The sequence below is a fragment of the Sorghum bicolor genome, chromosome 10, assembly GCF_000003195.3.
Source record: "Sorghum bicolor cultivar BTx623 chromosome 10, Sorghum_bicolor_NCBIv3, whole genome shotgun sequence".
In the NCBI taxonomy this organism is placed as follows: domain Eukaryota; kingdom Viridiplantae; phylum Streptophyta; class Magnoliopsida; order Poales; family Poaceae; genus Sorghum; species Sorghum bicolor.
In genome coordinates, this window is record NC_012879.2 from 59132647 (window position 1) to 59201922 (window position 69276).

Below are 69276 nucleotides of genomic sequence, written 5' to 3' on the forward strand. Positions count from 1 at the left end.
GTAGTTACTACGTGTCGTAATATTACATGACGATGGTCCTTGCTGTGCTGAAACTGCAGATCAAGACATGCATCGTCACTCCTCGTTTTCTGAAACTGCAGAAAACTGCGTCCAAAATCTTCAGTTTGCACGGTCCCTGCTGGTCGGCTCTGGTCCCTGCAACTAAGGATTTAATTGGTTCGTGAAACTTTTTGGTTTTATTTAATGTAGCATTTTTATCTGTATTTAATTATCTAATCATAGATTAATTATGTTTAAAAGATTTGTTTTATAAATTATAAACAAATTATATAATTACTTTTTATTTTTATCTATATTTAATATTTTATGAATACGTCCAAAAATTTAATATGATGAGAAATCTTTAAAAAAATTGTAACTAAACCAGGCCTACATGTCTCGATCGATCGGTCTGCGAATTCAGCTGGTGCAGCGTGTTAGGCACATCTCGGATTCAGCACACGCTGATGCAACTGCTGCATGCGGCATATAGGCCGTGTTTAGTTGGAGAGGAGAAAAATTTTGTGACACTGTAATATTTTTATTTGTTTATGGTAATTATTATCTAACTATGGATTAACTAGGCTCAAAAGATTTGTCTCGTACATTTCGACCAAACTGTGCAATTACTTTTTATTTTCGTCTACATTTAGTACTCTATGTATGCGTCTAAAGATTTGATGTGACGAGGAATCTTGAAAATTTTTGGGTTTTTGGGTGGAAGTAAACAAGACCTATATAGGGCCTTGTTTAGTTCTCCGAAAATTTTGCAAAATTTTTCAGATTCTCCGTCACATCGAATCTTTAGACGTATGCATAGAGTATTAAATATAGATGAACATAAAAACTAATTACATAGTTTGGTCGGAATTGACGAGACGAATCTTTTGAGCCTAGTTAGTCCATAATTGGACAATATTTGTCAAATACAAACGAAAGTGTTACTATTCCTATTTTACAAATTTTTTTAAACTAAACAAGGCCTAGGAGAGTAGGTATATTCTAATCCTTTGCAGTTGCAGCGCCGTGCATGGCAGGTATATAAAGCGCATGCATGTAGGATTGTAGGATTCCAACGATATATGCATGGTTTTATTATTGATACGATACTGGATGTCTGCTGGATCGGTCGTAGTTGTAGCTACTATATAGCTAGTAGCAGTATGTCGTCGTAGCAGCTTATCTGCAATCCCGTGAATGAAGGCACGCAGGACAAGACGGTGGCGGGCTGGCGGCGGCGGCGAAGATGCTAGACTCAACGATATGCTAATTGGTCATTGCTCACATCATCGTCAAGACGAGCGCAGGCAGAAGATGAACGAAGATACTACAATTGTAGAGGGAAATGTTCGGTGTACACCTCTCATTTCAGTACAATGCATGACACACATACTTAGGTTTTCGAAAATTTTGAAATGATGGGTATTCCATATGTAGTGCATCTATAGAGGCCTTGTTTAGTTCATCCAAAAACAAAAAACTTTTCAAGATTTTTCGTCACATCGAATCTTATGGCACATGCATTAAGCATTAAATATAGACTAAAACAAAAACTAATTACACAATTTTCATATAAATCGTGAGATGAATCTTTTGAGCCTAATTAGTCCATGATTGGATAATATTTGTCAAATAAAAATGAAAATGTTACAGTATCCAAAACCAATTTTTTTTTGAACTAAACAAGGCCAGAGTTACAATTGTATCAAAAAGTTTGAGATGTGAATTTGATGTGGATATGTGCTAAAAGACAAATTCACATGTGTTTTTGTCCTCTTATGGTACATATGCCCATATTTTTTGTTATTTTTGTGAATTTTTCTAGAATAAATTTGTACCTCAACTTCGATGCAATGTATATTTATAGATGCACTATGGATATGAATTATTTTAAATTTTAAAAAGCTTAAGTATGTGCATTTTAATATAATAGGGTTTTCATGATCAGCTGAATTTTTACACATGTTTGGCACTACTCCACTTCACTAGTGAAGCTGTTTTTTTGGAGCTTCAGCTCCATAAATAACTCTATCGATGGAGCTAGAGCCGTTTTATTGAATTGTTTGGCAAAATAGCTTCACATATAGAGTTTCTTAAAATATGTTCTCACAAAACACCATGTAGGATGAGGTGAAGCTAGGAGAAGCCACTACTTTTGCTCCTTCTCACTCTTAAATCCTGTGAGAGCATGTTTTTAAAGGCTTCATCGGTGGAGCTGTTTTATTTTACACCGTTTGACAGAAAATGGCTCCAAACAGCTCCTGAAGCCGCCGGAGAAGCCTTACCAAACGGGGCTATGAGGCCATCTCCAATGATCTAGCTTAGAGCCATTAGAATCAAATTTCTAAACAGTGCAAAACACAAGTTCAAATTTTCACTATGCATCCTTCTCTCATATCACGATATTTAAGGCTGCTTGTTATAGTTTCTCCTTCATAGTTACTCGGTATTAGCTTAGAGTTAGTGCTAGCTCATGTATGTTTGGAGACGTCCTAAGAGCAAGTTTAATAATACAGTCCACTTGCTGGTTGTAAGGTTCTTTACAGCCTTCTTGCAGGCCACCCATACAATAGTTAGCTATTCACTATTAATACATGGCCCACTTATCTCTCTCACAAAGTTTCTTGGTTTTTGTGTCTAAGCTGGCTGTAAGCTTACAACCTGCTTCTCCTCTCTCTCCTCCCTTCTCTCCTCCACATCAGCATTTAGCCAGCTTACAGCCTACCATAACACTTGCTCTTACACTACGGCTGGCCCTTTTGCCGAGTGTTTGAGACACTCGGCAAAGATACATCTGCCGTAGTGTAAAGGCGGCAATGGGCACACGGCTATCTCCGTAGCTGTAGCCTGTGGGATTATTATACATGTACACATCACTATGCATGCATCGATCAGTGTAGTGCGTGGTCCTGCTTACTGCAAGTGCCCTTCAGTGTTGTTTAAGATTATTATCAGATGATCCAAGCAAGATCGGACAAATTAAAGGACATGATGTCCTGTGCCGTACTTTCCTCATACCAACAAACAGAAAGCCATCACGGAGCAAAAGTTATACGCACGACGACATATGATGAGAGAGCATATGCATATGGAGATCGATCGATCGATCGATGAGCTCCATCCATCGCTAAACTCTATGGTTTCTCTCTCTCTTTTTAGATCATGCACACTCCACAGTTAGGCGCCCGAGATCCCAAACAAAAACCACGGAGCACGAACGGCTCGTGATCTGCCGCGATATCCGCGCGGCAAAGAAAAAAAGGATTTATATATTTATAATATACTCCCTCCATCTCTAAATAATTGTTATTTACGTTACCCAAGAAACAACTTTAATTAAAGATACATAGTTAGTACCATTAGAATTTTTAAATCTAGTTTTTAATAACTTTTTTTAAAGGTATAAATATTACATGTATTTTCTATAAATCAAGTTAAACTTATAGCACATATATCAACAACGACAATTAAATAGGGACAAAGGAATATATTCTTTCCTAGTGATCCTAGGACAACAATCCCCGGCTCCGTACGCCGATCTAGGCCTTGTTTAGTTCCCAAAAAATTTTGCAAAATTTTTCAGATTCCCCGTCACATCGAATTTTTAGACGCGTGCATGGAGTATTAAATATAGACGAAAATAAAAACTAATTGCACAGTTTGATCGGAATTGACGAGACGAATCTTTTAAGCCTAGTTAGTCCATGATTGGACAATATTTATCAAATACAAACGAAAATGCTACAGTACCCATTTTGCAAAAATTTTTGCAACTAAACAAGGCCCTAGTGTAAAATCGTGATGCTGATGCATTTGACTTGGCGAGCAGATCGAGCTTAGCTAGCTTGCTTGGAATCTCTCAGGGCTAGCTTTTTCTTCTCTGATGAAATTGGACTCTGGACTACAGCCTCTATGTTGACCAGTTCAGATTTGACTGAGAAGCAGTTCAGTTAGATACAACTGTTTATGCGCAAGCTTTAAGATATTCGATCTTCTGCCAACATGCAGGAGCTAGATCTGTGTGCCATGCAATTGCTGCATTAAGAGAAAATCCGTGCATTATTAAGCTATAATACCTGCAAATTATTTGAACTGGGTACCATGATCATCATATATATATATACTTGCTACGCTCAAAATTGCTGTCAAGTTACTTGCCAAACCACCAGAAGAAGCTGTGAAGACCAACAACAGGAGGCTGACAAGGACGGATATGATGAACAAGGCCATGCAGTTTGAAGCTAAATCTTGTATTGCAGCTCCCTGGTGTGTATCAGACTTATATGTTGGTATAGTGGCTGGTAGTTTTCCCGGCCGGCAGCTTATCTGAAAAGACATGGCTTAACGCTGATTTGTTGTGCAGAAAAACATTAGTGAATGACTGATTCTGGCTTTGCCTTGCTGTGTCTCTGCTTTCTGAATTGTCTAAACTCTGATGTATTTTCGTTCTGTAATGGAAATGGGGAAGGGCTCGATTCGAAAAAAGTAGTAAAACTCTTATTAATTCAGGAGCCAAAGTGCCAACTGAACTTTATTAGAAATATAATGTCAACACTGACAAACTGTATTCTCATCCAACCTCTTCTAGCTAGCTGCTCTAAAATGTGAACAGAACATAAGAAAGTGAATTGCAGAAAACATGATAAATAATTAGAATGTCAACACGGCTAATTGAGCTAATAATAAAGTCAGTCCTGGATGCATCCTGCATCATATCTATCTTACACCCATGAGCACTTGATCAGTTGATCCAATCCATGCATGATCTCCCTCCCCCATCTGCTTGCAACTGCATTCCTCCAATAATGAAGATCATTCATGTGGTGGTTCAGGATAAACTAATTGCTTAATTGGGCTTTGGGTGCTGCCAATTGCCTATTTGGGTCCATTTGCTCATGATTAGCATGCATGCACATGATCGAGGGAAGGAATCTTTCATCGCCTACTAATTAATCTACTTGGACTCTGGCTGTGCTTGCAAGCTTCAGGTGAGTGTTCACATGAACTGAACTGGAAGAATAATATCGAGGAAATTGAGAAGTCTAGTACGTATGAGAATATGATTAAGGAATAATCTTGCATTAGTTGTTTTGCCACTTCATCAACCTATGCATTTTCCTCCATTATTCAACGCACTTTGAATTTTATTTTTTGATATAGAAAAGAATGAACACTCTACCTGTCTACCATACCATACCAGGATCAGAATCAATGCAATCATGTGCACTAGAGACATCTTATATTAGTAATACTAATTCTTTTTGCATCATTGCTTACGAGTAAAGCTTGATACCGATCGATATCATCACCATGCATGTGAAGCCTCCCCACATGCAGATGCATGCACTCCCTGCTCCCCTAGTTCTTCAGTCCTGCCATGTTCTGGCATGCACACAGTTTGAAATTAAACAGGAGAGAGAGAGAGAGAGAGAGAGAGAGAGAGAGAGAGAGAGAGATTCTTGAACTAGACGAGGAAGAGAAAAAAATGCTGTCAGAGAGTAAAAGTACATGGATTTTTACACGTATATATATCAATCTGCATACGGATGCATCCTGATGCCAAAGCTGGGGGCGCTCAAAATTTTGTTTGCGTTTGTGCAGTGTGCAGATGATACCACCTGATGTGCACGGAGCCTGTTTGTTTTGCATTGGCTCCCGTTGTTTTCATCCTGTCCTGCACCGGCAGTTTGTTTTGGCGTTGCTTCACCGAACTTAGTTGGATACACGTAAGGCAAAATGATTCTCTGTATCCAAGTCATAATTTTCTCCTTTCCGTACATATAGATCGACCTCAGAGAGCGATGATGAAGGTGTTTCAGAAGTGAGAGAACTGTGCACAGTTTGAAAAGGCAGCCTGCCTTTTCAAATTGAGAGAATCAGCTCTGAAAATATTTGACTCCTCGAAGGGCAAGATCAGCCATTTTGGAATACCTAGCTAGCTAGTACTACATTGGATTGTGAGTTTTGATATGACATCCTGCATGGCATGGAATGATAGTATTGCATAAACTGCCTGCTGTGCTCGCCCACTGAATCAAGCACGCAGAAAACAGGTTCAAGAAGACCCTTTCACCAAAACAGGGGTAGCATGCAGCAATCAGCATGAGCTGGAAGAAACCGGTGCAGAATTCATTGTGACAACGACTCGACTGGAGTAGCCGAGTAGGAGTAGTACATTCTAGTACAACAAACTTGAGCGGTGACCCATAGCATTACTGAAATCAAGGGAGGAAGACTGAACATCTACTCACATTTTCCACATCCAGTGACATCACAAACAGCAGAGCTACAGAGGTGAGGAGACCACAGTTGGTAGCTACTAGTTCACGCATGCATGGGAATGGGATCATCAATTAATCTCCATACCCATAACTTGGACATGATATATATTGAGTTATTGACCATGCAATGCAAGTTCAGCTCCATTACAGTGAGGTCACTCAGTCCTGTCTCTGGCTTGCGTTGTTCAGAAATTCAGATGTCAAAATGTTTCAGTTGCCATTGCCAATAGATGCGGTAAAGGGTAAAGAAAAATCAGGAACATGGTTTTTACATTGCATAAAATGCACATCTCTACTCTAAGACCATTTAGCACGGTTTCTGATCCTTGCTTATTTTGAGATGAGAGGTAAAAACAGCTTTTTACTATAGTGAACCGAGGAGCCATCAGAGGTGATCAGAGTTCTAGCAAACGGGGCAGTTACTTTACATTGCTTCAGTTCATTCTAGTGGTAAAAAAGTTTTGAAAATGCTACTGCACGATTTCCATAACCAGCGGCGAAGAATGAATGAGTGTAAAAAGATTTAAAAAACATTACGCGCGGATCAAATTATTCGTGAATAAAAAAGAGCAGACCTCCGTTCCCGAAAACTAATCATTAAAAGAAGTTTAAAAAAACCAGAACTTCCATCGATTTGAACACATAAAACTATGGTGAAGAGGCTCAGAAGTCACGAGCAGGCAGGCTGCTCTACTCTGCTGCGGCGCACCGGCGATCCCTCCCCACCTCCAACCTCCCCGCCCTCCTCCTATATATTCTCGCCCCCTCCACCCTTCCGGGTCCTCCACTACCCCGCCTACCAGAGCAAGAACGTATCGGTCGAGCAACCAGTGGGCATTTCTAGCTCGTCGTCGGCAACGGCAATGGAGGAGTACCAGCAAGTGCAGCAGCAGCATCAGGGTGGTGGCCGGGGGAGCAACAAGATCCGGGACATCGTGCGGCTGCAGCAGCTGCTGAAGAAGTGGAAGAAGCTGGCGACGGTGACGCCGTCGGCGGCGTCGGGCGGCAAGGGCGGCGGGAGGAGCAGCGTGCCGAGGGGCTCCTTCGCGGTGTACGTGGGCGAGGAGATGCGGCGGTTCGTGATCCCCACCGAGTACCTGGGCCACTGGGCATTCGCGGAGCTGCTCCGGGAGGCCGAGGAGGAGTTCGGGTTCCGGCACGAGGGCGCGCTCCGGATCCCCTGCGACGTCGAGTCCTTCGAGGCCATCCTCCGCCTCGTGCAGCAGGGCGGCGGCAGGAAGAAGGAGCCCACTGCCGCCATGTGCGACTGCTCCTCCGAGACCGAGATCCTCTGCAGATGACGGCCCACGAGACGACGACAACGCCATGAATCAAGGCCTCGCTCTCGTCTCAATGCTCTGCTCTGAATCTCTTTCGTTCTTTGTTTTTTTTTTCCTCTCTCCTTTCTTGGGTTGCTTCTTTCTTTCTTCTTGGTTTTTTTCTGAAGAAAGGAGGAGAGGTTGCATTGCTACTGATAAGATCTGTAATCTGTACAACGATAGGAGGAGATGAAGGATTTTTTTTGTTTTGTTTTATCAGAACAAGGATCTAATGTAAGACAAACCAAACAAAGCTTTGATCTTGCAACTTCTGATGGTTTATGCCACTATCACAGCTCATGCAATTCTTCTGTCTGCATTTTTCTTAACAATCTGAAAACAAGAAGATTAGCAGTGCAGAAGCTGAATCTAGTCAGCTTCCCTTACCACTGCAAGTCGGCACTACAGACTACAGAGTGCAGGTGCAAGATTAGCTGCTTAAAGATTAGGTTAACAAGTCTTAATTCACAAAAGTGTGGTAAAAATATAGGAGTACTACTGTTGTTTTAACTGTTTGGGAATGCAGGGCATCTACTGTTTCGATGCAGACGTAGGGAGAGTTGGAAAATATCTTTTGTTTATGTTGGTTCATGAGATACGCATTGTACTCTGCATACTGCACTGCATTCTTAATATGTGATTCTGTTGGCATATTCTTAACCACCACGCCTCACATAATTAGGCTAGAATTTTTCGTACATATTCACATGGCAAATTGGCAAGCGCACCTGGCTTCTCACATCGACGACACATGAGGGGATCCTCTGCATCTGCACCTGAATCTTGGGTTCCTGAAAAAACCAGGTTATCTCCGTATGCATCAGCCCCAACTTTTTGTTAGATCTCTGAAGCAAATAAACGATAGATTGGTAAACGATGAATCAGTGTCCACTTTCTATGTGCTATTACCACTCAACTTTTTAATTTTTATCTGGATTCAGTAGTGTGTATACTTCTGCCATGACAAGAAAGTAGGGCCGGTAAGGCAACTGAAACATGTTTCAGCAGAAGACACCACGGAACTGAAAATCAGGCTGAAGCTCTCTGCAAGTCTGAGGAAGAAGTAGAATGATTGGTCTACTTGCACTCTGAGGTAGATCATTGGTCTGATCTGAGATGGACGTTGCAGCAGACTCCCTCAAATCCTGCATCCAGCATTTCCCAGTGTTGAGTGTTGACAAGTGCAATCAATATACAGGGATCCAGATAAAGAGACAGCATTGCTGTTCTTGTAAGTGAGTTTTTTTTTTTTGTAAGTGAGTGGCTATATTTTCAAATGTGCAGCCAAGTCTTGCATGCTCATCTTCCGGACATTGCTCAATGCTGTATTTCAGAATGAAGTAACTGACATTCAGATCCAGATCCGTTTGATTTATATCGATCGATCAGTATTCGTTTCTGTAAGCAACAATCTGCATTAACTAGTGATGTCCAAAATGAAGGGTCCATGTTTTAGCGCAAGTATGGAACAGTGGTAAGAGTCCATCACTAAGAATTGATGAGTGTGAATATAGAGAGACACACTACACCACCCCCATCATCACATATATCTCCAACCAACCAAATAGATCAAGTTTGTAAATAAGATGAAAAATAGTACAAATCCAAAAAAAAAGGCAATCTTTTTCTCGGTTTCTGTAAGAATAGGAACAGCATGACAAGACAAGGGTTCATCCTCTGAACTCTGAAGAGGACTGCTCCTCTAATCACAAAAATACAACATGAACTGAAGAAATAAAGCCCTGTCTTCTTTCTACATACTTCTCCTCGATCCCATCATGCATATCTCGTACGGACTGTTTGGAACGTCGAAATTTGAATCGAATCTCACAAGTTTCAGACATATGAAATAATAAATAGCTGAATTTCCCCAGGAGTTCTCTGTAAGTCTGTATACTCTTTCTCCACGGTTCACGGAAGCAACAGTGAATCAACACGCCATGCATTCAGAGCTACGCTACCATGCATGCATGCATGTGGCTGCTTGGTTGCTTGCATTCTGTACAAGAACTGCATCCTCACCTCAACTGATGAACTGATCTGATCTGATCTACACGTACGTCAACAACAAGCAAATTGTTACAAACAAGAAGGAACCTAGCTAGCGAGGTGTTGTCGATCATCTACCGGCCGACGACGGCTTTATTTCTTGCCCTTCCCGACGGCGCCGCCGTTCTTGCGCTGGAGACGGCGCAGGAGGTCCTCGAAGTCCTCCTCGGCGCAGGGCACGCGCAGGCCGCCGGCCTGCGCGAAGCCGAACTCGTCGGCGGCGCGCTCCATGAGGTCCCGGAACGCCGGCTCCCGGAGGTACCCCGTGGGCACGACGAACCGGCGGGACTCCTCCCCGGCGTACACCGCGAAGTAGCCCTTAGGAACGCCGCCGTCCTCCTCCGCCGCCGCCGGCTGGTCCAGCAGCGCCTCCCGCAGTCCGGCCGCCTCCTCGCGCGCCGCCGGCGCACAGCTGTTCTTCGCCTTCTTCTTGTTCTTGCCGCCCGCTGCCGACGTCGCGGACTTGTTCGTCGACCGGAAGTAGCCCATCACCATCATCGCCGATCGTCGTACTCGTACGTACGTCGCCGGACGAAGTGCAGGCGCAACAACGCTGGTGCACCTATATGTATATATAACAGCTGTTCTTGATCGCCGGCCGGTTCAACGGACAACGGCGGGGCGGGCAGAGGGGGCGTGGAGGGCTTAGCTAGCTAGTAGAGTAGGTAATAACCGTGGCGCCTGGGCATGGGACAGGGATGGTGGGCGCCATGGCTGCGCTGCTGCTTTGTGGTGAGCTCGATCGCTGCTGTCTTGTTGGAGTTGGTGGCGGGCAACCACTGCGCGGAGAATTAGCGGAGGACGACGTGGTCTCCTCTCCTCTCTTGTTCGTATGATTAGGAGGCTCGGCAGCCAAGGGAGAGAGACGATCTTTTATATACTACTAGGCCACTAGGAGTGAAATGGCCATGGTACGGTGATATAATTTAAATTCAGTTATTATATATAATCGAGGAATTAATTGATTAATTAGTTTCTTAAAGAGTAGTCATGTCAACTTTCCTGGCTCTGTTTCCATTGTGAACACAATCTGCTTGAAAAAAAATGGCTAGATTAGTTACTTTCTTAAAGAGTAGTGCATGTCATCCTGTAGAGAACTTTCCCGGCTCTGTTTCCACTGTGAACAAAATCTGCTTGGAAAACTACCAGGTGAATGGATGTCCTTGCACGTCGTGGAATTTCATTTGTTAGTGGATATCTTTTAATTAGGCAACGTTTGTTCTATATAATACAAGCGCGTACATCTAGTACTATATACTGTATATTGTATTTCGAATTCTCGTAGAGGGACAACGATTTATCCTACAGTACTGCTACCTTCTCCGGTTTGCAAGTAGTACTCAATATTTTGGACAAGATTTAATTCGAGTTTTAAACGTTGATTATAAAATAACTTTCAAAGTATTTAGTTTAGAAGGTTATAAAGATCATATATATGTATTATCTTACATTGGAGATCGAGTGCTTTCATAAAAACATCAAATACTTGCAAACTAGCTAGAGTAAGCATCAAACGCTTTATCACAAAAGAGTTCTCAGGTTTGGGTAGATGATCCCCTTCATCTACCTTACAATTTTTTTTAAACAATGTAACAGTCTTCGTGAAATAATAAAGTTTGCCTTAAAAAAACTTAGCATCAAACGCACCCGTCCGCAGTGATTGCCCAAAATTTTTTTTCAAGAAATGGAAAATAAGAGCACTGCAGGGCAAGAAATGGAAAATAAGAGCACTGCAGGGCAAGCAACGGAGCATCTCCAAAGGCTTTGGCAAATTGACTTGGCATTGGTTGTTATTTGCAAACTCCCATAACAAAATGCAAAGGATAAAAATAGGTCATCTCCAAAGGAATTGACATTTGGACTTGGCAAATGATAAAAATAGAAGGTCTCCAGGCGCGCGGGCTTTCCTTGCGCGTGACTTTGCTCGCGCGATTGGGTTTGCAAAGCCATCCACAACTTGACATTTTTACCAAGTTTGCTCCCTCATTTGCCAAGTTGCCCAAATTGCAAACTCCAAATGCAAAACCGTTGGATACCTCTTTTGGAGCTTTTTGGCAAATTACTCAAATGCAAACCTCAAATGCAAAACCCTTAGAGATGCTCTAATATCGCCTAAATTATCCTTCCTTGCTCATTTAATTAAGAAAGCAGAACCGATAGAGAAGTGACACATGCAGAACTTTTTCTCTCTCTTACTCAACTTTGCATCCATAGTCGAGTACGCTACACATCCTCTTTTTACATATGGAACTGCTAAACTCTTTTTAGTGGTACAAATAATAATTGGCTCTCTTCTTCTAGAGAAGAGGTGCTCGGATCAGAACTAAAAAGAAATTGCTCTACTAGAGAAGTTAGAGGCAGAACAATAATCTTAACCGGAGCTGAAGCTCTAACAAACATATCCTTATATTAAGAATTAAGAAATAAATAAATAAATAAAGTCATTTTCATGACGTCGTCGTACCGTTGACCGTTGACCGACCAAGAGATCGACGGGATGAAGTGAGACCAACGCCCGTGATAAGCAGCCAAATGGAGCAGAGCGAGGGTCCCTCCCCTTCATTCAACTGCAGCTAGCCAATGGTGTTTTCTATAAGTACGGTCGTCCGGTGGCACTCATCACCTTTGTTATTATTATTATTAGTATTGTCATCATATAGGATCCTGCACGCAACTGACGACGACGATCGATCGTGCCATGCACACGGAAATTGCATGCGTACGGTGCCGTGCGCGTAGATTAGTTTAGATAGGGTTTCTTTTTTTCAACTTGTCTTCCAGAAGCATTGTTGGCACATAGAAGTATCATGTAAGGATTCAAGCGAATATTCGTGCTGACCACGCTTAAACACAAAAGTTATTTTAAAATGGGACATAATAACCGTTTTGGTCCCTGTACTTTTACTTAAGGCCTAAACTTTCAAAACAGCTGTTTTATCTATCAAATTATACTTTTAGGCTCAATTTCATCCCACTAGAACTATGAGGATGATCGTTTCATCAGCTCTTAAACTTTGCATTTTGACTCAGTTACATCTATAAAATATCAAAGTGCATTTCGGTCTTTGAATTTTTATTTTTTCAACTCAACTTTCAGATAAAGATAGAGGCTGCGGATCAGGATGCAGCGTAGAGCCGTAGACGATCACTGTAGAGCAATCGTGGATACTTATCGTGGATTCATGACACGTGTCCGTATGTATGCATCTCACATAGAAAACTGCTGCTTAAATTTATGAGAAATAGTTTAAAACTATAATTCTCTGATGGTCCCTCTATCCTTGAATTAATCAATTTCTAGAATATGTGCTAGTTAAACTTTTGTAAGTTTAACTAATTTTATAAAAAAGAATAATATGTATGATATAAAATGAGCACTTTATGAAAACATAGTTTATAGTAAATCTAATGGTAATAGTTTGATACCATAAATTTTATTTTTTTTTTAGAAATTCAGTCAAAGAAGATTGTCTTAAAACAACTTTAATAACTTATTTATTCAGGACATACTCCCTCTGTCGCTGAAAGTTTTAATTTTTAGAGTCAACTTAAGTCAAACTTTTTAAATATTAACTGAATTTCTAGAAAGAACGCTAATATTTATAGTACTAAGTGTTTGTTATAGAATATATTTATAAGATATACTCATTTTATGTTATAGGTACTGATGTTTTTTTCTATAAAGTTGATCAAATTAAAAAAAATTGACTAACATGGATTCTAAGAATTAAACCTTTTAGATGAAGTATGAAGTATATATTGAATATACAGGCATTAGGCGCTTGTGGTCCTGCCGGAGATGGTATGGAACGTGCACGCTAGTGAAGTCACCGCGCTTGTTGTGACGGCGTGCAGCACCAAGCCAAAGCGGTTTGGCAAATGATCCATCAAGTACACGAGGAGTACTTGGCAGTCCTGCACATTTTGGCGTCCCCCTATTGGCGCCACTGCCATGGATGCCAACGACGAGACAAAGCCGCCTAGGCGACCGTGCCGGCCGGCCATTAAAATTTGATGCGTGCGGTCCTTCGCTTGCTGAAGCGTCGTTGTACGGTATAGTACGCGTGACTGTGCGAGTGGCCAAACATCAATTTTCCTGCGGCTGGATACCGTAGAGATGAAAACGGAGCGAATTGGAACGGATAATGTCTTTTTTATATTGTAATCTACTTTTCTTCGTTAGTTTTGGATCGGAGCGGACAATACATGAATTCGGATGTAAATATGGAATTTTCAAATATCAAAACTGGTAAGAATATAGAGCGGAATCGGATCGGCTATGGATTTAAATAGTAGAGTAATATGTGCATAAGAAAATTACATGCTTGTCAAAAAAAAACTAATAATAAGTAATAGACAATATCCTTCATTCCATTCCATGTTGTGGCTATAACACCAACACAATTAACACTTAACAAATTATCCTTACTTACAAATGATAAGTTATTAGTCAATATACAATACTAGTAAGCAAGATTTCAATTCAAAATTTATAACATCAAACAACGACATCACAAAATAAGAGTTATCAAGTAACAAATTATTGGATATCCTATTATAAACATCAGATAATCCACCTAAAATTTACGGATAATTCATATCCGACAGATTTTGTCGATTCCATATTCTATCCCATATCCACACATAGTCGGATTCAGATTTTCCATATCCATATGGATATTAAATTTTTTTTCTTCACAACCTCAATATTCGAATTCGGATTAGATCGAAGTGGAGGATTATCCACATCATTTTCATCCCTAGGTACGGTACAACGCGCAAGTGGATAAGTGTGAAAATAGGCTGCGGCCGGACATGAGTATGACGTTGTCTCTCGTGTCTGATGACATGCGATTGAATTTAGTAATTTCCTCCTGATTAAATTTAGGGGTGCTCGTTCCTAGCTGAGATGGTGCATCGTGACTTAGTTTCTTAATTTTTGGTGGTGAAATTACTATATTTCTTGTATAGTATTAATTATTTGTTTTTGGTCTTTATAAAGAATGAGATGTCGATGGATCCACTCATTCCGTTGATGATATGCAAACAAACAAAAAATGAGGAGTGGAGAGTTGATGGTCTACTTTCACTACCACAAAACTAATTTGTAGCAAAGAGGGGCGGCTGCTCAATCAGAAATCACCTATATAGTGGTAGTCCTCAGAGCCCACTGAAGCCAACCGCCTTTACAATGCATCTTTAGAGGTGGATGGTAATATATACTAACCGCCTCCAAAGATACATTTCAAATGCTCCATTGTGGAAGAATGGAGGCTCTAAAAAATCATATTTTAAGAGACGACTTTTGTTTCTAACCGCTCCTAGAAATTGAATTTGTAGCAACAGAAAGGTAGAGACGGCTAGGCTCTACAAAGGATTCCTAACTTTTTTTTAGGAACGGGAGGGACCTTGGCCCCTGCAGAAGATTTTATTAAAAGAAGAGCAGAAACATAACACAAAACAAAGTTCTTACAAACAGAAACCAAAAACAGGAGGCAAGAAGAGAGTCCCAAGGGGGAGAAATTAAGAGAAAGAAGGAAACAAAGAAAATAAGGCTAAGTATGAGTGTTAGAGATTTTGCATCCATTGCTCAAACTGATCAAAAGCTAAAGGAAGTCTATCCTTCACCCGTAGGGAGACAAGCTGTATTTGCTGGAAGAAGAAGTTTTTGCATTCTTGGTGACAATTTCTGAAGATGAGTTCATTTCTGGCTGTCCAGATTGTCTAGGCCAATAAAATAATTGCTACCATGAGAAATTGACTATCCAATTGATTTTTTATGGTTGAGATAGTTTCCAAACTGTCCTGGTTACTTCCAGATTTAGTATTCTCTAGCACTGCTGGGCAAATGGGCATGTTTGGAGCATATGCTCAATTGTTTCTTCTTCCCTTGACAAACAAATTTCACAGTTGTAAGTATTGAGTACCATTTGTTTTCTTCTAAGCAGATTTCTGATACTCAGCCTATCCATCAGTAGTAACCAACTGAATACTTTATGTTTGGGTCGCTCTGTTCGCTTGGCTATAGCTGAAAGTACTATTCACTAATTTGTTGTAAGAAAAAAACTGCTGAATGACTGACAGATTCGTCAGATAAACTCAAGCGAACAGAGCTAGACCTTTGAAGGCTGAATTAATCTCTTGGTGTCCCATCAGCCTTTTGTAGGCAATGGATGATTTAAATTTGAATTGTATTCCCATCTAGTTGCCTCTATTGAGGCTTCACAACCGCCTCTCAAAAACTTTTGGTAGTGTTTTTTCCTCTAACCAAACACCTTATTAATTGCTCCCCGTCTATCTATACGAGACTCTTTGTGAATGAGGAAAAATCACCATTTATAATTTGTGACAAAGCAAAGTCAATTGTATGCATGTTTCTCTCCATATACAGAAGTTACACCGATAGATTTGTATTCAACTTAGCTTCAGGATATTATTGACTTTGATGAATTAGAGAATATGTTATATGCAATGAATTAAAATGGTAAAATTGTACCATTCTTTTAGTTTAACAACAACATTTTGAGTCGACCCAACAAAATTAGAATTTACATCCCTAGCACATGATTTCGAGTTAAATCGTGCTAGTTCAGTAATTCGAAAATGATGCCACTAGATTTTCTTGAATGTGTAGTAGTCCTGCGAAAGTACAATTCTGTAATATCTTTAATAAATACATTAAAACAAAAGTTACTGGTCAATAAATATAGGGTATTTTCTCATCAATTTGATTAATTATTAAAAAAATAATTTAGGACAAAACTAAAACACATAATATTATGGAATGGAGGAATATATTAATTAACAATAACATATTTATAATCCGTATATAGGTCACTTTTTTAAATTTATAATGTACAACTATCGCATTCGATTTTTTAGCACAAATAGCCATTCAAGAAAGAGAAGGAAAAAATATCTCCAATTGTACTTAGATATGGTAAAATCAACTAACTAGAGGGTCTTGGGCGCAAGAAGAACATATTAATAATTAGTCTGTTCGCTTGAGCTTTATCGACCAAATATGTCAGCCATTTAACAGTATTTTCTATCATGGCTTATCAGCTAAACGAACGACTAACTAGGCTCAAAAGGTTCATCTCACAAATTACAGACAAATTGTATAATTATTTATTTTTTATATATATTTAATGTTTCATATATGTGCCGTAAGATTCGATGTGATAGGAAATATTAAAAGATTTTTAGATTTTAGGTAAAACTAAACAAAAATATGAGCAGTATGATAGAATAGGGCCTTGTTTAGTTCCAAAAAATTTTGGGAAATAGACACTGTAGCACTTTCGTTTGTATTTGACAAATATTGTCCAATCATGGACTAACTAGGCTCAAAAGATTCATCTCGTCAATTCCGACCAAACTGTGCAATTAGTTTTTATTTTTGTCTATATTTAATACTCCATGCATGCGTCCAAAGATTCGATGTGACGTGGAATATGAAAAATTTTGCAAAATTTTCTGGGAAGTAAACAAGGCCTAGGAGTATGACTAGCTACAGCGGATGTGGATGTTTAGTTCCGAAAAGTGAAAAAATTTCAGTACTGTAGCACTTTCGTTTGTTTGTGACAAATATTATCCAATCATGGACTAACTAGGATCAAAAGATTCGTCTCGTGATTTACAGCTAAACTGTGTAATTAGTTTTTATTTTCGTCTATATTTAATGTTTCATGCATGTGCCACAAGATTCGATGTGACAGGAAATCTTGAAAACTTTTTGGTTTTCAGGTGAACAACAAGGTACGAAGGACGCGCAGGACAACAAGGTACGAAAGCCCGGGAGGATCAGAGTACGGCTCACGATTCGGTGGCCGGCCGCTTTCGTCGCCGTCGTCACGTCGTCGTCCCCGTCGGACCGGACGACGTCTCTCTCGGCGTGGAAGTGGAACACACGTTAATTCGCCGGTCAACCGGCAAATGTTTAAGCGCAACACAACGTCATCTGAACGCGTTTTCGTTTCGATCTACAGATTTTATTCACGGAGAAAACTTTTGATGATACACATATTTTCAATTTTTGCGCTGAGGGACAGAATTTAACAATAAATATGTTTCAAATTATAGTTCACTTTAGTATAATTTTAAGTTCTTTTTTTCTAAGTTTGATTTAATTTATAAAAAAAAAAATAACTTGTGATAAGATTAAATTTAAACTTATGATAAGCCTAAGATTAAGAAAGTGAGCTATAGCGTGGGTGGATGCGAGAATGGTGTGTAGAAGAATCCAATCGATGAGAGCGATACATACTACTCCCTCCATTCTAAATTATAATAAATTATATAATATTCTAAGAATCTTAGAGAGTTAAAACATCTCAAGTTTAGATAAAATTATAAAGAGAATTACAAAAATTTATGACATCAAATAAATATACTATAAAAATATAATTAATAAAGAATCTAATAGTTGATATAATAAATGTTATTACATAATTTTGGTATCTTGGAATGTCTTGTAACTTGGGAGTATGTCTCACACACACTGTTACTGTATGGAAAACGAACGCCATGTACGTGTCCGAAAGTCGATGGTGGTGTACGGCGGTGTGAACAGGAATTGAGGTGTCGGATGAATTCCGAGGAAACAATCAACCTGACGGATGACCCCGTTGTCACACGCGAATTCAGCATCAGTTTCGCTTTTGCAAGTACGGTACGGTGTCTTCCCGTTTCTCTTTCCTTTTCTTTATTATCTTTTCTTTTGGAAAGACCAGCAAGTAATAAACTGTTTGGCGTTTATACTTACTATACTATACAGACGACATAAGATAGTAGGAAAATTCACAGGGCGGTAAAAACTGCTCCCAAAACCAGGTAAAAAGTTTACAAGGGGTCAGGTTCGATACAGTGATAATAAACCATGTTCAAATGTGTGATAATCCAGTACATTTATATATAAATATATCTCGCATGTCTACACATCTTTGTTGCATTACTCACGTACGGATCAAGATGAATCAGACAAGACCCGTGAGTGTATTTGGCCCAGAAAATGACAAAGATATTCTAGCAAGCCAAGCCGCCACACCAGTTTTTTCTTGGTCAGCAATTAGGTGAGCTGGCGTGCACACAAATACACAATGATTGGCCTCTTTGCTCCTATCTTGGCACTTCCTTGTGTATGCTAAGAAACAGCCACTTTAACTGCCTGCCTGACTGCTTATCATATCCTGTATTTGACTCTATCTCCAACTGCAAACAACTACTCATTCTAATACAGTGATTCTCCTACTGCCCTATGATACAATGCTCATCATTTGGTTTGGTGCTCATCTCATATGACAACGCAAGATACAATCCTTACTGGTGCAGTTCTGTTCCAGTCATGACATTGTTTTCGATCTGAACTCTTCAGGCTTCAGCCTCTAGAAGCCGGCCACGAACTGTATAGAAACTGTGTACGCCAGGCAGAGCACAGACGGCCGGCCGGCACGTTTTCTACTGAGAAGTGGCATATTCCTGCAGAAACCTCCTCCTATGCAAAACAAAGTATGAAAGATGACAGTTGGGATAATCGTTGTGGCAAAATGTAGCATATCACACTCCTTTTTTCCACAGTCAAATTAAACTCACCAAAAGCTGCGCCTTTCTGAATATCAAAATCATTCATGCATGTAGCACATGGGTTTTTGGCTCAATATGCGGCGAGACATCTTCGTCAAAGAAAACAACTACCTTTTTCACAAATAAATATCTTTTTTTTCTCTCTCCAAGCAAAAGCTAAGCACTTGCATTGGCGAGAAACAGAGAAAGCAAAGAGTTCTTGGAGAGCGAAAGTGGATGAGTGGAAGCTCACATTTGAATATTTTATGCAGTACATCTCAATGCATGTGAGGCTTGACGAGTCATCTCTCTGCATGTGAGTTCTTGACAAGTCCACCTTCACATAACAAAAATCAAAGGGTGATAGTCTAGTAGTAGTAGACAGAAAGGTAAAAATGGTGGCAACCTAGAGCAGATTAGTCTCTCACCCCTCCCAACTCTTATGTAACAACCATGTAAAGAATACCACGGGCTATTTTGGGCCACAATATATAAAAATTCAGGTGGAGAACGCCTCCCCCCGGTGAAAATTCAAAAAAAAAAATGGTAGCAAGTCATGGTTTCGTGTCCGTACGTACGATTTAGTGGAGACCAACCAGCCTAAACTGGTCAAACAAAATTAGGTGCTTGAAGAAACTGAAACAGGTCATGGCTTCTTGTAAGCTGATCATATTAAATTATGAAAAAGATTATGCTGGATTGGCTTCATGAAGTCACCAAGGGGTACCGTACCAGGCAGATCAGACGCATGTACGTAGTCAAAAGCCGCTGCATTATAATGAAGAGAAATAGAGAATATCTAGAATACTCGAGATCCATCGAACCAACTGTCAACTGACAATTGGTGATGAATTGATGATGATGATGATGATGATGAGAGGAAATCAAGTAATAAACTGACCGGCAAATTTGCAGCAGACTTGTTGCTGTCACGTCTCCCAGGCTTCATGGTTTCAACTGATAGTGTGAACAAGATGTGAGATGAAACAGGTTGGCCTGCACAGCAAAGTTTGCAGGAAGCTTTGTGATCACGTCTTCATGGTGCCCCATGACAGCAAGTAGGCTCTGCATATGAATTCCAGAAGGACAATAGAAAATACTAGAGACAACAAAATAAAGTCACACTCCAGCTACAAGACATCAAGAACGTAATGAAATGAGCAATATGCTGTAGGGTCACATTCAGAATACTGTAATTGTCGATGTGATTTGAAGAACGGCTGCGACGTCGTCAGCTTGCTGACAGGGAGATAAAGATGCGACCCAGGCACGAGCACGACGGCACTCCTGCATGCTTACAGAATGATTGCAAATCCATGACGGAAATTTTCTTCAAACGTCATTTTTCTTCATATATTTCTGCAACATGTTACATGTACAGTCTGATAGAAGGCACTGCTCCCCCCAGTCCCTCTACACGTTGCATTGGCAAAAACAACAACAGCAGCAAAGAGCCAACCTATACGTACATACATACAGCTATACATAAAGAATGGGTGTCGAATCCGGTTGAGTCTCTACTAAGACCTCATACACGGACATACCTCTTCCTTTCCCGCAAAATGGAAAACTCGCAGAATCTTCCTTCGCGACTATCTTGAAATCGACATCATCCTTGTAACTGATAGTCTGGCTGCTGCAAGCTGGACCTCTAACAGCCAGCAGCCCTGAGGAAATTGTCGTACGGGCTTGCTGCCGGTAGCTTCAGAGAGTGTTGCTGGAAGTCCTGACCTGGCTGTGCGTTGTCGCCGTTGGGCTCATTCATGTACTGTGGATATCCCTGAAGGCTGTCATCAGCGAATGGGTTCGTGCTATGTGTCCCGGCCTGCTCAGAAGTGAACGTTCATGTCAATATCTTGTTTTTGTGTCATGTTCGATTTCGAATGAAATTGTTGAGGGTAAATAAATGCCTTGCAAACGGGAGGTACTCTACCTGAGGCAACTGCGGGTCTTGGAAAAGGTCCAACTCCATCTGGTTGGGCTGGCTGCTTGGCAGCCCAGACGCTTGCACGCTTTGCTGGAAGCTCATGAAGGCGGACATTTTCTGCTGTTTCCCGATCGTCAGGGCTTCGCAGTGGCTAGTCATATCCTTGAATCCAATGTCTGCTGACACTACTCCAGCCTGAGGTGCTGGTTCTGCACCAACCTGAAATAAATGACACGGGTATAATAACAAAATTACCATGCCAAGTGAACACAACTTGTAATGCAAGGGCAACTCAACATGACAGTACCCCAAGGACAGATAAACCAAGGAAAAATAAGGAAGAATGGATTCCTCATACCGTTTCAAGAAGCTGATCGATACTCAGAAGATCTGATGCAGGTACAGAAGATGCGGAAGCATCTGTGCTTTCTGAAGCTTCCCCAAAAGCATCATGGTCATTCCCCAGGTCAATCAGCAAACCCTGCTAAAAAGAACACATGATTTTAGCATGGAAACTAGGAGATGGATATATGTGTCACTGTGCCAGATGTATATACCTCTTCATGGTGACCAGTCTCATGAGACCCTGATGAAGGATTATCAACATGCACTTCAAAGAATTGAGTGCTTGTAGGACACATGTCATCGGGAGTGAAATCACTTAGCAATTGGCTTCTCACATTATTCAATTCCGCCTGCAGAAATAGGAAAGTCGTCAGAAGCTGCATGGAACTCGATCAAAACAATGAAAACAAGATGCGATCAGGAAGGTCAACATTACATCCATCATATTTGCAATGTTGTTCATGATTGTGGAGACTATGCACTCTCGAGATTGACTTTCTGATAGTTCTATTTCTGAAAGGGACTTCAGTGCATTAGCGTTGTCCTCTGGTGATCCATATATTTTTGAAGGATCAACTGAAGAATCCTTGACAGCTGTAAGTCTGCTCTCATCCACCAAACGAAGGAACGGATCGGCCTAAGCAAAATAGGAAAGAAATGTGAAATATAAGGCACATGGCATACATGAAGAGTCCTTAGGAGTCAAGATGAAACAGAAGTACTTCGAAAATCAATACCACTTTCTTCCTACTTGAAAGGCAGAGCTGCCATTGCGTTAAAAAAACCCACAAAACCTCAGTTTGTCGATCTCCACAGTAAAATAAGATGCAATCAAACTATAATTTGGTATATCAACAAAAATAAATCAAGAGGCTGCCAAGCCTATGCATCATTATCGTGATCAATATTTATAGAACACATTTGTCAATTTAAACTCTAAACCATAGGGCACAGAAGGATAGCAAGGGGCTATAAGATGGAAAAACAAACTTTCCAGGAACAGCTAAACATAAAAAGCTCATGATTTACAAACAAGTAGTAGGGTACATACAAGAGATACCGAGAACAATAAGATCAAGTAACAAGTTCGATTATAGGCTTAATTCTAATTCTGACCCTCAAATTGGTACCATAATGTGTTCTTATCACTTCCCAACTAATATTCTATGACATCATTCTGTACAGTCTTTTTTAGGGAGTTACCCTACCATAATCAAAAGAAAATGTAGATAAATAAAATGAGGCTTTCAAATTTTGATCTTACATACCGCACGATCATTGATCATTTGTTTACAGATCGGGATGAGTGGCAACACATTGTAAGCTCTTGACGAGAAAATAATCATGGCTGTGGACAGAGTAAATAATGACCGGCGCCGAGATGGTTGTAATGATTCTGCAAGGTTAAAAAGGACCAAAAAAAGGCAGTTAGAAAGGAAACAAAATAAAAACCACATTTAAGTATATGTAATTTCTGTGCCACCATGTACCATATGAGACCTATTTCTCACAAGTTACATTATATGGTACACTAAATTCTTGTTGACTTGTAACACTTTAAAGGGAATTTGACTGTATCACCTGCTTCAGTGAGCGAATAGGTCCTCAAAGAAAATGCAACCTGAAAACTCTGAGTAAGAGCCTCAAATGTTGATGCCTGGAAGAGGAAAGGGAGAAAACATCAGCAAGTAGGACCTAACAGTTGGTATTCTCTCCCTCCCTCCCTAAGGTCCTTCCTTATGTTTTTGTTGAGGAAAAGAAAAGGCAGATAAACAGGAGGAATTCACATAAGAGCTGCTTATGAATGGGCTTAGGGAACATAGAACATATTGAAAATAAGAGAAGTAACAGAACACTAAATTCAGACCTCGTGAAAATTATAGACTATAGTGTAACAGAAACTTGTGAAAATATATGATTCCTGGAATATGAGGTTAGTTGCAGCGAATTCTAATGAGCTCTAAAGAAAATTGCAAACCTTTTTGTGTAATACTTAGTTTATAGAAGATCATGATTTGTTCCTCACACTGTTGTCCAAACTAGTTCCTATGTTCAGGATCGCTGAGCAGCTATCACTAGCCAACAAGAATCGAAGGGACCTATTAAGGGCCTAGTGGGGGGAGGGGGCGAGGAATAGGGTGGTCCTCACTGCTCACTTTTTTGTTGGTTTGTTGAATGGAATGGGTTGATCCATCAAAACCACATCCCTCACAAGCACATAATTAGTATATAAGCATGAGAGACCTAAATTTGCACAGACATGTTCAAACTTTAAAATGTATAGTGCATATTCAAAAATTGGTCTTTATCAGCATATCTAATCAAGGCAAACTTCTGATGTATCATTGATTTTAGAAGTGTTGTAAAGAAAAGATTTGGAGGAATAAATGCAGGATTTACAAGATCCCCTTGTGTTCCCTTCCCCCAAAACATTTCCAGGTCCAAACAGAACTTGCAATCCTACACAATAACCCAGCCACCTCATCTCCACAAGTAAATGTTGGACTGGGTGACAGTTGAATAATTACCAGGTTCCTCCCTTACAAGCAGGTATTAATATCAAGGAAAAGAACACCACATAGAAAGTAGGATTACCTTGGATCCAGAGAACAACAGAAGCAAACTGTAAGTATGAGCAATGGCTTCATAGTTCGCAGGAGTATTTTCAGGGGATGTTGCTTGAGCCCAAATGGATGACAGCAAAAGTGTGATCTGACGGGTACTCAGTTTCACCAACACTGATTCCTGAATGCATTAAGCATAGTGCACAAACAATTATTCATGGTAAGAAATCTTTTGCTCAAATGTAGCTAATTACCACTTCATACATTCTGGATAGAATTGATTATACCGTTTCCTCATCTGACTTGTTTGAGGAACTTTGGTCTTCCTTTACAGAGATAGAAGATGCTCTCGAAGACATTGAAGGACCTCTCAGAGATATTGAGGGAGCTCTGATCGCTACTGAAGGAGCTCTCATGGCCATTGAAGGACCTCTTTTCATGGAAAAATTAGGAACTTTCATGCTTCGGCGGCGGCTTTGAGACACGTGAAGGTTTTGACTCTTTGATTGTCCAGTTCCTTCACCAACACTATGCAAACTATTGTCCTTGCTTTCTCCTTGTGAATTTTCTGAGTACTTGTCCTTTTTCATCTTGTCAAAGATAGCAGCTGAAGAAGAAAATACAGAGACAGCCCTAGAGAGTGTCCTCTGCATATCATGTTTCTTTGCCTGGCCAGAGGGACTAGCTTGGATCGAAGGGGAAACAGAAGATGGGACTAAGACAATAGCAAATATGCGGTGTGCAGCAACACGAGCTTCATGATCGGGGTGGATCATTGTTAACAGCAACTGATGAAACAAAGCTTCAGGAAACACCTAGCATCAAGTATAGAAGATATGTTTCAAACCAGAAGTAATGTTGTCTGGGATTAATTTTAACACTTCAACTCATTTGTTATAACAGCATACCTTATTCTGATATTGCAAATTTGGCACAGAAGCAATTATTTGAGCTGTGCGGTAAACAGCAGCTGCAGTTGATCTAGCTACAACAGGAGTGCTCGCAATGTTTTCTAGCATAACTGCCATCATGTCAAGAACTGGCCCAGCATCAGTCACCTGATCAACAAAACAAAGTCTAGATAAGTCTTGTATGCATTGTGCGTAGATCATATGAAACTAATTGACATATTATACAGACCAAACTGCAAGGAGGGATCAGTTAAAAATCACATCTACTTAAGTAGCACCATTATATCGTGACATAAAGGTAACATAAAATTTCAGATGGAGAAAATGGCAAATGCACCTTCTTTGACAGCTGAACTAGGCATTCGTCTATGCCCTTCCGGAATTTCTCGTTCCATTTTACTAATTCCATATCTTTGCTGCCAAGAGTAATATGGAATGTCCTTTTCAAATGCCTCACAAGATCACTTATGGCACCTATAGTTGCTGGTGAAGCGGTAGCACTGGATTGTTCTGCAAGGGTAGCTGCCACCTCCACGATGCTAAGCTGCATGTCTGGCTGCTTCACCATTGTCTTGTGCTCAATATGTTTTATCAGCAGTGACAGCATTAAGTGCATATTTTGTCCTACAGAATCGTTTAAACAACATAAGCAACCACATTACCCGTATACAATATCTTAGACTCATCAACTACAATGCAAAAGTAGCACCTGAGCTTTCTACTAAAAGTTGCATGTCCAACAAGACACACAAAGCAAGTCCATTTTCTGATAACCATGAACTGTTGTTACCGAAGTACCGAAACAAACATTCCAAGATGCGGCGGAATGTGGTTGCCTCCCTAGAAAGCTTGGCCATATTATGCACACAGATTCTGGACCAAAACTTAGGGTCCCTAGCATCTTCCCTGCAGCACAAGAGTATGTTTAGGAACAACTTGCTTACTGTATATGAAGAAAAGACAAAGTCAATCAAAGAGTAAAAGTAAGATTATATTACACTGGCAGGTTGACTCCTCCCTTGACATTAACTATGTTCTCCCAAGAGGGAGCCGGAGTGATAATGAAAGGGGAAGGGGTCTGCTCAGCCTTCTGGCCTTCCTGCGCCAACTGGTTGTCAGCATCATTGGTACTTTGGTCATCATTTTGCATCTTCTGAGGTTTGTAGTTCTCCAGTACAACTTGAACAATCTAAAAGGTACAATAGAAAAAAAATCAGAGCTGACGAAACATTTGTGGCTGCAATCTGCTTGCAAAAGTGATAGTTTGAAAGTAGCCAAATGAACATAAGCAAGGAACCTTCCTTGCAGTGCCAAATAATGTTTCTTCTTTAGATGTAGGGAATGTTTGGTTGCTAGCCACAATCTACCACAACTAACTTTAAGCAAGTGTGGCAAGCCACAAAAAGTATGGCTAGCAAATTGGTTGCCACACTTTGCCATGGCTAAAGGAATCTTGCCACACTTTTTAACTCTATGACATGTGGAGCCCAAAAGAATCATACCTAAGCTTAGTTGTGAACCAAACATTTGCCAACTTGGTCAAACTTGCCTAAGGTAAAGTGTGGCAAATTGTGGCTAGCAACCAAACACCCCCGTAATCTCAATATTGACAAGCACATATTAAACAGGGAAGTAACACAAGAAAAAAAGCTCGCTGTCATAGCACTTACATTGTCAAACTCTGATGAGATATGAGAAAGCTCCCCCATAAACCATACCTGCTCAACAAGAAAACTACATGATATTATGATTGTCAAAGATTTTTTTTTTTTGAAAATTTTAATGCTCAGTGGTTATGACACAGTAGAACAATAAGAAAAGCAGCAATCTTTAAGAAGGCGTCCTGCACACACTGAAATATTTTTTGAATAGAGATTTAAGTTCTAGATAGCTACTCCCTCCAGTCAAAAACAAAACATGTCATCACCAGGCCGATGTCCAAAACTACAAGCATGTGTGACTGGAGGGAGTACGGGAAATTACAACAATACAGAACCCACCTCCATCAAACTACATGTTGTCATATTTAGTTAATAAAGCAGAAATATGAGCCCAAAATTGCACCAAATAGGGTTTAAACTTGGGTGATATAGGCATACATCCACACTCTCACACAACTGAGCTACGCTTAGTTCATAAGTTATGCATATGAAGCTAGTCAACTCATGAGTACTTATTGCCTTTGAGCTTTCATTGCTGGCATCATAAGAAATGAAGTAAACTGTGAATTAGAGTTATGTTGGAAGAATGTTTTAGCTTCCTCTTGGAAATAGGAGTATAATAATTCTCTTACACTTTGAGGTTTGAACATCCTATTAATTTACCCAGAACTTTTAGAAAGCCATGCAAACATATGACATCAGTTTGATATAGTGCGATCACAGAACCTACCATAGCTGAAAGAGATTGCAGGGCTGCCGCTCGTAGGGCAGTTGCCCTCTCATCTTCTCCTACTTCTTGGGCTATTTCACACAATCTTGGGACCAGCCCTTCCAAATTGAACTGGTATGTACCATCCACCTGGAATAGACAGACTCAAGATCAGCAATAATGTGAAATACCTAATATAAACTGAATCCTGCTAATGGACAATGGCATCTACTCCAATAGGAATACCTGATTGACAGCAAAATCAAACAAGGTTTCACACCCAACGATGCGCAAATCGTCCTGCCTCTTTTGGTCTAAAAGAGTGTGTACAATGCTTAATAGGCTACTTGCAAACAGAGGCCTGAATTGAGAAAATAACAATTACATTTTTAACCAGCAAAATAATAATAAAGTGTAAGAAGTATCCGTTGCAAACCAAAAAAAATATTAACTTCACAGAATCCAGGGCCATATGAGCAAGAGAAACTTGAAAAGAAGACTCACATCTGTTCTCTACAAGAAACCGACAGTCTGCGATATATCAACATCACCACTTTTGCAAAGCCGTACTGCTCACTTCTTAAGTCCCGGTAAATATGTTGCTCCAAGTAAACTGTGATCTGCTCAGACATCAACATGCAGAAGACGACAAGCTTACTGAGACTGAATTTACTAGAGCAGATTAAGAGGCAATCATATCAGCCAATATATTTAACAAGGACTACTACGAGCACCAAGGAGAGAAGGAAACTACAATTGAAACATTAAGTTAGAGGCCTAGAACAATGTCCCATGAGGCATCTCTAGTTTTGAGAGTTTTGAGATAAGTTACACTAGTCGATCCTCGATTGCATTTATAATCTGTACTACAGTAGCTACAGAGCTAGCAAACTGTATTCTAGCAGCAAGAGCAATTCGCTCAAAAGGCCAGAACCTCTACATCTGGCATGGAAACAACAAAATTCCAACGAGGAAGCAAGGGGGTGAACCTTTGGCACTCGAAGAGGGTTTTTAGAAGCGTACTCGCACAACTTCCCAATCCTTCTCTCGTTGGGCTCTTCATCCTGCAACAGAAACCAAAGTGCTCATTAAATAAATAAATCCGCAACACAGTTAAAGCGTCAACATGCTCATATTTGACAAAAGGAAAACGGATGCAGCATGTCCTGACCTGTGTTTTGGGGAAGATTTCGGCAAGGATCTTCTTGTACCGCTTCACGGGCATCCGGGACCGAGTTGTGAGCCCCGGGCAGAAATAGCAGAGTGATACCATCCTATACTTCTATGTTAACAATTGAACAACGTGTCTGTCAAATGCAAATGGCATCGGTGAGAAACACCTCGTGATCCAGATTCCAACAATGAAAACAATAGTGGGTTGATCAAAGGGGAAAAGGACTTGAAAAGGATTTCGGGTGAATCTGTGAAAACTGAACCAGCAAACGATGATCAAATTAAAGCAGTCAGACAGTGATTTAAACTGAAGGCAACCGCGCACAAAGGAGACCAAAACTGAAACCATCCAGAAACTTGCAAAACTGACAACCAGCATTCGACGATCAATCAGCGTCGACGCAAGAGAAACCAAAACTGAGGGCACGATCAATCACCCTCAAACCATCCAGCGATCCCCGTTATCAGCACACACACACCAGAATCGTACACAACGGCGGGTGAAGCGTGGGATAGAATGCGAGCAATACATTTCTACGTGGCGCCTGCCGGCCGGCGAGTTGGTCGGTCGGATCGAGCTGCCGTGGCAACGGGGGTCAGGCGGGGCCGGATCGGGGAATGCGGGACGCCTGCGTCCGCGCCGGTGGTCGTCCTCCGCTCCTCCGCCTCCGACCAGGAGAGACGCGACGCGCGCCGGGGTGGTGGGGTGGAGGTGGGGCGGTGGGGCGGGCGGGGAGGGAGGAACGGAGAGAGGCACGCACGCGCGCACGCCCCCACGGTTATTCGCGACGCGGCTTTGCCCTCGGTGGCGCGGTGACAGCGGGGGTTGGGTGGGTGGTCGTGAGGGGAGGGGAGGGGGCGAGGGAGGGGTGGTGGCGTCCCGCCGTCCGCTCGTGCGTGCGGCCCGGCCGGGGCTCCAGGATCGCCGGGCGCGACTTCCGCCATCCTCGGCGGCGAGGCAGGCATCACGCCCGCCCTCCAGATTTAGGCAGGAAGTTCCGTGCGTGTTTGCGCGCGCCAGCAGACCAGCGGTTGCCTGAGCTAACGTTAACTAATGGAGAGTACCCCTACATCCCACTCCCAGTAGTGACGATTACCTCTTTCAAACGATCGCTTAGGGCTAAACCCTCTAAACCACCATTCATTGGTATAGATTGAATCGAGCTTGTATGAGCATTGAAGTTATTGCTAGAATTCCATGATACTGTGATGAAAATCCACAGGAAGAATCCCCAACCAGAAAATGGTTATTATAGGACTTCAATCGTTGTGGCTTCTCTCAAATAAGACTTCAAACACATTTATTTCTCTCAAATAGGACTCTAAACATTATTTGTAAGCTCTAATGATATTTTAATACAAGTAACTATTTTTTCTCATCTCCCAAATACATGTATTTTTGTATATGACTTTATTACCCTTGTATGCGTGACTGTACGAGCAACAATTTATCTGTCTCGTACGTAAAGTCTCCTTGTATACTCGCGTCGCCGCCGGACCGCGACCATACTCACGCCGCCGGCAGGAGCGAGCACACGTAGTTGTCGGCGTGTGCCTTGTAGAGCCGCAGCACGTCCGCGTTGCCCTTGCCCTGTAGGAAGGCCTTGGAGAGTAGGATCTTGGTGCCCACACACTTGTCGTCCCAGCTGAAGGTGAAGTCGTCCCGCTCTGCGGCTAGGTTGTGCCTGTTGGAGTAGATGTACGATAGGTACACGTCCGAGAGTTCTCTGTCAGTGCCACCGCCGCCGTCACCATGTGCAGCCACGCCGCCGCCCATAGCAGCTCGTTCTGCATTGCATGCATTGTTGGTTGTTGTGTGGATTAGACAACAGAATTTGGATGTAAGGCCTTGTTTAGTTCCGAAAAGTGAAAACTTTTCGGTACTGTAGCACTTTCGTTTGTTTGTGACAAATATTATCCAATCATAGATTAACTAGGATCAAAAGATTCGTCTCGTGATTTACAGCTAAACTGTATAATTAGTTTTTATTTTCGTTTATATTTAATGTTTCATGCATGTGCCACAAGATTCGATGTGACGGGGAATCTTGAAAACTTTTTGGTTTTCAGGGTGAACTAAACAAGGCCTAACTGATTCCTCCCCTCGATGGACGGCAATTCTCCACCCTTCCTCCCCTCGGCAATGGACGTAGCATATTGTACATGTTGGAGTTTTTTTTGAGAAACTGTACATGGCGTGGTTCCATGGCCAGACGGTGGCCAGCCAGCCCAGGCCACAACCACGGCCAGGGAGCGGTAGCTAGACTAGCTAGCCCAGGCCATGGCCACAACCAGGGAGCCGGTAGCTAGACCGAGACCAGGCCACAGACACGCCCAGGGAGCGGCCAGGGAGCCGGCAGCCAGACCGAGACCAGGTCAGGGAGCGGCAGCCAGCCCAGGCCACGAACACAGCCAGGGAGCCGACAGCCAGTCCGATACCAGGCCACGGCCACGCAAAAAATTTGCGTGGGCGATGGGTCCATCGCGCCGTGCATGCGACCCCCTCGCCGATCGATGCCGCGTGGATGGGAACTCCATCGGACGGCAGCTGTACACAACATCTCGACTGAAGCCAAATCGGTAGACGCTCAGGAGCTCCAAATCGGCTCGGCCAAGCCCTGCCAAGTTCCCATTGCGACGCTTCTCAGATGTCGCCATCGCCTGTATCCGAGGTCTGCGCCGCCAGTACCCACCGTGTCTGGGGAAGAGCGTCCTCTCCATCCGCCTCTACCTACGCATGGCGCAGCCTATGGTGGCATTCCATCGTCTCCAGACTCCAGAGCTTCTTCCCTGGGACCCTCTTCTATTTGCGCCGATTTGTTGGCCTAAGCCGTCGCCGGTGCCGTCACCTGAGCCTCTGCTTGGGCGCCCATGCCATCCACCGCGACTGGCCGATTTGCGTAGGAGCCACTTCGAGGAGAAGAAAGAGACCGAGCCGATTCAGGCTAGGAGCCGCAAGCGAGAGAGCCATCCATGCGCGAGGCAGTAGTGTGGAGAAGCCGTCTCTCCTCAGACGTCTGATTTTCTCCGGCAACACGCGTCGTTCATCCAAGCTATGGGCGCACGCAAGGGGGTTTAGACCCCGGGACCATCTAATTTTCTTCCACGGCCACGGCCAGGGAGCGGCAGCTTAGGGGCAAAGGAGTTATGCTATGGCTAAATACATGTATTTAAGGATTTAAAACATAGTTAATTGTATTAAAATACCATTAGAGTTTACTAATAATGTTTGAAGTCCTATTTGAGAGAAATAAATGTTTGGAGTCCTATTTGAGAGAAGCCACAACAATTGGAGTCCTATAATAGTCATTCCCTCAATTCCAACGATAATCATAAGATCAAAATGAACAAAAAGGTAGGAACACTTCCACTTTCAGCGGGGGAAGAATTTCTTTTCAAATGTTTGATTAAATATTTAAATCTACTACGAGAGTAGCAAAATAAAGAAAATCATGCTAAGTAGCGATATTCTGCTCCGTGGATTATGCTCTAGCAGTTCCAATAAAAACTGTTATATATATTGGAAGATGGGGTTGTTTTGTTACTCCAGACCCCCAATGTACCCCTTCTTTATTGTCATCAGTAAACTCTTTTTTTTCTCTCAAATAAAGAGGGAGTTCAATCTTTCCCAATAACATAAGCCCCCACAATAACTATTTTTTCTCCCACCGGTGCAGAGCACAGAGGTGGTAGTCGCCGCCGATGGCACCCTGCTCATATTGGGCCAAAGTCGTCGATGGAGGACGGGGTTACCACCACGCCACCCGCAAGAGCAAGAGCGCGTGTGGAGGGTGCTCTTCTCTAGGCCTCCTTGGCCGCACACAACTTTGGGACAGAACCAAACTTACCATCGCGGGGCGGGAGATGGGGTCGTTGGAGTTTAAGATGGCACGACGCCTGACGAGGACAAGGCTAGCATGTCGAGGGGGTAAGAGCTAGGCCCGAGCCCAGAGGCGGTAAGACCGACACGCGCAAGGCTAAATGTTTTTCATCGGCAACAGTCCTCTGTTCCATTTGTTGTAAAATTAAACTATTCGGAAATCATGGAGCCCTTTATGCTTCTTTGAGGTGGCGTTTGGATGGAGATTATAGGGATAGAGATAGGGATATCGCTATCCCACCATCCGAAAGGTAACATTGTTCCTAGTCATTTAATCCTGGCCGTTCGTCCATTCATTTTTTCTGTCTAACTCCCTATATCCATGTATCCAAACGCCGAGTGATGTATTCTACATGCTTGACGCACGGGGGATAATATTCGGTCTCAATCATCCTATAAGGTCTTGTTTAGTTCCTCACTTAAAAAACTTTTTACCCATCTCATCAAATCTTTCGACACATACATAGAGCTTTAAATGTAAAGAAAAAACTAATTGCACAATTTGGTTGTAAATCACGAGATGAATCTTTTAAGCCTAATTAGTCCATGATTAGCTATAATTGCTATAATAACCAATATGTGCTAATAGCAGATTAATTAGGCTTAATAAATTTGTCTCGCTATTTTCAGGCGAGCTATTTTTTTATTATTAGTCTATGTTTAGTACTTTAAATGTGTGCCAACAGGATCCTATTTAATTTTTTTTTGCAAACTAAATAAGGCATAAATAAATATTACGTAGCAGGGCCCAAACCGTGTGCCGCCGCCGCCGCGCCGATCGTCGAGAGCACGACGTCCCCCAGTAAGGCCGCGTGATGGGCTGATGGGCAGACGATGGCCCATGCGGATGTGGAGATGGACCAGTTCGCCCAGCCCAAGAACCCCCGAAGCCTAAAATGCTACTGCTCCCGCCTCTCCGCTTCGTCTTCAACCTCAGTCAGGCGGCGGCAGCGACACTCGCACTTTCGGGGCCGGGGTAGTTGGTAGTACCAACGGAGGGGAGGTAGGGCGGCCTACCTCGTCCTATTGGTCGGTCCGCCTCTGGGTGCATTTCCCGCTCGCTTAGCGGTGCCCGTCAGGCCATGGAACGGGAGGACGCCGACGGCGCTCTCGATTCGTGGGCCCAATTCTGCTCTCTCTCCAACGAGCTTCTCGCCGGCGACGGTGATCTCACCGTCGGCCCACGCCTAGCTCCCGTCGTTGCCGACCTCTGCACACGCGGCCTCGCCACGCTCGTCCGTGACTACTTCCTCTACTCCCTCGAGGTCCACACCGTAGCCTCTCCTCCTCGATCCCTTCTTCCTCTCAAATCTTTTTTTTTTGCGACTTTTCTTCCTCTCAAATCGTGAGCGCGCACGCGTAACTGCTGATGGGCTGGGTTGCTATTACCGTATTCCGGTGGAGGTTTGGGTCGTGATAGCTGCAGGGTGTGAAGGTTTGCGCCTGCTGCATGCTAGGTGTTTGTGAGAATGCCTGCACCAAATGTCTGGGGGCCATATGCGAGGATGGAATCGGAATCCTGTCTTGAGCTCGGGTGTTTATGGAAATGATGCCCAAGTGAATTCTCAGTGCTGGAGTGTAGGATTTACAAATGCTGTGCTCACTTTCTTTTCAAGTTCTTAACTTTCAATGCTAAAATGTTCCTCGTGTTTTCAGAAGCTCTGTTTTATTCAATTTCTGTTGTCAACCTTTCCTTGTTGGTGCAGGAAACATTTCGAAACAACGCAGTCAAGAAGTTCTGGCAGCACTTTCATCCTTATTGCAGTGCCTCGGCCGTAGACAGAATTAAGTTCTGTGTAAGTTATGGAAAACCTAATTTCCGTGTCTGATCATACCTTTATTTTGGAATGTTTAGAATGGAAATTTCAATTTTATAAAGAAAAAGTGTCTTACCTGTTTCCTATTTAAATTATCTTTTCCCCTACAAGTATGTGGTACCCTACATATATCATAAACAAATAAAATGACCTGTTTTTCATTTGATTATAGTTTGACGGCGTGGACTCTTAATGCTCGTTTTTACCTGGTTATTCTCTCTTTGTTTTTTTTTAAAAAAATTAACAAAACCTCTCAATTCATGCATTAGGTTAAGGAAAATTGGCCTGAGGAAATCTTAAGTAAAGCACTGGAGGACATATGCTTGGAAAAGGGTTACCAGGAAAAATGTGTTCTTGTTCTTGTCCAAGCTTTTCAATCATATGAGGATAGGGCGCCGCAAAAAAAATTCAAAGCAGTGGACTGTATTTCCAGCTTAATGGCTAGGTATCAGTTAATGGTATCATCAGTACTTCTGACAACACTGCCCTTGAGCTTTCCTGGTTAGTATCATTTCTTCGGTTTTGTGGTAGAGAAGGCCTTTTCTTAATGCTGTATTGGTCACAGTTGTTTCCACCAGCTTATAGTGACCATGCAGTTTACTGTTCCTTTGAATGATACTCTACACACAAGAAAAAATTGATACACACATGTTGTTCACTGTTTCTTTGAATAATACTCTTCACACATGGAAAATGATACACAGCTGAGCACAAACAGCACCCTTTTTCCTCTTTGTTGTCCAGGTACCAGTTGTTCCCATGGACCATGGTTTGGTCCTGTGATGGCAACACCTGGTCTGTCACTAAGCTGCTGACTAGTGCAAATTAGGTTCACTGATATGTGTAATAAATTGGACCTTCCCCATTCGCCTATGCTTAGGTTAGCTCACATAATTCCTTGGGTTGATATAGAGATTTTATAGCATTTGTCACCTCCTTCACTAGAAACTATACTGTACTGCAGTACTTTAGTGAGTACATGCTTGTGCATATTGATATCCTTGCAAGACATAATCACTGACAAACTGATTTCAACTATATTTTACCAGATGCATTCTTCATTGTTATAGTTAATTCTAAATTACAAGTCAGAATTAGTATATTCAAACGATGTTCTGCTACCACATTAAAATGTTGCACTTTGTAAAATGAAATAGTGTTCATTCTTCTCTGTCACTTTTCAGACGTATTGAATATCTATTTCAAGAAGAAGCTGGAAGAACTTAATACTATTATGGCTGGATCTTATGAAAGTGATCAACTTGTGGATATTGAACCTTTTCAAAGTAATACTTCTGATTGGCATTCTGGAATGGACATTGATGGTTCAGAAGTTTCTGAAAGTAGCTCCTTGGTAAAGAACATTGGAAAAGTTGTCCGTGATCTTAGATGTATTGGTTTTACATCAATGACTGAAGATGCTTATTCCTCTGCAATAATTTGGCTTTTAAAGGTCTGCATCAATTATTTTGGCATAGATACTATTGAATTTCTTTTAACTGACCTTGTATTATCTATCATTCTCACTCTGCAGTCTAAGGTTTATGAACTAGCTGGTGATGATTATAGAGTTCCTGTCCTTGGGTGTGTGAAGAAGTGGATTCAGGTACCATCTCATCTCACCATTTTGCAAAGTACAAAATTTGGGCCTCCGATTGCAGATTTTCTCCACCCATATTCTCTGACATAAAATTCGGATCTTGTCAGGCTGTTCCTCTTCAGTTTCTGCATGCTCTTTTAACATATCTCGGTGACTCTGTGGACTATGACAGTGGATCTTCTAGTCTCAAATCACCATTAGCTTCACGTCCTTCTTCCTTCCCAGGGATTGGTGTTCCTTCTGAAGCCCTTGTGAGATGGCACATGCGCCTTGAATATTTTGCTTATGAAACCTTGCAGGACCTACGAATTGGCAAACTTTTTGAAATAATTGTAGATTACCCTGAGAGGTCAGTCATTTCCCCTGTATGGTGCTGTGAGATTCAATAGGGGCTTTGACAATCCAAATATTATATATGCTTGAATATTTTCTTGACTTTGACAATGCAAATATGTGAAGAATAGCATACATAGACTTTGGCAACTTGATTCATGAGATAACTTTTGCAGCGTGTATTCTAATGGTGTCCATCTGGACAACATTTATGTTCTCGCATGCTATCCTCATCTAACAAGAGGAATTGTTTAATATGATATTGTGGCTCGTATAGGCATCTCATCATTTCTGTTGTTTTTTATCGGTATAGCTACTGAGTTTTGTTCTTTGCTCCTCCTTGATTCCTTAGAACAAACATGCTATTTCATTTCATCTATCATACTGTGCATCATATACTTTTAATACTCTTATCATTTGATCTTTAGGCTTTGACTTTGATCAAGTTTGTTAATACATCTATCTGAAACTTCTGACCTACCATATGAATGCTACTTTGGTTTCATTTTATTGTTACTATCTTATGTACTTAACTGATGCCGAATCCATATACATTTTTTTGGGCATTTTTTTTATGTAGCTCTCCTGCTATTGAAGACCTAAAGCTGTGTTTAGAGTACACGGGCCAACACTCTAAGCTTGTTGACTCATTTATCTCGTCGCTTAAATATCGTCTACTTACTGCTGGTGCATCAACAAATGATATATTGCACCAATATGTGTCCACTATCAAGGCGTTGCGGACAATTGACCCCACTGGGGTGTTCTTGGAGGCTGTTGGTGAACCAATTAGGGATTATCTGAGAGGTAGAAAAGACACTATCAAATGCATAGTGACAATGCTAACTGATGGGTCTGGAGGAAGTGCAAGTGGAACAGGAAATGCAGGTGACAATCTTCTGGAAGAGTTGAACAGAGATGCTGAAAACCAGGAAAATGCTGATTATGACGATCATGCAAACATTGATGAGAAACAAGCATGGCTAAATTCTGAAAGGTATATCTTCTTCATTCTAGTGATCATAACATCACTTATTCTGTGAGTTCTAAGAAAAGTCGCTCCTCTAAATGTGGTACGTTACTGTGATTTGTTTACAGCTGGGAACCTGATCCTGTAGAAGCTGACCCATTGAAAGGCAGCAGGAACAGAAGGAAAGTCGATATACTTGGACTAATGGTTAGTATAATTGGCTCAAAGGACCAACTAGTCAACGAATACCGTGTAATGCTGGCAGAAAAGCTGCTCAACAAATCTGACTTTGAAATTGATTCAGACATTCGCACGCTGGAACTCCTGAAGGTTAGACTGTTAATTTTATGATAGACCTATCTTGTGTTTCCAAGATATTTGGCTTTGCCACATGACACATCATTCCTACACTATAGCAGTGATATTGTTATTTTGGCAGATTCATTTTGGTGAGAGCAGCATGCAGAAGTGTGAGATTATGCTTAATGACTTGATTGACTCGAAGAGAACCAACTCGAACATTAAAACATCTTTGCTGAAGACATCCCAAACTGGTACTGCTCAAATATCATGTCTCTTACAAAATAAAGTTTAATATACTGCAATAACATCTGTACACTTCTCTTTTGTTGGCAGTTCCTGGGCAAGAGGAGGCAGAAGTGTCTCATGATGTTCTGGATGCCACTATAATATCGTCTAACTTTTGGCCACCTATTCAGGTATGCCCTAAGGATATTTTAAACATGGTGGTAGTTCTGGAGCTAAAACAGTGGCATGTTACCTATTTCACCCTTTATCTATGCTTAGACTGAGATGACTAGTGAGTCAGGGCCTGTCAACTTTTTTGGAGGGAAAACAGTAGCAGGAACCACTATGGTGGTATATAGAAAGTCTGTACACCCAAGAAGAAAAGTCTCAGCATCTTGAAGCTATACTAATTATGATACGGGGATAGTGATTGACTAATGAGTCAGAACCTATTGACAGTTGTAAAATTATATGTTCTGACTCATTAGTCTATCAAATGCTAAACTCTGAATTGGCAAGATCAGTTCTGCATCAATTAGCATGCTGTCCTGTCGAATCAAGAGACATATACTTCATTAATCACTGAATATATGTCATCATAACTTTTAAATAAGTAAAGTATTTCAATGTTGTTTGGATAATTGACTGTCAAAAAATTCTAGACCAACATTTGTTGTTTATATCTTAGTTTATTTAACACTAGTATTTTCATGACGGAACATCAAATCTTAGGAGATAGTTTGAACAGTCAGTATTTTCTATCTCTTGTAGTATGTTCTTTTTATTCACCAGCCTCTTGTATCCGGTATGAATGCAGACAGAAGACCTTGTTGTTCCTGCTTCAGTTGATCAGTTGCTATCTGATTACGCAAAACGATTTCACCAGATAAAAACTCCACGAAAGCTATTATGGAAGAAAAATCTTGGAACAGTCAAGGTTGGAAAAAAACAGATTTAATTAATGGGTACCTTGAAAACATATCTTGGTATGAGAAGTGGATATAAGCTATAACACTCTTTTTGGTTTTGCAGCTAGAACTGCAATTTGAGGGAAGAAGCATGCAGTTTACTGTAGCTCCTGTGCATGCTGCAATCATAATGCGATTTCAAGAGAAATCTAGGTATTTAAAGAACTGTATTATTGTATGTATCATTCGTACTCTTTTGACTAAATCTATCAAACTTTCCAGTTGGACTTCAAAGACACTTGCTACAGAAATTGGCATACCTGTGGATTCTCTTAACAGAAGAATAAGCTTCTGGACAAGCAAGGTCTGGCACACACACATCAGTGAATAATTGATACTTTAATTTTATATGAATATGCTTGTCATTGTGCAGATCATGGTAACATCACCATCAAAACTGGAGTGTAATCAATATTATTGTATATTATCTATTTGGACAAAAATTTGATGAACTAGATAGTTGATAACACACTGATCTAGAGTTTTGCACGTGCTATATGGGTTGCATTTTGTTATCTGTGGAAAATACAAGATATTCTCAATCTTATACATGGCCTAGGCTGCATGATGTCTGGACAAACATTTTTACTTGCTTAATTCTTAACTGTGGTCTGTTTAAGAAGCAGATTTAACAATTTTTGTAATATGATATAGGGGGTCCTGACTGAATCAGCAGGACCATATGCCGATGATCGCACCTTTACTGTTGTTGATAGCATGTCTGATGTCAACAAAAACAGTATTGTGAATGAACGCTTGACAGAGTACCAGATGACCGAGGAGGAAGGTGAAAGCTCTGTGGCTTCAGTGGAGGAACAACTTAAGAAAGAAATGACAGTTTACGAGGTATGGCTCAAAAGGAAGAAATACTGAATAAGTATATATTTACGTTTTGTTTGTGCTCACTTTTGAACCATTGGGATCCCGTACGCTCTGCAGAAATTCATCGTCGGAATGCTAACCAATTTTGGGAGTATGTCGCTGGACAGGATACATAACACTTTAAAGGTAAGACCAAAAACATGGCCAACAGTGCCTTTATTTGATATATTGCCCCCCCCCCCCCCCCCTTTTTTTTTTTCTCATCTACTTCACATTCTGATCTCTTTTTAATTTTTCTCAATTTTCAGATGTTCTGTATTGCCGAGCCATCATATGACAAGTCACTGCAGCAGCTGCAAAGTTTTCTTTCTGGTCTAGTAGCGGATGAAAAGCTAGAAACGAGGGATGGGCTGTACTTGCTAAAGAGGTAGCAGTCATTCTATATACTAGGATAGTGAGTTGTTAGACTAGGGTTGTACTACTTGCTAATGAGTTGTTTAGACTAGAGATGTCGGGTAATCAGACACAACATACTAGTTCATTATCAACGCTGTGTTATCGTGTTCCTCGAAATGTCTTGGTGTCTTGCAGTATATATCCTAGGAACTGAAGAAGTCGAGTAAGTGTCAGCGTCCTTGATGCCCCACTGTTGTGTATTTCACTCTCTGAACACCTTCGATATTCTGAGATTTTCCAAAGCTTGTTGAGAATCAGTGGAAGCAACTGTATCTCTCCTGTGTTGTAAAAAAAAAAAATCTCCTGTATATAAAGATGGAATTCTGGACGGAAAGGTTCGGTTGATCTCATGTTCCACGTCATCATATAACCTTAGCCACCGGATTCTTCTTCCTTCTTGCTTCTGATCTCACGCCGTTCATCCTCCGTCCTCCCTCTAGAGACGTCAGCAGCCTCATGAGTCATGATCTCATCTAAAGCTCTTGAGTCAGATTGCCATTGCTTGGTTCGGCCCTGAAAACGCCTATGGAACAGGTCAAGATACTCAAATATTGGTGTAAAACTCCGAGCAGGCAGACAGGCCAAGCATTGGCGGTAAACTCCTCTCTCTCTCTCTCTCTCTCTCTCTCTCTCTCTCTCTCTCTGCCCCCCCCCCCCCCCCCCCCACACACACACACAAACGCAAAGTTTTTGCCGTCAAAAAACAAAGGTAAACCAAAATTTCCTTATCAGAGGTGTAACTCAATAGCTTCTGTCATTGTCTGTTATGAAACAATCAAGATTGGCGTAATTTGAACAAATGGATATCCATTGACACGGTTCCCTAACCATCTCTTTCTGAACAGTGGTGCAAAATGACCACCATTCATAAACTCAGATGGTCTCTTTTTTTTTCCGAAGTACAAAGAATAAGCCCCTTAGTTGTAAAAAAAAAGCACCCACGGAGGCACCAATTTAAATTGGAAAAAGTCTACTTAATCCTTTCAACTATATCATGGTTTAAGTATTTCTAGCTTCATTCTTTTACTAGCACCTGGGCTACAAACTCCTTTATGCCCCTTATCCTGTCAGATTGCCAACCTTGCTTGGAAGTAGTCAAGCGAATAATTGGGTCATTATTATTACTCTGTTCTCTATCATTGCTTTTGCTTGCTAGTAGTACTCCTAGTGCATAAAACATTGCTTTTTTTTTCTTTCAAAGAACAGCATCTCATACTGATATAGCCAACATCTATCACATAAACATCATCTCATACTGATAGCCAACATCACCACATAAACATCATCTCATTCCGATAGCCAACATTATCACATAAATGCCATCTCATACTGATAGCCAATTAACATAACACATCACATATACTGATAAACATAGCGAATCTTTCGACGTATGTATAGAGTATTAAATATAGTTAAAAAAAACTAATTATACAGTTTAGTTGTAAATTGCAAGACAAATTTTTTTAGTCAAATTTTAAAAAACATGATTGATATGGATCCATAAATTAATTCTTTCGTGGACAAAATATATATCAACTTGCTCGTCATCCAGCGAGCTTAGCCTAGCTAGGTTAAAGATTTGTACAAGTTAAACTAGCTTAAGTGTGATTAATGTATTAAATTTATAGTAAATAGTTTGATTCCTCGAAAAGAATTTTTTTATTTGATTTATGGAATGAAATATATTAATGCATCATCGTCTAATTTATCTTAAGCTAATAATAACGAAACACACCGTAATTGCAAGGTTTGATTCCTTTCCTTTCAAGAGTCTTCGTGCAGTTGGTCGTGCAAATTCTTGTTCAAAGTATTTCTAGCTTGTTCTTTTGCAAGGCTACAATTTTGTATGTATGCCCTGTTAAATTGCCAACCTTGCTTTTAATAAGCATTCGCGTGAATAATAATTGGATAGAAAAACACTGAAGCTATACTTGGGGAGCAGACAAGAATTTTCCGACTGGCGACGGAATCGGTTCGGGTTGGTTACTGGCATGTGGACCGGTGCACCTTGAGCCCACGTCTGTCAGTGTGGCCCCAAGTCATGGATCACTTCATATTTGTTCCAAACGTAAGGCAGGAGCTACCCAATCAACAAACTTGGTCGGCAAGTGTTGGTTTGTTATCCAGCAAATTGAAAATGCCTCCTGATCGATCCTATATATGTATGCTGTGAGGTCATTGCTTATGCCAGGTGTATATGCATTCATCAACTTCATACTATACGTGACCCTAGCTAGCTAGCTAGATTAATCACGTGGAGCAAGTCTCTGTCTCGGCGGTTATTACCTTCTGCTTATCTAATCCATCCAATTAATTAATGTATAGTACTCCGATCGAACTTGTTTGCTGCAACTATGCCGTACGCTTGCACTGTTAGCAGAGCCAGACCAATGGCAATGAGGTGAACGGCCGGTGTGAAATCAAACGATACCGTACCGATGGACATATATATCATCGTCCTTGCCATCTCTGACCACCCTGCACAACACAACCAGCGCTTTGCAACCTGCAAGCCAGAGGCCACGCGCACGCACACGCCGACGCCGTCCCTATAAATACTCCCTCCTCCGTCCCCGAAAGAATCAAATTCCTAGGATCCGTGCCAGTTAAAGTTTGACTAACTTTATAAAAAAGAGTAACAACATCTATAATATAAAATACACATTATATGAAAATATATTTTATGATGAATCTAATAATACTAATTTGATATTATAAATCTTAGTATTTTTTTCTAGAAATTTGGTCAAAGTTTAAAAAGTTTGACTTAGAACAAGTCTAGAAAATTGATTCATTCAGGGACGGAGGCAGCTCGATCATCACTCACAGCAAGGAGTGTCGCGCCAATCAACTACGGGCTGGCTACCGCGCGACGGCGATCGATCAAGACGGCAGCGAATTCAGCCGCTAGCAGTAGCAGTCCATCGGTTCATCCATCAGGAGATGTCGCAGCCGCCGGAGCCGGTGAAGCTGATCACGGCGTTCGGCAGCCCGTTCGCGCACCGCGTGGAGGTGGCGCTGGCGCTCAAGGGGGTGCCGTACGAGCTGCTGGTGGAGGACCTGTCCGCCAAGAGCGACCTCCTGCTGACGCACAACCCCATCCACCGCTCCGTCCCGGTGCTCCTCCACGCCGGCCGCGCCGTCTGCGAGTCCCTCCTCATCGTCGAGTACGTCGACGAGGCCTTCCCCGCCTCCGCCTCCCACGGCGACGTCGTCAGGATCCTGCCCGCCGACCCCTACGCCCGCGCCACCGCCCGCTTCTGGGCCGACTTCGTCGCCACCAAGTGCCTGAAGCCGCTGTGGCTGTCGATGTGGACGGCCGACGGCGAGGCGCGGGCGAGGTTCGCCGCGGAGACGAAGGCGAGCCTGGCGGTGCTGGACGCGGAGCTCCGCGGCCGCGGGACGAGGTTCTTCGGCGGCGACGACCTCGGCTTCGTCGACCTCGCCGCCTGCACGCTGGCGCACTGGCTCGGCGTGCTGGAGGAGGTGGCCGGGGTGCGCCTCGTGGCGGAGGGAGAGTACCCGTCTCTGCGGCGGTGGGCCGACGAGTACACCTCCCACGAGGTCGTCAGGCGGTCCCTGCCGGACAGGGACCAGCTCGTCGCCTTCTTCGCCGCCAACAAGGAGAGGTACAGGTCCATGGTCGACGCAGCGGTGCACTAGGCAGCTGCACCTCCACAGTCCACATCACTGCGCGATCGTGCTAATTAAATAATGTACTTTTGGATGCATTGTAAAAAAAAGTACTTTTGGATCATTTTGTAAACTTTATACCACACCTGTCTTGCTTAGTTCACGTAAATTTTTAAATTTAGCTATAGCATTTTCATTTTATTTGATAAAAAATTATTTAGTAAATTACATATAAATTATGTAATTAGTTATTTTTATCTTTATTTAATATTCTATATATGTGTCTAAAGATTTGATGTGATGAAACTAAAAGAATTTTTTTAGAAACTAGACAAGGCCTAAAAGAAAAATACAACACTTTTGACCATATATAAATTATTTACATTATTTGGCACCGTGTGTGCATTTTCCATAACTCTGCACATGTTTTCAAATTTCTCATTGTCGAATGTTCTCAATCTTTTGTATTCCGTAGGTTCATCCTATTGTCATTTGTTGCTATTGAGGTAGTCAGGTCTTGTTTTTTCTCAAAAACTTAAAAAAAATTAATATTTTCTGTCATATCGAATCTTACAATATAAACCTTTAAAAACAAGATTTGGGTAAAAATATAAATCTTGCAACATAAAACTATAAAATTCAGCCACCCAACTAAACAAGGCCCAAGATAATTGGACCTAGCTAGCTGGTGTCGATCATACTCATGCGATGCAATTCGAAAACTCGATATATCGATGACAAGAGCACTTTAGGATGTGAATGCTTCGGCGTCTATCGTCCAATGTGGACTTTAATTATTTGATCTTCTTGAAATTTATCTACGATACATATACCTCGTTGGCATTGGCTTGCTAGATTATGTTGGCCCAGAAATGAAATGCAACTTTATTATTTTATTTCACACAATTACTAGGTTTTCAAAATTCACTCAAAATCCATTAGCAACCCATGACATAACCATCAAAATGCCACAATATTTTTGAAGGAACATTTAGGCTTTGTTCGGTTGTCTTATAAGTCATACTTATTTTTAATATATATTTAATTTTTTATTTACACGTATAAAGATTCTGACGAAAAATTTAAAAAAATGCTAGAAAAAACAAGGCAAGCCAGAGTGGTCAAATCAGATTTAACCCTTCCGACCTGCAAAACACTATTTGCATCTTTGTCGTGTAGGCCTTAAACTTTAGTGTATCGGATATTTTGATTAAGGCTTTGTTTAGTCTAAAAAGTATTTAATTTTTTAAAAAATTCTTCATCACATTAAATCTTATGACGCATGAATGAAACACTAAATATAGATAAAAATAAAAATTATTTATAATTTACGAAAGAAATCTTTTAAACTTTAATTTATTATTAAATAATATTTATGAAATATAAACGAAAATACTAAAGTATCGAAAACTAAAAAAAATTGTTAAGAACCAGGCCTAAGGCCAGTCGCAATACATGTTTCATGAGAGTGTCATACACATTAAATAGGGTACCACATAAACAAAATTACTGACTTGGCAGGGTCATTAAATAAAGAAGTTTCATTAGATGAGAGAGGAGTTTCATCCCCATGAAACTCCTCTGGCTCGGTTACCTAGTTTATAGTCTTAATAACTGTGTCATGAAACTATGTATTAAGACCGGCCTAACATTAAAAGAGTTTGATTTCTTGATAGGTGAGGTCTCGTTTAGATGCGTTTTTTTAATTTTGATATTGTAAACTTTTGATTTTATTTGACAAATATTATCCAATTATGAAGTAACTAGGCTTAAAAGATTCATTTCGCGATTTATAGGCAAACTGTACAATTAATTTTTATTTTTATCTATATTTAATGCTTTATGCATACACTGTAAGATTCGATGTGATGAAGAATCTTGAAAAGGTTTTAGTTGTTGGGTGAACTAAACCAGGCCTGACACGAGAGGGCAGACGGACGGAGTGGTGTGAAAAGAAAACGTGAGGCGGGGCAGTGTGAAAAGAAAAGTTGACGCCCATTATGCACACCAACAGAGCACACTGCAAAGCGCAGAGACAGGCAGGCAGACAGCAGGCCGCTCACCCGCTTCACCGGCGCCGCCCTGCCTCCACCTCGTCGCCGGAGTCTCCAGACTCGGCCGCGCATCCTCGGCCGCAACACGATCACGTCGTTCGGCATCTCCATCCCGCCCTCCTCCTCTGCTCCAACTAATCCTCCGTGTTTTGCTTTACTAGTTTCGTCTCCTTCGTCCACGATCGCGCGCTACTGCGGCCTGCGGTTGCGGGCGATCCCAACACCCCTCCCGGCGCAGCGGCGCTCGAGCTCAATCGACCCCCCCCCCCCCCCCCCCCGCATTCTGTTGCGGGTCCGCGCTGCTTGTTGCTCCTGTAGATAGTAGATTCGCTTGGCCGTTTGCTGTTTTCGGAACTGCTTCGTTAGTTCGTCTCCTTTTTGTGTTGCGGTTTGCGAAGTGTGTGTGTGTGTGTGGGGGGGGGTGGGGGGGGGGGTGGGGGGGTGGGGGGTGGTTCCGCAGTGTGGGTTTTGTGGGAGACGTTGCTCCTCCTTTTGCGGCTAGATCGATTTTTCAGGTGTGTAGTGCACTTTGGCCGTGATTGTCCCACCACGCATCCTCCGTTCCGGCAGCCTGGTCCCAGTTACGGCTGCTTTTTTTTTTTAAGCATGGCACAGCCGTAGGTGGAGCAGGAGAAGCTTGGATCCCTGTGCTCTTGTGTTTATTCTGGCTCAGCTATAATCTGATCCTAGTGTGTGTAAGCCGCAATGAGGACCATCATGGATTCATGGGTGGGTCTGGCTACCTGGGACTCTGCGTTCCTTATGTGGGGAACAACCTTGTCTTGTCTCGCGGGTTACATGTGGGGCTAACTGGTAATACAATAATTTGTTGGCTGTTTCTGGATTAGGGTACCCAATTGGTCCAAATCTGACGCTTAATTTTTGGCCATTTGTACACATTAGGGGATTTGATGCGAACTGCCACTCCCTGATCTTAAAATCGGTGCTGGCCTTTAGTTAAGACATAATGTTTACTTTTATGCAGTTATTGCTACAGAACTCCCTGCTTTGGGAGTTCCATTGATTCTGTACACAACCTTTTGGTATTGTGTGCAGTACACAACTTATGTGTTTTAGATATGTTGATTGGTAGATGTGTCATGTATTGTGTGTTTGTGTACTTTTGCAGTGTCAGTAATTGTAAATTTTAACATTCAGTCACAAAGTGTATCATGCTGTGTAATTTCTTATGGGGAATTTGCGTTTTTAAAAAAAATCTTATGGGTAATAATGGGGCAGAACCTTGTTGAATCATGCTAGTGTTTGCTGAATCTTGTGTTGTTTATTTATGATGCAGATACAATACTAGTGTGCCATGAGGACTTTTCAACAAAACCCTGAGGATAGGAGAGTAAATACTTCCAAGCCTTGGACTTCAAAAAAGAAGTTTTGTGAGCTGCCTGACTCTGTTGAAGTGCATATAATTGATGATGACAGTAATGACAGCAGCAAGGATTACTCAGTGGAAGATGCATCAAAGCAGCTTGCCATTTACAATCCTGATATCACACATGACAAGCAAACTGACATGGATCACTATGCTTCACCGCACCAGAGTTCTAAGAAGCCAAGACGTGGATATGGCACAGTTTTACCTTCTATTGGTACTTATACTGTACAGTGTGCCAAATGCTACAAATGGAGGATCGTTCCAACCAAAGAAAAATATCAAGAGCTACGAGGGAGTATTTCTCAGGAGCTTTTTGTATGCGCAAGGGCTCGTGAGTGGAACCGCGAATTATCATGTGTTGAACTAGAAGATATTTCACAAGATGGAAGTAGGATGTGGGCGATTGATAGGCCAAACATTGTCCAACCCCCTCCTGGCTGGGACAGGGAGGTCAGACTCAGGGGAGCTTCCACCAAGTTTGCAGATGTGTATGTCACACTTCTCTACTTTATTTAGCTTGAATGGAAGTAACACTTGTGGTTTGCCATCATCAAACTGTTTTCCATGTTTTCCTTTCACTATGTATTAAGTAAAAATCATGGAACCGTATTTTAAACTTTGTACCTGTATCTTGATCACCTGCTTGGCTTAGCAAAACTTGTCCTATATGGTACACCTATGAAACTTTTTAATAGTTTCTACTTAACACTTAAGCCTAAGGAATGTTAGCCTCTTATAATATGTACGAGTGAACACAAAAAAAAACAAAAAAAAGGCATTATAATATTATCAGTTATTCAGTTGGCAGAGATGTTCATTGACATCTAGTATTTATCAATTAGTAACTAATACATGCTTGTAGGACGTGCAGGACACCTTTTCGAACATATCACATGCAAGATACTTGATTTTAACATATATAACATGTATTATGATTATCTTCAGGTATTACACTTCTCCATCTGGGAAAAAGTTGAGGTCATTGGTTGAAATTGGGAGGTGTGTTCATCCATTGATACTTTCTTCTAACTAGTAGATTACTTATGTCATCGACTCACCTAGTTGGTATTAGGGATGCAAACGGACTACCCAGCAAACCCGCATACTATAGGCTTAATTTTGTGGGTTGCTCACGATAACCAACAAAATTAAGCTTATATAGGTGGGTTCACGTGCTGGTATAGTACAACAAAGCAGAACAACGACATGTTCTGAAATTTCCCCATGATGTAATGCATCATTATCTTGATATATCCAGGTACTTGGAACAGAACCCACACTACATCAGAGAAGGGGTTAACTTATCCCAGTTTTCATTTGCCACTCCCAAACCTCTGCAAGAAGACTATGTTCAGAAGCATACATTTGGAGATGGTCATGAGTTACTAGGGCTTCATGAGATATCTCAAGGTGCGTTAATTTGGCCCAAGATTTCCTTTTCTATAGTTCCCTACATTCGTTTGATATAGAGCATGCCACAAATCAGGATATAATGGTAGGAGTTCTAAATGATCAAATACTTTTTTTATAATTGACCAAAAACTGCAATTGCCACAAAGCCCATAGTGTTCCCTAAAACTCTGGCAAGCAAAAACTGTAGTATTTCATAGGTAATTCATGTAAGACATTGGTAATTCAATGCCACTGGGGGGAGCCAGAACTCAGCCATGCCCCAGGCTGGATCTCTCAATCTCTTCAATTGTGTTTTCTCAGTAGGACATTAATTGTCTTTTGAGTCTAGGCTGAGGCCCGAATCTCTATTGGCACTGGGCCTCGATTGTTAAGTGCTATAGTTCATTTACATAAATGCTGAATTCAGCACTGGCAACATTCCTAGAGGTATACCCTTCATTGTAAAATCTCTGCATATTAGGAGGAGCCCTTTGCAATTAAACCTGGCAATAGCTCCCAATGATATCTTGATAAGTTCACATTACAGTTTTGTTGAGGACAGCTGACCTTAGTAGTACCTTGTTTAATGGATTATAAGCATCATCGTGGAGTGCAGTCAAATAAGTGGTCAAAAGTCATGACACTATTTGAATTATGATATGTATTGTGGTTTCCATTTCCTATTTGCTCTTCCTAACATCTAATGTTTCATTTAATATTGTTTATTTGATGTATATCTTTTCGTTTACTAGTTAATAACTTTGCTATTTCCTGTCAAACCTAGCTGTTCTTGGGGTATCTGTGTGAATTTTGCTGATATGATATGACTGTGTATGTACTGCTGTTACTTGTGCAGTCGATCCTCTGTGTTGGGCAGGACCTCCTTCTCGCAGAGAACTGCTCGGTGAACTTGGCATTTCAGCTTTGGGTCGTGTTGACACTGACCAGCCCGAGATGTCAGATAGTGTCAGTCTTCACCAGCTCAAGGTGTCTGAACCACCAGCTCAGCACTGCAAGAGAACTGTGAAGCAAGTATCATCGAGGAAGTGTCGAAGGACTCCTCCAGCAGCGAGGTATCCATTCGAAGAACAATCTGGTGGCCACACGAACGACATCGAGCATGTGCAGCTGTGAACTCCAGACACAGTAGCCTCCTTAGTGTAGTTCTGCTCTTGTTTCAGTATCATTTTCCTGCATCTGTTCCGAAAGGGGGCATTAACCAAAGGACTCCAGGATTTGGGTGATCAGATGCGCTAAGCATCGATTTTGTAATGTAGATATGTTAGGGCCATGACATATTCCAAATTGGTCCACCAAATAGGCAGCTGGCATTAGAGACGTTGGAGAATGTTTGGTGTATGTATTCCCATGCAAAACCGATCATGCAGTGCACTAGTGCTACTGATACTACTAAGTACAGTAACTTAGCCGTGTGTGTTGTGGGTCTACTTTTGGCTTGGTCTCATTTTACTGACTTGTGTGCTTATGGGGCATTAACTTGACGATCAAAGTCTAGGATGCGGTTGATGCGCTAGCGCTAGGCATTGAATTACTGTAAGGTAGGTGTATGAAGGCCATGGCATATAGATATAGGCCGTACTGTCCAGTGTCCACCATAGTATGCTACTGGTACGAGAGATGTTGGTGCTACTGGAACCTGGATTGCTGGAGCAGACTGTGACCTTATCTCCCTAAGCTTCTGGATGTTTTGATTTCTGTTGGTAAGATGTCTTTCCTGGAACCTGGATGCAACATTGCGTTCAAAAGAAAAAAAAAACTATAGTTGTGTTGCCCTCTTGCAAAAAAAGGGTGTGTTGCTAACCTCGATACTCCCACTTTCACACATCATATATGTAGACTAATAAAAAAATAAATTACATAGCTCGTCTAAAAACTGCTGCGAGATAAATTTATCGTCATTAGCACATGTTGGTTACTATAATAATTATGGTTAATCATGGTTTAATTAGACTTAAAAGATTCGTCTCGCAATTTACAACTACATACCTCGAAAGATTCGAGAAAATAAATAAAAAGTTAATAATTAAAAGTTATTAATGATTTATATTCATATAATTTTCACATTTGCAATACAATAATTTTCACATTTGCAATACAATAATTTTCATATAAATTGGCGATTACATGTAAGTCACATGTTCCATACAATAATTTGTTTTTTTTCTTTATCAACTAGCATGAAATAGTGTGGGAAACATTTGTGTGCTTAGATTTCAAGTGCCTGCTTGATACGTAACATATGGGATTATTTGGATGTGGTTGCAAACACACTTGGCTGCACCCAGTGGCACACTTCTGTAACGAGTGATGCTGGGATGACCATCTCGACGGTCCCATCATCTAAGTCATAAGCATACACATTTGTAATAGACTTCAACCCCACATCATCATGCCCAGATGTACCAGTGAAGCAGGCGGTGCTGCCCATCGCCACTCCATCACCTGTGGTCTGTTCGCAGGAATCCATCGGGACACTCACACTCCACTGTTTTGGACCACTAAAGGTATAGACTCTCCTCCTGCCTGCATCCTTCACACGGAAGGATTGGCCCTTGCAAAGAAACCAGCTGGTGTCATCCAATTCTCGGTCATCCAGCTGCGACCACTCCATCGCTTCGATATCCAGCCTAAAGAATTCGAAAGCATTCTCCATTGTTCCAGGGCGTGATACGAGCACAACTTCCCCATGGGACGCGACAAGGAAATGGTGATCCTCTTGGCTCCATTTCGGACAAGGCGCCATTCTCCCCCAGGTCATTTCAGTGATGTTGAAGATGAGGATCTGCCCACTGATGTCCACACAGATGACCTGTGCCCCGAGCAAAGCTAAATCGGCGATCCAATTGCGTTCAAGTAGTCTGCGCATTCTTCTTGACATGGGAGGTTCAACACCATGCTTGTAGGCACTCCAGTACGTGTCTCCAGGGCAGGCAGTGTGCACAGTCGGAACAATGCTCCAGATCTCGAAACGTGCAACGACTAGAGGTATTCCGTGAGAACCAACATAGAAAACAAAGAACCCTTGGTACCCTTGTTCGCGACAGGGGAATACTGGCAGGTTAAGCTGTTTGCCAGAGCTTGGGTGAACAAGGAACGCACTCTGCTCTTGGAAGTGGCATGGTTTGTGTCTGATCATGAGAAGCCACCCGCGATTCTCAAATGCACAAGTAGCATCTGGAAATACGTAGCTGCTTACTCCTCGGATCTTTCTACTTGAAACATCGAACAGCAGCCGCTTCTTGCTGTTGCGTTCCACAGCAAACATGGCCAAGGGAAGCTTCATCCCTTCAGAGCAATCGCTCTTGTTCCCAGCATACGCCTCCATGGCTAAACCTGACTCGCAGATATCTAGCAGAAGCAAAGAGAGGTCATTAGCAACCAGCAAATAATTTCTACTAGAATATAAATTGGTGACTCCATTCCATACACAAAACACCTATGGCTTTGGAGACTCATCATCACGCACCGGCGGAGCCAAGACCCGGCCACCCTGGGCAGCTGGCCGGGCTCCCACGGGAACAGCAGAGGCGGGAGGGGAGAGGGAGGTGCGTACGCAGGGTCGTGCGCGGAGGACGCAGGCGAGGGCGCGAGGCGACTGGCGACAGAAGGTGGGGGGAGCCGCCGACGCCGCCGCTGAGCCTGGGACTGCCCCTCCGTCGCTGGACGCCGCCGAGGGGGAGCCGCCGACGCGCGGAAGATCGGATCCTTGGGACCGAGCCTGAGCGCGAGTGGCCAGAAGATCTGCGCTGAGTAGGGATGAAAACGATAGCACAGGGACGGATATCATTGATATATATTTGTTTTTATATTTTTTATTAGATTCGAATTCAAATACGTATAATGTTAATAATAATATTGAATAAGATATAATTAGATGTCAATATTATAAATATACAATTTAAGTATTCAGATACGGATAGGTATCGGATATTGAATATTCGGATTCGAATACGGACAAATCCGAACCCCTCTAAACAAATTCGGTCTCGAATACGGTAGAAAAATATCTGTACCATTTTCATACCTAGCACTGAGGGACCGAGCATGAGCAGCGCTGCGAGGGAGATGAGGGTCGGTGCTGCGCTAGGAGCCGGCGGTGCATGGGTTTGATGGGTCACTAAATAAAAGCCCATACAATTTTTTTCTCTTTTCTTTTTCATTTGTTTGAGCAACTTCTATTTTTTTCTAACATCTTTTGACAAATTAGCACATATATAATTAATATATATATATTTAAAAAACATATATGTTAGGGATCATAATAATGTTCCTAGGGCCCAATCGCATAATATTGTGACATAATGATTTCTCTAAAAATATTTTTTAAAATATAAACCCTATTAGGAGAAATTATGAAAATTTTCCCTCACACATTTCCTATATATAAAGGAAAGAGGGGAGATATACAAAAACTTATGTATTCATTTGCTCTTTCTCGATTGCTCTCCACTCTCTTCTTTATTTATTCAATTTAAGATCAAAATTGTAATGTCTACTGCATCACAAAACTCTTAAGGGATTAGGAACGTTTGAGCATGCTTAAACTTAATCAGCGAGTCACTGCTCTCTTAGCACTTAACCCCTCTTATAATCTTTCATCATGTTTTTCTTATTAGTATTACTATAACATTACGCCTAGACTTTATAAAACTTTTAGCTCCACCACTAGTTATACGAAATTTGGCACGGATAGATTCTGATAGGAAAGGAAATAGCAAGACATTTGTTACTTGCTAGATAACTATTTATGATATATAATATATGCAAGTTCTACACTATAACTCTACTACCTGGTAGGGGCGGGCTCAGCAAATGCGCGTACGCAAGTACAGTGCACCCAATAATTTTGGCAAACAAAAAAAAATCGAAGTTGGTATAGGCATAATATAATGTATATATATATGTATAGGTTTAATTAGCTCAGATCCGAGTACAAATAGCAAAATAGCTCTATTTAGGGTTTGGGTTCTCTGTTTCGCACAAGAGAAGGAAGGGAGGAGACTGCGTGTGGATACCTGGCGCGTGCTCATCGCCGGCGAAGACCGAGGTGCCTGGCGACTGGCGTAGGACGGCGGCGCCGGATACAACGCAGGCGGGGTTAACGGGACAAGACAAGAGAAGGCAGGACGAACACATATATCTTGACGAAAGCGACCAAATCCAACTCTGTCTAGTTTCCGATTTCTTTGTTTTTGGGCCAAGGCCCATGTGGTGAGGAGCCGTGAGTTGAAAAACAACAACAAAAAACTACTTTTTCTCACCAACTTTCACAAAAGTTCCCTTTTCCTCACTTAACTCCAAAACCGAGCAAATCACATCCTTAACTTTTTAAACCGTGCATTTTACCTCCTAGAGCGGTTTCGAAGGCGGTTTTGCTATAATAATGGTGGTTTTGTTTTTTTTCTTTTAATTATTTGGACTGAATATAGTAAATCATAGATAAATCATAAAAATCATAAAGTAGAAAATTCATTTTTTTGGACTTTATATAAGTAGATCTACATGATAAACATATAATATGGTAGGCTTTAGTACAAAGTTTTTGTTGTAAAGGTTTTGTCTGTTCTTTTATTTTTTTGGTTGAATATTTGAAAAATCATAGTAAATCATAGAAAAATCGTAAAATAGAAAATATAATTTTGTTAGACTCCACATGAGTATATATAAACAATGAACATATAATATGAGTATGCTTTAGTCTGACAAAATAATTATAGAAGTTGCAACTATGAATTATTTCAATTAATAACACAAAAGCATAGATCTCAAATTACAACAAAAACATTGTACTAAAGCATATCATATTATATATTTATTGTGTATATATGCTCATTTGGAGTCTAAAAAAATAGATTTTCAATTTTTATGATTTTTATGTAATTTACTATGATTTTTCAAAGATTTAGCCAAATAAATAACAAGAAAAAAGACAAAACCTTTATATCAAAAACTTTGTACTAAAGTATACCATATTATATATTCATGATATAGATCTACTTATGTGGAGTCCAAAGTATTGGATTTTCTATTTTGTGATTTACTATAATTTTTCAAAGGTTCAGCCAAAATAATTTAAAAAGCAAAGGACAAAACCACAAGAACCACCATTTGCTGTAGTAAAACCGCCTTCGAAACCGCTCCATAAAAATAAAATAAATAGTTTAAAAAGTTGATGGAGATAATTTTTCCGGTTTTGAAGTTGAGGAAGAAAAAAGACTTTTGTAAAAGTTGAGGGAGAAAAAGTAAACTTTTTCTTAAAAAAAAAAAACCAGGGCGAGGTAGACGGACGCCTCTGGTTTCCTTCTTCTTCGTTTATGGGCCAAGGCCCATGTGGTTTTAGTCCGTGAATAGTGGCTGACTGGCATTGATACGAAGCCCAGAAGAAACGATTGCGTCGCCGCCATCCATGGACCGACCATGGTCCATCCGCCTTCCCCTCCCTTGCCGCAAGCCCCCGGCCTCGCAAGGCGATAGGAAAGGAGGAGGGGGTTTCAAGCGCGCAAGGGTTTGCGTGCGAAGTGGGCAGGGGCAGCGGCAGCTTCGGTTCCGCCGTTCCGGAGATGGGGTCCGGCATGAGCAGCGCCCGGCGGCGCGGCTCCGGCCTCGAGGCGTCAAGGGGGATGCTGCCCCTGCTGGCGCTGCAGGTGCTCATCGAGTACGGCCGCGCGGGCGCCTCCCGCCCGCCCGTCACGGCCGCGCTGCTCGCCGCCAACTCGCTCATCTACCTCCGCCCCGGCGCGCTCGATGGGGTCCTGCCCTCGCTCTCGCGCGTCTCCTTCAACCCGCAGCTCATCGTCGAGGTTACTTTTTTTTTTTCTTTCAACAAGTGCCAACCAATAATAATGAAATTGCTCTTCTTTTTCCTTCGCTGCGAAATTTACCCCGCAAAGTTATACCCAAATTCGTTTCTCAGTTCCATTAAGGACACACAAACTGTGCTAGCACGTCATCACCCATACCCATTGATTGCCCATGATCTTTCAGCCACACGAATAGCTCTGTATTCAATTCTAAGTCCCAAGATTGAATGATTGATTATGGGCATGTTTGGTTCCCTTTGCTAAATTTTAGTTAGCTAAAATTATTTTAGCTACTCGGGTGACTAATGGAACTAAACTATTTTAGCTCTTTTTAGTCAGTGTGTTTGGAACTTTAGCTACTCAAGTGACTAAAGTTTAGCTAGCTAAAATTTAGCAAGGGGGACCAAACAGGGCCTATAAGTTGTAACATATAGCTCTGCATTCAGTTCTAAGTCCCAAGATTGAATGATTGATTATAAGTCACAACATATAGCTCTACATTCAGTTCCTAGCTCAGTATTCAATTCCTAGCTCCAAGACTGATTATGATGAACATTTTTGCAGTATGGCGACTTGGTGCGCTTCTTCCTGTCCCCGTTCTACCACTTGAGTGAAAGCCACCTCTTCTACAACATGACATCTCTCCTGTGGAAGGGCATTCAGCTCGAGACATCCATGGGTAGCACCGAGTTTGCTTCCATGTCTGCCGTGCTGCTTGGCCTGTCGCAGGGTATCACGCTGCTCCTCTCCAGAGGCTTGCTCTTGCTCGGTGACGATACCGCGTACTATGATCAGCATGCTGTTGGATTCTCTGGTATTCTGTTTGCCATGAAGGTTGTGCTGAACGCCTGGTCAGACGATTTCGTGTATCTGCATGGGATGATTCTTCCCTCGAAATATGCTGCCTGGGCAGAGTTGATCCTCATCCAGGTTTTCATTCCTGGGACATCCTTTCTTGGCCAACTTGGTGGGATACTTGCTGGACTGGTTTACCTTTGGCTGAAGCGTGCATTCAATGGACCAGATCCGATCACTCTCCTCATTTCAAGCATTGCCAATGTCGTGACCTGGCCAGTGAGGTTTGCTCAGAATCTTCTACGGTCTGCTCGCTCACAGGGCCGCGCTACAGGTCGGGGCAGGGTTGGACGCCGCATATCAGCAAGAGATAGCCCTCGAGGTTTTTGGAGATGCCCAACCTGCACATATGACAATTCAGTTTCCACAGATATCTGTGAGATGTGCAGCACTGCACGAGAGGACCATGCTTTTTCGCGGAGACAGCATCATCAAGCCAGAGGTAACGCGGAACTCTCAGTTGACGAGATACGCCGTAGGAGGCTGCAAAGATTCGACAGATGATGTAAATCATTGTTATCAGTATAGACATTATGTGCTGCTGAACACAGTTGAAGTATGACAGTTCCATTCCTCTGTTTGATGGTTTAGGCACATTTGTCCCTTCTCATGATGATGAATGCTTTACTTTACATAATTGAATTTTTTTTCATTATTTGAAGGAGACTGCTACTGATATAGCATTATCCTGTAGATTGTTTCAAAACCTTGGAAGCAAGTCGTTAGTGCCTAATTTTGTATAAATTATGCCAGGGCATGTTGAAATCAAAGTACTTGAGCATATGTGTCACTTTCTGTACAGTTCATGACAGCCATTGAGATTTAACCTTCAGAATATTTGATTATTGGAAATCAGCTATTGATTGTCATACTAGAAGCATCTTCAGTTCTTCTACTATATATTAGTATTACTCAGTGGGTTCCCAGTTATAGTTCATCCAAACTATAGTTCCTTTAGTTTCATCCTAAACCAAACTTCTCCAACTTTGGCAAAGTTTATAGAAAAATGCATCAGCGTGTACAACATCGAATTAGTTTCATTAAGCCCTCCATGAAACGTGTCTTCATAGTTCATAGTGCATTTATTTGAAATTGTAGATATTAATATATTTTTCTAAAAACTTAGTCAAAGTTAAAGTTGCTTGAATTAGGACAAAGCTAAAGAGTATAATTTGGAAGAAACAAGCAGTAAAATTTGTACTAATCGTGGTACTGCGGGCGCTGCTAGTTTTGGTGGTGTTGAATCTTCTTTGAGACAGGTCCTAAGGCAATCTTGGAGGAAGAATGTAGTGATGAGGTATCTAATCTTCTTGGCAAAGCCTTACTTCCTAATTTGGAATTTTTTTGAGCGTGCCCACATCGCAGATTTCTGCACTAACTGTGAACATGCGAATATTCTTTTCATATGGTTCATGTGCTTGTTTCACCACTTGCCTGGTGATTCCATTTGGAGTCCTTTACCGTGTGTTTGGTTGGAGAGCGGGGTGAGCCGGGTCGGAGCGAACCCGTTCCCGTGGCTGTTTGGTTGGAGGATGAGAGGGTTGGGTTGGCTCTAGAGTGGAATATTCCTCTCAGATGCGGGTTGGACTCGTCCGTCAAAATCTGGCGGACGGAGCCGCTCCAGCCGGGTTGATGTTCACCAAATACTAAATTCCTTTAACCAAACACTGAACGGAGCCGCTCCGTCCCTAATCCTTCAACCAAACACTAAAATGGGTTGGGTCTGTCCCCAAAATCGAAGTGCAACCAAATACTCTTTTGGGTTGGCTCCGTCGCCAAAAACTAGGTTGAATCTAACCCAACCCCCAACCAAACACACGGGATAGCTCAACATTTTTTGTATAGATCAATAGATGTTCTTAGCAATGGAGTTTTCTTTTACCTTCTTCCTGCTGAAATGTTGATCCAACCACCAAAGATGGTGATATTTCGTATTATTTCCAGCCATCTCATAACTCTAGCTGTGTAAGTACCAAATCTGTGGCAGTTATATTGACCACAATACGTGCAAATCCCAGCAGTTTTCATTGCCTATGATGTATATACTAATTGGTCGTATCCGCTTCTTTCCTATACACTTTAGCACTTACCTCCTCCCCTAGTTGCAATTTAAGTTTCTATCTCGGTTTTTGACAGTTTACACCAATTTGATTCTGCTTCATCTGGATAAATGTGGACTGCAATCTCTGGCACTTTTTTTTGGTGGTGGTGGGGGTTAAACCAAGTAAAAGTCTTACAAAAAAAACACATGATAATATTGCAGCTTCTGCAGTGAACAAGAGCCAGTGCCTGTAGCAACACTCAGAAAGCACATGTTGCTGATATAAAATACAAGGGCAAAAACAGAACAACATCCCCATTTTTGCAAAAAGCAGACATCCCATATAAGGGCAAGTGCTTCAAATCTAGGAATCCGAGAACATTTCCTATGCTCACATGGTTCCTTAAAAAAAAACATCAAAATATGCACGAAAAAAACCAACCAAACATATTAATGGATAGATGATGTAAAAATGCATGCTCATGCAATTTTTGGGGATAAATGAAATTTTTCTGAGGAGAAAAAAAAAACAAATCTGCATGTGAATAGGTCCGGGGATCCACGTAACACACCCGATCAAAAATTTAAAAATATTTTCGTTTGTATTTGACAAATATTTTCGTTTGTATTTGAGAAATATTGTCTAATCATAGACTAATTGGACTTAAAAATTTCATCTCGTAAATTACAAACAAATTGTATAATTACTTATTTTTTAATCTATATTTAATGCTCTATGAACGTGTCGCAATATAGAACTTAAAATTTTTTGTAAATTTTATCAGGAACTAAACAAGACGCAAATGGCAGCAGTGGCAATGTGGGAGTGAGCAGTTGACCTGCGACCTTGGACCAAGTCAAACTATACTCAGTTATTACTCAAGAGTAGGGATGAAAACGGTAAGGATATTTTCCGACCGTATTCGATACCGAATTCGTTTAGAGGGGTTTAGATCTGTCCGTATCCGAGTCCGAATATTCAACATCCGATACCGTATCCGTATCCGAATACTTAAATCGTATATTTGTGATGTCGACATCTAATCATATCTTATCCGACGTGGTTGATATTATCCGTATTCGAATCCGAATTTGACCAGAAATATAAAAACAAATATGATATAAGTGATATCCGTCCGTATCCGATCCGTTTTCATCCCTACTCAAGAGTCAAGTCACAGCTAAGGGAGATCTCCCAGCTAAGGCCAGGTGGGCCCCTCCAAAAGTCACGGCACAACCGCCGCCGCGACGCCATCAACGCCATCCCATTTCCATTTGGATCCCAAGGCACCGCTGCTTCCTCCGTTTCGTCGTCGGCCATGGCATCCGCCGGTGGCGCTGGCGCGGACCATTCCCCGCCGCCGCGTAGCCTGGTCTTCGCCTTCTACCTCACGGGCCACGGCTTCGGCCACGCCACCCGCGCCATCGAGGTTAGTCACAGTCTCTTCCGCCGGTAGCTCGTTCGTTTCCAATGCCAGGTCTCAGCTCCGGAAATTTTGCCTGCATTTGTGTGGTGTGGCTCCGCGGATCGTAATTCGTAGGTGGTGCGGCACCTGATCGCGGCCGGGCACGAGGTGCACGTGGCGACGGCCGTGCCGGAGTTCGTCTTCACCGCCGAGGTGCGGTCCCCGCGCCTCCGCATCCGCAGGGCCATCCTCGACTGCGGCGCCGTCCAGGCTGATGCCCTCACCGTCGACCCCCTCGCTACGCTGGAGAAGGTACTACCCTCGCGGCCCATGATCCCTCCTCGTTCCCGACTTCTCGTGTCGTCAATCGTCATGGCTGCTGCCTGATGCTCCGGTTGCGAAATGCAGTACCGTGAGGCGGCAGTGGTGCCCCGCGAATCCATCCTCAGGGCCGAGGCGGAGTGGCTGAGCTCCATCAAGGCAGACCTAGTGGTACACTCTCTACTCTCTAGTGCTGTTCGATCAGACATTCAGTCAGTGTATGGATGTAGCGGTACTGTTAGAAAGGGAGTGCTTAGGCGTCATGTGTGGGCAATGTCTGAACTCTCAAGTGAACTGGGCTGTGACGTGTTCTTGGGACAGGTCTCGGATGTTGTTCCTATTGTGTGCAGGGTGGCTTCAGATATGGGCGTCCCCTCTGTATGCATTGGGAATTTTAGGTGTGCTTCACTATACTGTTTGCATTTGGGACTTTCGCTTTGAAGCTTACCTTTTGTCTGACTGTTTGCATTTTGCAGTTGGGACTTCATATATGCTGAATACATTATGGAGGCTGGATATCATCACCGATCTATTGTTTGGCAGGTAATATTTTTAGCTTTTACCATGTCAGGATCATAAGTTTCCCTTTTATGAAAGTACCTAAATACTGATCTATAAATCATTTGCAATTATGCCCTGACTCACCACAATCTGTCTTCCTTAGTACTGTGCATATTATGGAAATGTACACTTTTTTTTCAATAATCATTTAATGCATCAATATATCTATATATACAGATAGCAGAGGATTACTCGCATTGTGACATATTACTTCGACTACCTGGATATGGCCCAAGTATGCTTAACTATATTTGGTTACTCTTTTGTTCTTCAAAAATTGTGTTCCCTGTTGCTCAGCTATCATGAAAATAGAGTATTATTTCATTCCATAGTGCCGGCTTTTCGCAATGTCATCGATGTGCCTCTTGTGGTTAGAGGATTTCGCAAATCCAGATCTGAGGTTTGTATTCTGCTGGAGAACGATATTCTGTCTCGACAAAGTTATTTGTTCCTCATTCACATGTGTCAATTGTGATCTATTAGGTGAGGAAGGAACTTGGAATTGAGGAGAATGCTAAGGTGCTCATTTTTAATTTTGGGGGACAGGTGGGTCACTTATCATATAGGTGGTTCGATAAGCTTAGGGCATATGTTTCTATTTTCTCATGTGGTAATGTTATGTGTCTATTTTTTAAGTGCTTATGTATCTTCTGCACCAATATCTGTTGATTCTGATTCTTTCAGTAGTCACAGCCTTTTTGCAATGAAGTGGTGCTCGTACCTATTATTTAAATCAAAAGCAATGTCTTTTCAGTTACTTGGAAGTATTATGATTAGTTATTACCCAGATACAACATTTTATAATGAAGTCCCTGCAATACTTGAATAATTATCATTATACTTCCTTCAATCCTTCTAATGTTTAGCAGAACAGATCATCATTAAGTTTTATATGTAGCTTCCTTCCTTCAAAAGCTTAGCGATCCATTCATCTATCCTGTATGCTCTAAGCTTTTCTGCGAACTACACAAAACTTGTCACCAACATAATGAAATAATCAGTGTGTCATTGTTCCCAGCCAGCAGGATGGAAACTGAAGCAAGAGTGGCTCCCTGATGGTTGGATCTGTTTGGTATGTGTGGTTTAGAGTACAATTATACTATATCCCTTGAAAAGTGACTAACTGATGTGATTGACTAAACTTAGCTCCCTCTTCATGGAAGGTCTGTGGTGCTTCTGATTCTCAAGATGTTCCACCGAACTTCATTAAGCTTGCAAAAGATGCTTACACACCTGATGTTATGGCAGCATCTGACTGTATGCTTGGTACATCAAAATATTATATGTTGCACTAATGTTTGTCTAGCTACGAGCTTTTTGCTTTTCTTGCTAGATGCATATACTAAATCTCTTTGTTTATAGGAAAAATTGGATATGGAACTGCAAGTGAGGTTTTGGCCTGCAAGCTGCCATTAGTGTTTGTTCGCAGAGATTACTTTAACGAAGAGCCATTTTTGCGAAATTTGCTTGAGGTTGAAACATGTCTTATCATCGAATTATGCTAGAACTCATGTCTATATAGATGTGTTACAATGCCTTCATGCTTTGTCCCATCACATTCTATTTCAGTACTACCAAAACAGCATTGAGATGATCAGGAGTGATTTCCTTGCTGGACACTGGAAACCATACCTACTTCGTGCTCTCACACTTCAACCATGTTACAATGGCCCAATAATTGGTGGTGAGGTAATTTTTTCTACATATACCCAATATCCTATTTATGTTATTATGTCCGAATTAGCTTGAAATCAAATTATTTCTGTACTCAATTGTATTATAACATTTGCATTTATGCAAAACCAGCTGCCTTAGTTGACATCAGGATAAAAATGTAATACTGGACTTCCATCATAATACTGAGCTTTGCAAACCAAATTATCTGTATCCTATGGAAGTTATATTATTTGTGGATAGGCTAATACTTTGTCCATTCAGGTGGTTGCCCAGATCCTCCAGGACACTGCTGTTGGAAAGAAATGTGTTTCTGATAAAGTGAGTGATTCTGCATGACCACTGAGTGGTCAGTGTATTTCCGTACCTACCACTTCCACCTATGAAACTTTGTTTGCATCCTGAAGCTTTATAGATTTTGTGACTGATGAAAAAGGAAATGCTAATGAAAGATCTTTATCTTCTTTTAGAAACGACCTCTTTGAAAATTTCTTATGCTTTGTGCCAAGTAAAATCAGCATATATTAAACATGGAACGCCCATAAAAAATTAGAGATGGAAGCAATATTTTAAAACCCTGCTTAAGACTGTAACATGAGCCAACTTGGATATCTTTAATTATAGTCTAGTGGTGCAAGAAGATTGCAAGATGCCATGGTCTCAGGATATGTGCTTCAAAGGGCTCCTGGGAGAGATGCAGGCATTCCTGACTGGTACTCTCTGTCTAAAACTGAAACTGAAACTGGTGCTGGTCCGACCTCAAAAAATGTTGCTACAAAGGAAAGTGCAGCATCGTGAGTACCTTCTTTTGTTTTTGTGAGACATCCAGTTTTGCAGTGAAATATTTTGCAACTGAAATTGCATATTTGATTTCACCAGATCCAGATGTATTGAAGACTTTGAGATACTCCATGGGGACCTTCAAGGATTAACAGATACGATAGAATTTTTGAAGAGCTTATCTGAACTTAGTGGAAATGATTTGAAGAGCTCCAAGAAGCAACGCCTAGAGAGAACTGCAGCATCTGTTCTTTTTGACTGGGAGGTACTGATCTGGCAGTCCTCTGTATTCATTTTAGTGAACTGTAGGACCATGTGCAGCAGCATTAAAGCTTCATGCATATCATATATTCATATCTGGAAATGGAATGTAGGATAGCTAGATTCCATAAAGTTGCAATGATGTACAGCAAGATGATTTCTTAATATGTGCAAGCAGACCAACTTTCTTATGCTGTAAAGTTTCATTTCCAACTGCTAATCATTTATCCTACGATACTTTTTGGGTATGAATATTGAATAAACGTATTATAGCTCATTTTGTTATTTCACAGGAGAGATGAATTTTATGATTCACGAGACAATCAGCCATGTTAGGCTTGAACTTTATAACATAAAACACAACATAGTGGAGTTCTAATAAGAGAGGATGAATTACATAGATCCTCATGTTTCAACTTGTATCGCAAATTCTATGTATAAAATTCAGAACCATTTTGTTTTCAATGAACATGTTTCCTTCACCAATCTCTCTTTTGCTTGATTCAGCTCTTTTTTCTTGTATTTTCCATGTATACATGTAACTTCATTTCTGATAACTGATTACTTTGATTTGTTTCATTAGCTTGTTGCTATGTACTTGAATAACTGAAGTAAGTCACTCGAAAATAGTGAATGAATGATTGGTTTGCTATAATGACTTCCCATTTTGTTCCTTTGTAGACGGAAATATATGTAGCAAGGGCACCTGGACGTTTGGACGTCATGGGTGGCATTGCTGATTATTCAGGAAGTCTCGTTTTGCAGGTATGATCAATCACAGGTCAAATAGATTTCTTTTACAAAATAGTGCTATAAGTTTAGCTAATAGCTGGGTACTCTACTCATAAATATTTGATTCTATGTTATTCCCATCTTTCGCAAAATCAGTTTGTTACTGTTCAATATGATGATGTAGCATGAACGAACCTCGATTTTCATTGAATCTTGATGTCTATTGTATTTCTGTATTCTTGATTTCTTTTTTGGAATTCTCTTTGATGCCACAGAAAAATAAATAAATTAACTACTGGAAAGAAACATAGATGCAGTTTTTTTGGATCATGTATTTGGCAGTTGTGGTTGATATTTTGGATGTATTTACTAGATGCCCCTTCGGGAAGCCTGCCATGTTGCTGTTCAGAGAAGCCATCCCAGCAAGCAGAAGCTTTGGGAACATACAAAAGCAAGACAGCTTGAGAACGCAGGCTTGGTGCCTGTGGTACAAATTGTATGTTCAACTTGTTCAAATAATTCATGCTTTCTAATCTGTTCTAAAAAATTTGCCACCTCCATTGGACGGGGCATGTAGGTGCTCCATATTAGATGCATGATAATAGTGCTTTTGTTGGCTAATTGAAACTTTAGTATAGTCACATTTTTGCCAAGTAGTTGTTCTTTTGATCTGGCTGTTTTGCATAGCATTTGTATGGACTCCCATGACTTGTCAATGCTTATTATCTATTGTGAACATGATTGTCGCACAGGTGTCATTTGGTTCTGATTTGAGTAACCGTGCACCAACTTTCAATATGGACCTGACAGATTTTATGGATGGTGGAAAACCAATATCCTATGAGAAAGCCAGAGAGCTTTTCTGTCAGGATCCATCCCAAAAGTAAGAAAATAAATTTTAGTATTTCACTACAAAATTTCAACTACTCAATTATATTTACATATTTGTGATCTCAACTATCCTATCTCAGATGGGCTGCCTATGTTGCTGGAACAATTCTAGTTTTGATGACTGAACTTGGTGCCCAGTTCACTGACAGCATTAGCATTCTGGTAATCACTCAAGTTTTCATTATCCTGCAATTGCGTATGTCAAAACCTGTAATGACTTGATCAGTTCTTTGTCTTCTTTATGCTCTAAAACTCCAGGTTTCATCTGCTGTGCCAGAAGGAAAAGGTGTTTCATCTTCTGCATCAGTGGAGGTTTCTACAATGTCTGCTATTGCCGCAGCCTATGGTATAGAGTGACATTGATTATTTAGCCTATCCTGAACCCTGAGACATGTCATCTCTGAATAGCATCGTTGATGGTTTTCTTTTGTCTATAGGTTTAAACATCATACCAAGGGATCTTGCTTTGCTTTGTCAGAAGGTATGGTGTTTAACTGAAATCTGGTGATAGAATACAGATCTACAGGTCTTTTATGGCTCTAATGTTTTTTCAGGTTGAGAATCATGTAGTTGGAGCTCCTTGTGGGGTAATGGATCAAATGGCATCTGCATGTGGAGAAGCTAATAAACTCCTCGCAATGGTTTGCCAGGTTAGTGTTGTTTATTAGTTCCATAGTACAGAAGCTGATAGATCCTACCTTTCCTCCAGTCAAAAAATAATGTTGCTTCAGTATTTATTTAATCAATTCTCCTGCAGCCTGCAGAAGTCAAGGAATTGGTTGGCATACCAACTCATATACGTTTCTGGGGTCTAGATTCAGGGATACGGCATAGGTAGGAAGCTTTTCCTAACTGAGCTTGTGTTGTGGAGATTGTAGACATTACTTGTCTTATTGGAAAAATTGGAGCTAATTGCAGAACTAATCTCTCTTTAACTGTTAGTGTTGGCGGGGGAGATTATGGATCTGTAAGGGTAGGCACTTACATGGGACGAAAGATGATCAAGTGTGCAGCATCAGATTTAGTTTCAGAGTCCTTGACTTCAGGCCCCCCTGTTCAGTCTGATTGTTATAAAGAAAATGGTATGGGGGTACTGAAATCTGAAGCTGCACTGGAGTATTTGTGCAACCTACCACCTCACAGGTCACATTTAGTGAATTCAACATTTATATTTATGGTTCTGGTATTGCATGGATCGTAATAAATCCCAATTGCAGATATGAAGCTGTTTACGCAAAAGACATTCCAGAGGTGATTAGTGGAGAAGCATTTTCAGAGAAATATGGAGATCACGACGACACAGTGACAGTTATTGATCCTAAAAGATCTTACAGTGTGAAGGCTCCTACTAGACATCCCATATATGAAAACTTCCGTGTTGAGGTTAAATCTCTCGACCAGATTATTTGTTTGTACACTACCAAATCTATTTTCTGGATCTGAAAAGCATATATGGTGGGAACTATATCAAAGTTTTGTTCTTTCCTGAAACGTGCTGCAATGACAGTGTTGTATGGTACGCTCTTAGTGCCATCCAAACTGACAGAAGATTGTAACCCCCCCCCCCCCCACCCCAAAGAAACTAAACTCTGCAACTAATGGTCATTCATTTTATTCCACTTTATTGAAGACTATTTTATTGTTTTCTCTCTTGACATTATTTAAATTTCCGGTCTGTAGGCCTTCAAAACATTATTAGCGGCAGGTAATACAGATGAGCAGCTGTCAGCCCTTGGAGAACTTATGTACCAGGTGAATTAATTTGAGTCTCTACTCATCACGATGTACCTTTCTCTACTCCTATTGCACAACTGAGGTTCATTATGTAAACATTAAGTTGAGGAAATTGTGCTTTGCTGGTAATATTCTTCTCTTTGTACTGCTACTGCATACCTTTGACATGTTCCTCTTCATTCACATATTTCTGGCAGTGCCACAACAGCTACAGCGCGTGTGGCCTTGGTTCTGATGGGACTGACAGACTAGTCAATCTGGTACGAGAAATGCAACACATGAAGACATCCGAAGGCGGGAGCCCCAGTCTATTTGGCGCAAAGATCACCGGCGGAGGCTCCGGCGGCACAGTATGTGTCATTGGGAAGAACTGCGCCAGGAGCAGTGAAGAGATTGCAGAGGTAGCTTCAGGGACTACCCTTTTTCATTTGGTGTTTGAGTTTTTGTCACGGTAGAATGACAGAGGCTGATATTTGCTTGCACCTTCAGATTCAGCGCAGATACAAGGCTGAGACCGGGTATCTGCCCATTCTTTTCGATGGATCGTCTCCAGGAGCTGGGAAATTTGGTTACCTGAAGATCCGACGTCGTTGTCCCTAGTGGTTGATTGGCAAATGAAGAATTTGGGCTCTGTTATTGTTTTAGAGACGACATATACTACAAAATTGTTAAGAGCTTCAGTCCAAGCCATTGGTAGAACTTAAAGGTGCATGCCAGTTGAGACGGTTTGTGGATGTATAAGGCCTTGTTTAGTTCCCAAAAAATTTTGCAAAATTTTTCAGATTCTCCGTCACATCGAATCTTTAGATACATGCATGAAGTATTAAATATAGACAAAAATAAAAATTAATTACACAGTTTAGTCGAAATGGACGAGACGAATCTTTTGAGCCTAGTTAGTCCATGATTGGATAATATTTGTCAAATACAAACGAAAATGCTACAGTGTCGATTTTGCAAAATATTTTGGAACTAAACAAGGCCTAAGATCATTTTTTTCACACGGAAGATTTATCAGGTGCTGCTACTGGAGAAAAAGTGAGGAATAAGAAACTCTTGAGCAGATGTAGCCGTCCCATGACTCTAGTCTCTAGTGGTCTCCTCATGCTTGCTGCAGTGTAACCAAACTCTAGGTAGATGTGCTCTGGGCTGTGATGAGAAGTTGAGGATGGTTTCTTGCCCATTTGTGGCTGTGCCTGTCGACTGTCCTTGGTTAACTTGTCAGTTCGGAGCGGATAAAGTTTCGTGTGTGTTGTCAGGGTATGATACTACCTGAGAGGTTGATGCTGCACAGGGCTGGAGAGCAGGGTAAGTTGTGCGATTGTTTCTTTTACCTCAACAAATTGAGGGGTTTTTTTTTTTAAATCTTTTGAGAACTCAACACATTGAGTTGAGTGCCGACAGTATCACGTACTCAGTAGAACAGTGGGCCTCCTTGTCGTGCATGGGCTGATGGACCTGAAAACTCCGACGACGTTCGTGTCGCGAGGCCCTGTCGGAGCGAACGAGGCTCGTTTCGATCTGTCTTCCACGAATGAGTGCACCACTGCCGAGGCAGCCCTTATCGTGTAGAACTAGACATCTTGCCCCTTAAAAGTCTCTGCCGTTGAAGGTACGGAGTACTCCACGTCTCTATCGTGGTTTGAGAGAGTTTTAAAGATGATTTTGCCCTTTTCTATAGTTAATTAAAAGAATATGATGTTACTAAGAGTATAATACAAGATGAACTAGAGATAAGAGTCATAATTAGTTTATTGTTCAGTACATGACCCAAACTTATAGAAGTTAGAATAACATGTGTCTAGTTTTAATGCAGAGTGCCAGAGTCGATATCAGTTTGATTGAGCTTTGTTTGGATGTACTTAAAATTCCAAAAGTTGATTCCATATCACATTGAATCTTGCGGCATATACATGGAGCATTAAACAAAGATAAAAAATATTAACTGCATAATTTATCTGTAAATCGAGAGACAAATCTTTTAAACTTAATTAATCTATAATTAAATAATGTTTGTCAAATACAAATGAAAAAAATAGATATAAACAAGGTAGTGACTAGTGAGATGGCTGGCCGGCTGGGTCCTGGCCATGCATATATACATGCGGTGCATGCATTGGCAGCTAGCGCGCGCTGAACTTCCTCTCTTTGCTGGCAAAGTGGTCGTGTGGTTGGGGTTGGGCCGTCCATCCATATGTCGCCTGGCGGCTGGCGCCGGACTATTGCATGCATGCACATTGCGCGCGAAAGCGAGAGCGAGATGGGCTATAGTGTAGTGTCATGTGTACTTTACTACCCCTAAGTCCTAACTAGCTAGTGTCACCTCGCTCAGCACTGTCCGGCACTCGCACTCCCCGGCCTGCTCCCATCCGTCATGGTCATGGCCACGGAGGATGCATGCATATATATATATACTACTAATAGTCATGCATGCATTTGAGATGCTCCAGGCCTCCAGTAGTGCACCAAGCTCGCTTGTCCGTGCATGCATGTGTGGATGCATGAGTCATCGATCGGCAACCCACCTTCACCTTGGACGACCACTCAAGACACCACACATACATGCACTATCCGGCCGGTGGTGCCCGTACGTAGAACGTATCTCCACGCTTTATTTCATGCCCGCGAAAAAACGGACACGATGACAACGACATGCTCCCTACAGTACGTTGGTGTCAACTTCGTTCTGCTTGGGGGCGTGCAACCCGACCGTGTTCCTCGAAAGGTTATTCGGCCTGCACGAATCGATCGCCCAAAAGACCTGAAACTTTTTAGATCTAGACACTATAGCATTTTTGTTTGTATTTAGTAATTATTATCTAATTAGACTAATAAGTAGACTCAAAAGATTAT

General features: G+C 41.5%; 9 protein-coding genes and 1 pseudogene across 14 annotated transcripts; 6 read left to right on the forward strand and 4 right to left on the reverse strand.

Moving 5' to 3' along the window:
* On the forward strand, positions 6917-7887 carry LOC8065575 (auxin-responsive protein SAUR64). Its single transcript, XM_002437494.2, has one exon. The coding sequence runs from the start codon at positions 6932-6934 to the stop codon at positions 7580-7582; it is 651 nt and encodes a 216-aa protein (XP_002437539.2). The 5' UTR covers positions 6917-6931; the 3' UTR covers positions 7583-7887.
* On the reverse strand, positions 9159-10490 carry LOC8063834 (auxin-induced protein 6B). Its single transcript, XM_002438919.2, has one exon. The coding sequence runs from the start codon at positions 10145-10147 to the stop codon at positions 9743-9745; it is 405 nt and encodes a 134-aa protein (XP_002438964.1). The 5' UTR covers positions 10148-10490; the 3' UTR covers positions 9159-9742.
* On the reverse strand, positions 20531-29237 carry LOC8065576. Of its 2 annotated transcripts, none has more exons than XM_021449051.1 (20): positions 29034-29237; positions 28502-28637; positions 28320-28394; positions 27835-27950; positions 27577-27691; positions 27352-27480; positions 26631-26678; positions 25959-26149; positions 25670-25866; positions 25298-25584; positions 24958-25107; positions 24337-24864; positions 24081-24230; positions 23067-23142; positions 22754-22881; positions 21922-22122; positions 21698-21835; positions 21499-21624; positions 21147-21359; positions 20531-21038 (listed from the first exon to the last, which is right to left on the reverse strand). In XM_021449051.1, the coding sequence occupies exons 2-20, from the start codon at positions 28601-28603 to the stop codon at positions 20865-20867; spliced, it is 3144 nt and encodes a 1047-aa protein (XP_021304726.1). In that variant the 5' UTR covers positions 28604-28637; positions 29034-29237; the 3' UTR covers positions 20531-20864. The 2 variants fall into 2 exon arrangements, with proteins under 2 accessions (XP_021304726.1, XP_021304727.1); XM_021449052.1 differs by having other exon boundaries at positions 21499-21621; positions 29034-29236.
* Positions 29038-29469, reverse strand: LOC110431199 (proline-rich protein 2-like). The gene has a single exon (XM_021449930.1). It carries the CDS (start codon positions 29467-29469, stop codon positions 29038-29040), a length of 432 nt encoding a protein of 143 aa, XP_021305605.1.
* Positions 33291-40140, forward strand: LOC8065577 (anaphase-promoting complex subunit 2). 2 transcript variants are annotated; one of them, XM_002437495.2, is made up of 16 exons: positions 33293-33648; positions 34090-34179; positions 34470-34701; positions 35385-35653; positions 35735-35806; positions 35908-36149; positions 36714-37130; positions 37232-37433; positions 37543-37657; positions 37740-37822; positions 38449-38568; positions 38664-38752; positions 38822-38903; positions 39254-39445; positions 39539-39607; positions 39730-40140. In XM_002437495.2, the coding sequence occupies exons 1-16, from the start codon at positions 33466-33468 to the stop codon at positions 39850-39852; spliced, it is 2580 nt and encodes an 859-aa protein (XP_002437540.2). In that variant the 5' UTR covers positions 33293-33465; the 3' UTR covers positions 39853-40140. The 2 variants fall into 2 exon arrangements, with proteins under 2 accessions (XP_021304382.1, XP_002437540.2); XM_021448707.1 differs by lacking the exons at positions 39539-39607; positions 39730-40140 and having other exon boundaries at positions 33291-33648; positions 39363-39445.
* Positions 42725-43549, forward strand: LOC8063835 (annotated as a pseudogene).
* LOC8063836 (methyl-CpG-binding domain-containing protein 2) lies at positions 45492-49794 on the forward strand. 2 transcript variants are annotated; one of them, XM_021448853.1, is made up of 5 exons: positions 45492-45660; positions 46862-47442; positions 47900-47953; positions 48213-48364; positions 49203-49794. In XM_021448853.1, exons 2-5 carry the CDS (start codon positions 46880-46882, stop codon positions 49478-49480), a joined length of 1047 nt encoding a protein of 348 aa, XP_021304528.1. In that variant the 5' UTR covers positions 45492-45660; positions 46862-46879; the 3' UTR covers positions 49481-49794. The 2 variants fall into 2 exon arrangements, with proteins under 2 accessions (XP_021304528.1, XP_021304527.1); XM_021448852.1 differs by having other exon boundaries at positions 45492-45657.
* On the reverse strand, positions 50511-52113 carry LOC110430851. 3 transcript variants are annotated; one of them, XM_021448954.1, is made up of 2 exons: positions 51921-52113; positions 50511-51715 (listed from the first exon to the last, which is right to left on the reverse strand). In XM_021448954.1, the coding sequence occupies exon 2, from the start codon at positions 51690-51692 to the stop codon at positions 50613-50615; it is 1080 nt and encodes a 359-aa protein (XP_021304629.1). In that variant the 5' UTR covers positions 51693-51715; positions 51921-52113; the 3' UTR covers positions 50511-50612. The 3 variants fall into 3 exon arrangements, with proteins under 3 accessions (XP_021304629.1, XP_021304631.1, XP_021304630.1); XM_021448956.1 differs by having other exon boundaries at positions 51834-52110; XM_021448955.1 differs by having other exon boundaries at positions 51804-52110.
* LOC8063837 (rhomboid-like protein 14, mitochondrial) lies at positions 54786-56812 on the forward strand. The gene is made up of 2 exons (XM_002437498.2): positions 54786-55167; positions 55732-56812. The coding sequence occupies exons 1-2, from the start codon at positions 54928-54930 to the stop codon at positions 56524-56526; spliced, it is 1035 nt and encodes a 344-aa protein (XP_002437543.1). The 5' UTR covers positions 54786-54927; the 3' UTR covers positions 56527-56812.
* Positions 59273-67216, forward strand: LOC8063838 (L-arabinokinase). The gene is made up of 28 exons (XM_021448688.1): positions 59273-59493; positions 59605-59781; positions 59878-59961; positions 60112-60188; positions 60267-60333; positions 60529-60586; positions 60684-60751; positions 60835-60897; positions 61370-61423; positions 61515-61617; positions 61714-61823; positions 61921-62040; positions 62290-62346; positions 62650-62819; positions 62905-63070; positions 63748-63831; positions 64172-64294; positions 64551-64681; positions 64770-64851; positions 64948-65035; positions 65127-65170; positions 65244-65339; positions 65447-65523; positions 65632-65832; positions 65907-66072; positions 66370-66441; positions 66621-66824; positions 66913-67216. The coding sequence occupies exons 1-28, from the start codon at positions 59383-59385 to the stop codon at positions 67021-67023; spliced, it is 2964 nt and encodes a 987-aa protein (XP_021304363.1). The 5' UTR covers positions 59273-59382; the 3' UTR covers positions 67024-67216.

Excerpts from the sequence above, each read along its gene's own strand:
- LOC8063838 (XM_021448688.1), top strand. The coding sequence starts at position 59,383 with ATGGCATCCGCCGGTGGCGCTGGCGCGGACCATTCCCCGCCGCCGCGT. Across the intron at positions 59,782-59,877 it reads CCCTCGCTACGCTGGAGAAG|TACCGTGAGGCGGCAGTGGT; the intron begins GTACTACCCTCG and ends TGCGAAATGCAG. Across the intron at positions 62,820-62,904 it reads ACAAAGGAAAGTGCAGCATC|ATCCAGATGTATTGAAGACT; the intron begins GTGAGTACCTTC and ends TGATTTCACCAG.
- LOC110430851 (XM_021448954.1), bottom strand. The coding sequence starts at position 51,692 with ATGGAGGCGTATGCTGGGAACAAGAGCGATTGCTCTGAAGGGATGAAG.
- LOC8063837 (XM_002437498.2), top strand. The coding sequence starts at position 54,928 with ATGGGGTCCGGCATGAGCAGCGCCCGGCGGCGCGGCTCCGGCCTCGAG. Across the intron at positions 55,168-55,731 it reads ACCCGCAGCTCATCGTCGAG|TATGGCGACTTGGTGCGCTT; the intron begins GTTACTTTTTTT and ends ACATTTTTGCAG.
- LOC8065575 (XM_002437494.2), top strand. The coding sequence starts at position 6,932 with ATGGTGAAGAGGCTCAGAAGTCACGAGCAGGCAGGCTGCTCTACTCTG.
- LOC8063836 (XM_021448853.1), top strand. The coding sequence starts at position 46,880 with ATGAGGACTTTTCAACAAAACCCTGAGGATAGGAGAGTAAATACTTCC. Across the intron at positions 47,954-48,212 it reads TCATTGGTTGAAATTGGGAG|GTACTTGGAACAGAACCCAC; the intron begins GTGTGTTCATCC and ends TGATATATCCAG. Across the intron at positions 48,365-49,202 it reads GCTTCATGAGATATCTCAAG|TCGATCCTCTGTGTTGGGCA; the intron begins GTGCGTTAATTT and ends TTACTTGTGCAG.
- LOC8065577 (XM_002437495.2), top strand. The coding sequence starts at position 33,466 with ATGGAACGGGAGGACGCCGACGGCGCTCTCGATTCGTGGGCCCAATTC. Across the intron at positions 34,702-35,384 it reads ACTGCCCTTGAGCTTTCCTG|ACGTATTGAATATCTATTTC; the intron begins GTTAGTATCATT and ends GTCACTTTTCAG. Across the intron at positions 37,131-37,231 it reads GCATGGCTAAATTCTGAAAG|CTGGGAACCTGATCCTGTAG; the intron begins GTATATCTTCTT and ends ATTTGTTTACAG.
- LOC8065576 (XM_021449051.1), bottom strand. The coding sequence starts at position 28,603 with ATGGTATCACTCTGCTATTTCTGCCCGGGGCTCACAACTCGGTCCCGG. Across the intron at positions 26,679-27,351 it reads TGCAATCTCTTTCAGCTATG|GTATGGTTTATGGGGGAGCT; the intron begins GTAGGTTCTGTG and ends CTTGTTGAGCAG. Across the intron at positions 24,865-24,957 it reads ATTTGCAATATCAGAATAAG|GTGTTTCCTGAAGCTTTGTT; the intron begins GTATGCTGTTAT and ends ACTTGATGCTAG.
- LOC110431199 (XM_021449930.1), bottom strand. The coding sequence starts at position 29,469 with ATGCCTGCCTCGCCGCCGAGGATGGCGGAAGTCGCGCCCGGCGATCCT.
- LOC8063834 (XM_002438919.2), bottom strand. The coding sequence starts at position 10,147 with ATGATGGTGATGGGCTACTTCCGGTCGACGAACAAGTCCGCGACGTCG.